The sequence below is a fragment of the Amblyomma americanum genome, chromosome 6 (genome assembly GCF_052857255.1).
Source record: "Amblyomma americanum isolate KBUSLIRL-KWMA chromosome 6, ASM5285725v1, whole genome shotgun sequence".
Taxonomy (NCBI): Eukaryota; Metazoa; Arthropoda; class Arachnida; order Ixodida; family Ixodidae; genus Amblyomma; species Amblyomma americanum.
The window spans coordinates 84,964,441-85,036,529 of record NC_135502.1 but is presented as its reverse complement, the minus strand read 5'-3'; the positions used below and the strand labels follow the sequence as shown (position 1 = coordinate 85,036,529).

The window sequence follows — 72,089 nt, the reverse complement described above, 5'->3', positions numbered from 1 at the left end:
TAATCGACAGTTACAGCGGTATCTGGGGTATATAGCGGAGAGGTCACTTGAAGGGAAGGGTACTTAAAAGAAAACGGGTCCATATGGGTCACTAGAACCCTGTTTTCTGGCATAAAAAATGTGTGCAGATGACACTCTTGCTTCGTCTAATTGGTTCATGCTTGAAGGTTTAATGAGAATGGAGGTAGGAACGAGGGCAAACATCGAACACAAATGACAGGGTCAGGCTCCGGTCGAGTCGTTTGTGCTCTGCTTTTCTCCTTGTTCGTCGCGTCGTTTTCGTTATATTTTCTGGTATAAGGTATGTTTAGCTGTTGCACCACTGCACGCAAAACATTGTGGTTGAAACCGATTGAGGTTGGTTTGTTTTAGCAAAGAACTTTCGATCAGCAAAAGAGTATCCTTAAAGACAGAATTTGGATAAAGTGCCCTTGATGCGAGAAAGGGCGCTCAATATTGTCTACAGCTTCGCGGCAGACAGTAAAGGCCTAACTTCGCGTAACGTCACAATTGTCAGGCCGCTTTCTTAAAATTTGTGGTCTCTGTAACATTAGGAAGATGCGTCACATTTCGGAGTAATTAGTGGCATTAAATATCTCTCGTGTCCTGAATTCTATGCGTTGTTGTAAACTCGGTCTCTCTGCCATTGTATTAGTGAAGTTCGCCTACGAGATTGTTGAAGTGATCCGCGAGCCGCTGATATCTGAGTAAGACATATCTTTAAAGGGTGCTAAATGCACACGCAATGCACTCTTTCTGGCAAGCAGTCAGGGAACGTGTCGTACTTTCCCGCGCACGCAATTGGCTTCAGTGCAGTGGTGCAGACTGTATGATAACCTAAGTCAAGAACGCGTCGCCGGTGTATTTCTACCGATGATGTATTCTGGCCATGGGAGATCAGAAAGGCAGTAGCCCTTACTACTGTTCAACGCATCGCTCCAGGCGCCCTGAAATGTCTGTGTATGACAAGTCGCGCAGCGCCTCTTAGCCTAAGTCCTTGCTGGACGAACCGGAGCCAATTACAAATGTGCAGGGTCGGATAAAAGCTCCCAGGCCACAGGGTCTTCTTTCAAGTGCTATAGTCGGGCTCTTTAGCTTTTGGAGGAGGTTTTCTATTACCTGACTGGCACATGGTCAAGGCCAGTGTCGATGTGAATGCACTGTCGGGTCAGCTGCCGCATGCACTAACTGACAGTGGAGGTGGCTTCGGTGGTTATATGCGAGGCTCATGTAGAGGTAGGAAATGGGCAATTAGCGCTTGTCGGCAAAAGACTGGAAAGAAGTATCCGTTGCATGGTGCCCAGTTCTTGTGGTAGCCCTACGTGAGCTCTCCTTCGATGCAGAAAGGACATCTATCGCGTCAATACTAGCCTAAACAATCATGTGAAAGTTTTACTGGCTGAGGCTTCGGTTTGCAGTTTGCCTTATTGAAGTAAGACTTTGTAGGTGCTTGGAGACATGGCTGAGCAGTTTGCCATTATGGCGGCCATGTCTGAGAAGCGTATTTACAAGGACCATTTTTTATTCATTAGCGGCAAGTGGAACAGCATGAGTTGTTTTCTCCATGTGTCACTCAAAAGAATGTGGTAATTTGCATACACCTCCAATGCATTCGAATCTAAGTGAACATTGACACGACCCTAGGCGCCGTTGTGTTGTTATCGTACGTCTCGCTTCCACGCTTTTTAAGCTATTTATACATCTGCGCTTTCTTTAAAAAGCTGGCGAAAAGTATGCGGCATTAAAGTTTATTGCTTAAGAACAATCACAAATCTCAGATCATGCCGAGACCTGGTGTTTCTTATAAAAACAACCAGAGTATTGCCGGAAACAAAAAAGCCATAAAAAAATTCGAAGGGACGAACAAGATGGTCACATTGAAATAACCACACAATTGATATAGAGGTAGAGTCAGCAAGAGCTCGCGATGCCGTAAACAGATCGTTTAAGAGGCCTCTATTTTACAAGCAAAGTGATCGTAAATTGTTTTTAAAAGAGTGTAACTTTCAGTTTTGCAGCTTATTTAAAAACTGTTCTCTAAATTATGTGTAAATGATTACAGTTAAAATCCTGACCTGTGTCCCGCGCTCTCCCTTGAATGTTCGAGCGAATAAAGGAACAAGAGAGTCTACTTTCAAGGGCATACAGAATTGTACAAGAATATACGAGGGGCATTCAGTATGTTGCGTCTTCTAGAGTTCAACTTTTTCATTATAGGATGAAATTTATTGACGCTATATTGAAACAGAAGGTTGGAATATTTCTTTTCTCGGAACACAACAGTTTCTGACTAAAACCCAGCAATAAGCGCCATCATTAAAATCTGTGTGCAGTCTTTGACTAGTGTGTGTTGATGTTTGCACCGAATCACACTGCATCAGTGACCTCTGTGTCGAACAAGTAGCACCAGCTCTTCAGAAGTTCCTTTAAGTAGCTCAACTGCCACAAGTTCGATAATCGAATGTTCGGGCTTTGAGATGCCGGGCGAGGCTAGCGTAGTCAGCATGCAGGGTCATTTCTTTTACGATGGCGTACAGAGAGGATACTGCATCCGTGCAGAAAAGCGTTATAGCTGGAGGAGGAGTACACACCAAATGCCAATGGGCTTCTCAAAAAAGGAACGCGCAGAACCTACATTTGAATCTCGCTTCTTTAAATTTATAAAAAGTGCGCGCTTTGAAACGGAGGTACCTAATTGGGTTATGATGGAACAGGAATGATATATACGTACACGTATGTGTGAGCATGTAAAGTGAGAAATTTAAATAATGGATGTCGTAAAACCAGAAAAGCTGGAAAGCTAGGACTAACAATATAACATGCCTCTCTCTTGCGTCACAGGACTTCCAGTGATATACAACGCTTTTCCCACTAGACACGCTCTCCTTTCTTTATTGCGCCATAAACCTTGCTAATGGCACTCACGCTGAACAATGTTTGTTTCTTTCAAGTTCTGCAGTAAATAAAGTAGAGTGCAGAGTTTCAGACAGTTGCGGCGGCGCCGCTCGAGGAAGGGGAGCTTTACTGGCGCAGAGTTGCAGCGGTCACCCATTCCAGCACAACTCGGCTAGACTCTGTTCGCGATGACCGGTGCTCAAAGCCGAGAGTGAAGGACGTTCTCGGAGCGGTCATGTTTCTTCCTACTAACCGGGTGAAGCAAAGCATACGTTAGGAAACATAAGAACAAGAGAAAGCATGGGGAGGAGAAGAAAAGGATGATCCAGTTTATAGGGGCAACACGGCACCCCACCTAATCTGCGGTCGCATTTGTCATCGGCCCACTGGCGGGGGCTAGGTATCCTCGCGTTATTGGTTTTTGCTGTTGCGATGGCCCGCGTTTCCTCACACAGTCTCTGCAAATGTATCTGCTCCGCGTGTCTCGGCCTGCTATAAATAGGCGGCCGGTCTGAAGAAACCGCTATTTATCTGCGGCGCGCCCGCAGCCTTTGCTGTCGAGCCCAACTTCCTCCCGAATCTCCTCTCTATCGTCTTCCCTTGCCTCTGGCCCAGACCGGCTTCATTGTTCCGGATGGGCTTTCCTCTTCTCCAAAAGCTCCAGGCATTCCTGTCGCCTCCTCACTTCCAGCCTTACTGAACTGGCGCGATGTATTATGTTCGGGAGACTGGTCGTACATGCCATTCAACAAGCAGGCAAATTCAGACGAGCATTGTCGTCGGCATCGAGGTTACCGACTCGGCCGATAGCTTGGGACGGGCCACTGTTTCGAGAAGAAGCTTTGCGCTATGGCGTTAGTGACGTTATTTGTGCGAATAAAAGTTGTTGAGCAACGACTTAAACTGTATTTACCTTTAATTCCTCAGTCAACGGGATTCGGGTCGTCTGAGAAGACTGCATTAGGGCACTATTGCTCTGAACGAAGCGTCTTGTAGGATATGCTTCACTGAGGCTAGCAACACAATCTTTGATACCCTTCGCTTTTACTGTGTTAAGAATAGAAGTGCCATTTGCCGAAACGCCGGCGTCATATATTTGAATCGGAAGGCTCAGCAATGTAAGGAAACGAAATGGCAAAGAAACGTGCGGAAACATAGCATATATATGTCCCCGTGGAGGATTTGAACAAATGGAGGAACAAACAGTTGAACTTCGCTTCCAGTTTTTACAGAACTCTCTGAGACCGCTGCAGCCTCTAGAGTCGCGTTTTTATTCTCTGAGCAAAAATGGCACATACTCCTCGCGTGGGATGTGCCAGGGTTTCATGCAGACCGAAACATAATATGGTGTTCCCACGCCATGTTAGTTCGAACTACAATAAATTAAAGGTCTTTAAATAATTAAGCTTTTTCTTTTTAAGTTAGGAGAGGATTTCGTGTGCCCTATCAAAGTTTTAGGACACGACGCGCGATTCTGCTTGCCAATCGCTTTTGCTGAGATGGCTCTGTGTTTCGCATGTAACTAATTTCATGACTTTTTTGGGTTCTGTATTTTGGGGAAGGCTTATTTTACTTATAAAGAAATACTGCATTAAATTGGTAGTTTTTTTAAAATCGGCGAAATTGAATACAGAAGGTGCGATTAATTAAAGTTTCAGTTTTATTTCATTTATTTTTGCGTGATGGCATTACTATATAGCTTTTTTTCAGCAAATGACGCGCGTCCAGAATACCTACAAAATAACGCCATCCTGAACAAAAATAAACTAAATAAAGAATTAATTTCATATAATCGCACCTTCTGAATTTATTTACAGCGATCGGAGATCAGTGCATTGGTTGATGGTTATCATATTTAACCACGAATAAAGTTGTTGAAGTCATTATAACACTTCCACTGATTTGTCAAATTTCTTAGTGTTCGAAGTTTTTGTGGCCTGATTATTAGCATTTATTGCAACTGTAAAAACCTACCCCACTAAAACGGAGTGCAAATCTTGATGCACCAACTCATATGGGCAGTATTGTCTCTTAAATGCCGGATTCGCGGTTCTTATGTGTCAGCCTCCGGCCAACCTGGGCTTCCACAGACAACGGCAGCACGTTTAAGTGTTCTGCCTGACATTCGCTTCGAGCTGCTTTTAACTGCTCTGAAACGACATGATAACTGTAGCAATTGTTTAAAGCAACATATACGTGCAAGTTGGCAAGGTGTTCCCAAAAGATGGCAAGAAGTAAAGACAAATTTGGCATGATATTTACTCCTGAAGGCGTAAATAGTTTAACGTTATCTAGGTTAGTGGGAAACGAACGCAATGACTGCAGGCCTCCGAAACTGGTGTTATACCCCTGTCACACGGACACTGTAAAGGTACTTTGAACTTATGCTCCATTACCTTAAGAACGAACGCGCGCTGCCACACGGACGCGCCAAAGGTCACCTAGTTCAAAGGAGCTTCGAAACAAGGCTGCTCGAGTTCGTCCTTTGAGGCTTCAAGAGAGTACTCTCTCTCCCAGCGAGTCAACAGCATAAATAAATTGAGAAAAGAAACGTTCAATCTTCATTTTATAAATTCACTTCATAAGATTAGTGGTGTTTTAAAATATAAGATGGTCATTTGTTTTGTGGCAGACTCACCACGCCATACTCTCGTTCCAGATATACGAGCGTCACGGTAGCCACGGTAAATAGGCCGCCATATCGGCCATGTTGTTTGTTGTTTGTTGCTTTAACATAATATGGTTATAAAACTAATCTACTAAAAAAATTGTGACATTTTTGTATTTACATGTGCAGTGAGGTTTGCAATTTTAATAACGCTTTTCGCCAACGAGGGCGCTAAAAACTTCTTGCGAAGGTCGTTCCGCGACCGTGTAGCACGGACGAACTCCCTTGAAGTAGTGCTCCTTTGGGAGCATAAAGGAGCATTAGTTCAAAGTGCCTTTAGTGTGCCCGTGTGACAGGGGTATTAGAGTGCGGGCAACATTTACTATATGCCTTCAGCTCGCTCCACTCGGCGCAGTCATTACGCTCATGGTTTGATAGCAGCTAGAGGAATAAGAGGTAGGGCAAAGAAGGCGGGTTTTAAAGACCAGTATTCACAGACCCAAATCCTGTGTTATATATACGACGTGCTGTTTGTGAAGGGCGATGATTTTTGTGTTTAGATTTACATTATAAATGGTATGAAATTTTAGGGCACCCCTATAGACTTCTCAAGCGTATGACGCCCTAGCCCAATGGGTTAATTCCAATATATGGATAATTTAGTCAATCTCTACATTACATTCACACAACCCTGGGTATCTTTGTGCGACTGCCGGCGCAATTGGGCAGCGGTTAATCGATGCACCACTCCCGTGAGTTGGCAGGCGCTGCCACCAGTTAAGCTTCAGCGACGCAGGTTGGTTTTGCCGAACACCCTCTAGCGAAATATCATAAATTTAACCTGCTACGGCGGGAAAGTCGCTCACAATCCCGTGGCCAGGTTTTGATAAAGCCTGAATTTTACGCGCTCGAAGCGGCCCATCTGCCTGCTACATTGGTTCTCTGTGGATTTTTTGTGGATATTTCGCTCACGCTCCAAGGCGCCGACGCCGACCTTCTGCGACACGGGGTTCTTAAAACGCTCTCTTTAATATCATCGCGCCACGCATAGAGGAGTCGGGATCTGTGTTGCCTCTGGCAAACTGGTTCAGCATAGGACGGAGGAGGTCATGAAATCCATGTTTCAGTGCTGTACCTGCCATTCGCGTCGAGTTGATCTCAACTACTCTGAAACGACATGGTTGCCTTTGTACGTCGTCCGACCAATGCCACCACTAAAATACGTCACTTTACCTTATGTCGCAGGTGTCAGCGAAACCATCGCCTGAATCCTAAAAAAGGGGGTCTCTAGCTTGCGCACAAGCCCACAAACACTGTTGCGCTTTGCCTACCTGTTCCCAAAGACCAGCCGCCGACAGAAAGAGCCCAAGGCATTGTCTACAAAATTACTTGCGCCGACTGCGACGCAAGCTACATCGGCGAAACCAAAAGCCCAAAGAAAGAATTCGGCAACATAAAAACGATGTCCGCAACTTCTTACGAGAGCGCAATCCTGTAGCCAAACATTCCGAGGACTCAGACCATAGAATCACCTTCGAAAAAACCCGCATCCTCGGAACCGAAATAAATTACAACAAAAGGCGCCTTCTGGAATCCTGGCACATCCAAACCACCCCGAACAACATCAACCGCACAAAAGAAAACTTGCCCCCAGTATATGCCCAGGGACGTCGCTCTTCAACTCAACGGGAAAAAAGTCGCCATTGACCCCCTCCCTACAGTGGGACAACCTGCCTAAAAGCCTTACCTCCCCCACGCCTTTCGCATTGCAGCTTTTGTTCCTTTGACCCCCTCCTCCCCTCCATACTTAAAGACGCTAGCTACTGCCCTCGGTCAGCCTTAATGAAGGAGCCGAGTCGGCTTCGAAACGTTGGGTTAAAATTAAAGTTTTTGGTTGAAGATGTGTAGTATCTTATAAGTCTTCAAACCCAACCAGACAGGCAAATCTGTCAAACTGTTTAGTTTTCGATTCTTTTCCTTGCACCAGGGCGGCGCCGTCAAAGACTGTTTCTTGACTTTGTGGAGGGTGCATGCCGGACGCAAGCCAAAGGTGTCTGGTGTCCACAAACTTATTCAGAGGACTCGTTCATCCAGGAGGGAGCGGAGCTGCCGGCAAGCCGGGAAGCCGAAGCGCCGAGATCCGATCGCGTAGCCATCGAGTTCGGATCTGCGCACGCCCTTGGAACGTGCTGGGCTATGTTGTCTTCTTCTTGATCCGGACACAACGCTGCACGCTAGAGCACCCCCCTCCCCCCCCCCCCCTCTATCGAGGAAGTCGTGAGGGAGGTGAAAGAGGTTGCTGACCTAAAGAAAAGAGTCGAGTCAATTGAGAGCGACCATACTAAACAGGAAGTCTAGAGCTTGCGGCAACAAGTGAACAGCTTGGAACGGTACAGCAGAAGTCAGAACCTGGAAATTCATGGTTTGCCCTCAAGTGATAATGAAAATTTGCTCCATAAAGTCAATGATCTGGCTAAGGAAATGGGTGTTGCCGAATTTACAAACGCTGATGTTGAAGACCTGCATAGACTTCCAGAAAAGAAAGGTAAAAAACCTGTAGTTCTTGTTCGCTTCGTCTCACGTGTCATGCGAGACTGCTGGATGTCAAATAGGGGTGTTCTGCAGGACAAAAATTCCGAAGTGTTCTTTCTGGACCATCTTACAGCAAAAAATAAGAGACTGTTGTGGGCTATGAAGGTTAGAGCCAAAGAAAAAGGTTATCAGTACGCTTGGCAAAGGGGCGGCAAGCTGTTTGTGCGCAAGGTGTCAGGCGCACGGGTCTTCCGCATTCAGCACGATGAGGACCTTGATCTGATAGTATGAGCTGCAGCGCCTTTTGAAACGTGCCATCTGTTTACCTTCTCTTTGCTCTCTGATGGCTAGCCATTGCGACGACGTGTGTCACGATAGCGTGTCCTTCAACTCTGTCCTGCGCAGTCCTTCTTTTAACCGTAATGATGGTGTGTCCATTTTTCATGTCAACACCAGAAGTTTGAAGAAAAAAACAATTTTACATTGCTATAGCTCTTGATTCACTGGATCATAGTTTTTATATGCTTGCTTTTACGGAGACGTGGTTCTCTAGTGCACATGACAGAGTTAACATCAAAGGGGACCAGTCTGAATTTGTTTTCCGAAATGACAGGAGAGGTGGCGGAATTGCACTCTATCTAAATAACAAGCTGCAGTATGCTGTTATACCAGAACTCTCACAAATAACCGATCATCATGAGCGTTGACTATGAAATTTTTGGGGTCAATAAATGCCACAGCTTATCGCCCACCTTCGGGCAATCTTGAAAAATTAATTCAGTTCATTAGTAGTCATCTTACATACGCGTCTGTATTATGCATGCAAATTGTCCTGGTTGGAGATTTCAACATCAATCTGGCAGTGCGAAGTCCACAAACAGAACGGTTCCTTGATGTGATCGAATCATTTCAGTGTACTAATGTTATCCATTTACCAACGAGAACACCACCACATAGTAAAACGCTGATTGACTTGTGTGTCACTAGCCATATCCCAGACAATATTTTTTCGGGAATTCTTACCTTTGAATTGAGCGATCATTTGCCAATATTCTGCTTTTTGCCATGTGTACAAAAGAGAAATAAGTGCAGCCGTGCGCCTCCTGTTGTTTGCCGGAAATTTAATCCAGACACCATTGCGGCTTCTCGGGCCTTGATTGAAGCAGTGCAATGAAATTGCGTGTATAATGAAAAACATCACAGGTTGTCTTACATGATCATTTTACGCAGAATTAAAGACTGCACGATGAAGAATTTCCACCAGTACAACTCAGAAAACACAAAAAATTCAGGAAGCCATGGGCCACTCACGAGTTATAGATAAGAATTAGATAAATTCTCTAACACGTTTATTCGCTCGAGAGACTTAAACAAACTATTGGAGTACAAGAAATGTCGAAACAAGTTGAACTCCGACATTAAGAAAGCCAAGACTGATTATTACAAAAGAAGATTAACTTTAACATCAATAATCCTAAAAAAATTTGGGAAGAAGTCAGAAGCATTATGGGAAGCCCCAATAATACGATCCCTAGCACACTAATGCTTAGTGGTACTGAATACTGCAATACTTCGCTCGCGCAAAAATTTATTAACCATTTTTTGGACGCTGGTGCATACTCACACTCTAGTGGCACTGAAGAGAGAATAGAAAACTATATGTGTGCTGAAAGCCCAAATTTTATTGGTCTCAACCCTTGCACGGAAACTGAAAATTTCTCCTTCCTTCCGTCCTTAAAAAGAAACACAGCAGTTGGGGTTGATTACCTCAGAGTCAAGCTGATCGTAGTCGTTGCTGATATTTTATGCGCTCCTTTATGTCATATTTGTAATGAAGCTTTAACTAGCGGTGTTTTCCCTGTTAACATGAAGATAACCAAAGTCGTAGTTATGCATAAAGGAGGTTGGCATGATGCTATAAATAATTACCGCCCTAATTAAGTGTTGCCTGTGTTGTCAAAAATTTTAGAGCGTCTCCCGAAAATTCGTTTAAAGAGCTTTATTGAAGAGAAGAAAGCCTTCGCCGATGAGCAATACGGTTTTCGTGAAAATAAGTCTACAGAAATGGCATTACTGAATGCTAAAGGGAAACTGTTGAGTAATTTCAAGAATAAACTATTTACTATTGGATTGTTCATAAATTTAAGGAAAGCTTTCGACTCAATTAAGCATAATATTCTGTACCGAAAACTCCCGTTCTACGGCATTCGAGGAGTAGCGCTCAGATTGATTCGAACGTATTTATGTGGACGATTGCAATACACACACCTTAATGGTTTACGTTCTCAGTTAAAAGAGATAACATATGGTGTTCCGCAGGGTTCTATACTGGGACCCTTGTTGTTTATTATCTACATTAACGACTTTACACGCATTCCACATACCCCTCACACAATTATCTACGCTGATGACACTACCTTGTTTTTCCATGGCAATAACTTGGGCCATGTTGCATGCCGAACTAACACATGGTTAAATGAATTTTACACTTGGCTGAGGGTAAATCAACTGCAATTAAATGTTAGTAAAACAAAATACGTCATATTCAAACCAAGAAATAAACCTGATGACGAAAACATCATTGTTAAATATAATGACTCTTTAATAGACAGGGTTTCTAGCTTTAAATTCTTGGGCGTTTATTTTGAAGACCACTTGAGCTGGACGCCTCAAGTAGACAAGATACATGCTAGTGCATGCAGATCTGTTGGCATGCTGTAAAAAATTAGGTACCTGCTTCCTGCCTGGCTTGAGCGCCGGTTATTCTACTCCCTTGTTCAATCACATTTCAATTACTGCTTACTAATCTGTGGCTCTACTACCAAGTCTAACCTTGACAAATTGATCCTTCTTCAAAAACGAGCTATGCGATGCATCGAAAACCTTGAGCGGCTGGAACACACGGCCCCGTTGTTCCTAAAACATAACGTTTAAAAAATAAACCAGTTATACGAGCTGAAACTTGCTACTCGTATTAGGAACGAAATCATGCGAAATCCTTCAGTGTTAACTAACTTGACCCAGCCCAGTACTACACGGTATAACTTTCGAAAGAACTTCGTTAGACTACCCGCCATAAGAACGAGCTACGGTACACAAACAATGCCGTATTTAATCCCCAACTTTATAAATACACACCCACCTCTTCCTGACATATCACAGCAATGTAGAGCACTCAAAACGTTCAAAAATGCCTTCAAAACGTCCATACTGTCCAACTCAAAGCTTTAAACATACATGTTTTTAAAACCAACTAAACTTTATGTTGGATGTTATTTTTTGTTATTGCATTAGCAGTTGTATAATGTTGTAATCCTATGTACATTTCTGTGCACTGTACGGGTGACAGGGCCCTCGTCAGGCAGAGAGCATTTGCCTTTTGCTCTGCCATCCTAGACCGTCTGTGTCTGAATTTCACAAATAAAACAAATACATAAATATGGCAGTGGGATTGCGAGGTGGTATGCAAGGTGGAACGGCGACGTCAGGGAAAGGCTGTGGCAAAGCGATAACCAGGCCAGGTGGAGCTACCGGTAAAGGCGCTATGTTTCGGGCGGTCGGCCAAGGCTGAATCGCGGTAACCGACTAAGAGGTGATGACGGAGAAGGCGAGCGCATTTGATGCCTGTTGTCCAAGTCTGAGTGGCCAGGGGCAGAAGATCTACAGCGGCGACAAAGGGCATCGAAAAGGGTGCAGTACACAGGTAACCTGCCGGCGCTACAATAGCGCGGCGAAAGCATCCTGTTGTGGACCGGCCGCGGAATGTGATGTGTGTCCGGAAGACACCCATCTCATGCGCGGGACAGGCACGCATGTCCCATCGTCCTCCTTTCTATGTCCTGTCTGTATTGCACTTGAATTCTGGAAGCCATGCACCAACTTACCCAGCAAATGTTTTATTGGTAAAAATGGTTTTGAATTTGCCGACCTGGTCATGTCCGCTATGCAGAGATGAGTATAAAAATGCTCCAATACAGAATGTCTTCAGCATGTTGGTGCTAAAAGTGCAACGACTATAGCCTTGTGGAGGCATTTCATTTTGCTATGGGCGGTTTTCTTCTTTACCCTGTTTAACCTGTTTAATTTTGTGCAGCATGGAAGACTCTACATGCGTCATACCTATTAAGGCCAAAGCCTTTAATGGCTCATACTCGCAGTGTCCGTCCATCCGTCCGTGACGCTATTCAAACCGATAAGGAGAAAATCTTTGTGCCCGATGGGATTCGAACCACCATTCTTCCGTTCCGCAGTTGAGTGTCCAAACGACTACGCTACTTCCTGCCAACGCATAATTAGTTCTCCTTGTCTAGGACGCTGGAGAGTGTTGGCAGAAAGGCGTCGAATCAGATGGATGCCTCCCAAATGCCCTACAGTGTCTCCAGAATTTAAGATTCACAAACAATTGTGTACTTAATTAACAACTTAACACATCAGTGACACAAGCAGCAACACCGCGCTAAAGGCTTTCGCCTCACCGCACTTTAGGTCAACAAAATGCCCCTGAACTTTTACTACCAGTTCCATCACGCCTCTGTATTAGATTACATTTTTGGCCAGTTTTATTTTATCTTGGTGATGATACACTTTCCTTTTCGGCGTATTTTTTTTCCAAATTTTCCGTCTGATGCAAGAGAGTGTCATCATCCAATTGAAACAGCCTCTCTACATTTTCTATTTCGTACCCTGTAATGACAATTGTGTGGCAGATTTTCCATCTAATGATAGAGACTGTCATCATCCAATTGAAACAGCCTCTCTACTTTCTCTATTTCGTACCCTGTAATGACAGTTGTGTGATTTAGTGCATAGGTTGACGATCATCATACTCAAACTAGAATAAAGCTCATGTAGACAATATAACACTTCCACTGATTCGTCAAATTTCTTAGTGTGAGACATTTCTGCTGCTAATTATTAGGATTTATTGAGCCTCTAAAAACCTACTCTACAAAAATAAAGTGCAAATCTTAATTAGCCAGCCTATATGTGCCATATTCTCTCTTCAATTGAAAGAAGTTCTCACCAGAACGCTGCCCTCAAACCTCTGAATTTTTTTTAAATTTTTGCTATAACCAGGGAGGCGCCGCTCCGCTTCACAAATGGTGATGCAAGTGCAGGCTCATGGGCCTTCCTTGGAACCCGTTGGGTACGCAGCGGCCGCCCATAGGAAACGCCTATGCCACCTTATCGACGCAAGCAGCCAGGCCATCGAGATGTACTCAGCGGCCAGAGATTATGGTTTCGTACGAGCCCTCAGCAAGAAGGCAAATCGAAGACTGCGCCGACGTGAACACTCGCCCCTCACAAGCACGTCTACGATCATCAAGACGCGAGGTCCCCCGATATATACCGTCTTGTTTGTGCCTGATATGCCAACCGAAAACCTCAACCATCTCAACAGCCAAGCCACGTCAATGTTCCTTGAAGGCCTCGGCACTGGGAGGATTAAAGATGTGAGAGTTCGCCCCTAGAAAAACATCATCGCCATTGTTGTCACTGAGGGGAGCGCACTGCAAAGTTTTACAGCGGTGAACAAACTCGGCGACATCAGCGTACACTCCCATGTCCTCCAAGACAGCGGCACTGCAGCAGGCGTCATTTACAACGTCTGAATTGCCATCGCTGACGCTGATTTGCCTATTGTAATCGAGCCAGCGTCCAACAGCATTTCAATAGTGAAGGTTAAGTGCCTTGGAAGATCTCAGTGCATCAAGCTAACATTCAAGGGTGACTGCATACCGTCGTATGTGAAAGTTGGCCATTTTCGCCATCCGGTTCGACCTTTCGTGCCCAAGCCACTTCAACGCAGGAATTGCCACGAGGATCGGACACGTGAGTGGCGTCTGCAAGAAGACTACCGTGTGCCCTAGATGCTCCGAATCACATAGTGGCGACGTTTTCCGCGCCTCTACCCTGAAGTGTGCCAACTGCCGTGGCCCTCATGATTCCTCCTCGAAAGACTGCCCCCGCCTAAAGAAAGAACGAGCAGCAAATGGCGCGAGATCAGCCGATGCCAGAGAGGCCGCTGCTAAGGTGCGACGGCGTCGTTCGCATCTTCGAAGGACTTCTAAGAAAGCCGTTAGTTTTGGCAGGGAGGCCTCTAGCACTGCTGCATCTTGTCCTTCTCCTCCACCTGCCGTTATAAAGCATGGAAGCCCGACAGTTGGTGAAGCCAAACTTGCTGCTTTGGACAACAACCTGGCTATACCTCCCGAAACCTTGCACGCCCACTGCGCCAGGAAAGTCAATGTCATTTCTAGGATCTGCGCCTGCTGTTGATCCGAAAAAAGGCCAAGATCTCGGTCGTGGCCAAAAACTGCAGGTTATGGCAATGCTCAAGTCCGTCCTGAGTGCCATCCACGCTGTGCTGGCAGGCCTGCGCACGCCAGCAGCACAGAATGCGCTGCAAGTACTTCAAGCACTAACTCCACTTCTAGCGGCTCTACAGCAGCAGGAACAATGGCTCCCCCAGCATTAACATTTGAAAAGCAGCGGCTTAAGTCTCCCTTTTTCAATAGAATGCCAGCAGACTCCTGTCCTGAATTTCAGATATTCGTCAATATGCTTACGTAATCAATGCATCCTTGTAATTTGTGAGCCGAATGTACCAAAGCTATTGCGACTGTCAGGCTACGAGGCGTTTGCATCTCCCACGCACCGAGGGCACAGTAAAGTCAGTCTGGATTAGGCGCCAACTTGCATATGTGCTTCATCGGTTCCCCCAATAACGACAACCAGTACAGTTGAGTTTCCCCCTTCAGGTGGTGAAGAGAGGAAACACCTTGTTGATGAGGAAATCAGGGTTTCTTGATGAGCCGGTGATTCTAACTCGCAAACATTCATGTTACTCGAAGAAAGCAGAAGGTTAACTATTTATTTACAACATAAATAAAGCACGAAAAAAGAAAGCAAGGAGAAAACTATTTACATGACTAAACCGTTGATCAGACGAATTCAGCCCTCGTTCAACCCAGAGCGCTTGTTTTGAAACCCTCTGTCCCTGCCCTTAGCGGGGACAGCCACCAATAAGATTACAAGCGACACATATCACCAATCAGTGGTTGGGGAAAGCAAAATAAGGTTTTCCCCAACTAATCACAGATTGGGGAAAGAGTACTGATTAAACATATGGGAAAGGAGAGGCTGCAAATAAATACACAAACAGCACAAACGCGACCACACTTTCCACCGACGGCACAGCCGTTACCACTTTCCCATCTCTTTCATACACGCGACAAACATATGCCTACGACACGATCACTAAGGTTGTTTACGGAACATCGAAAGTGAAGAATAGAGTCTTTGCGGGAATAATGGGTTTCATGGTCACTCGGCTCCTACTCAGCCGTGTCTCGTGCATTCCCGAAGCCTCGGCAACCCCTTGACAACGCACACATGTCGACAGCTGTACATGGCTAGGCTTCTTAGGACGGGCTATGCCCGTGACGGCGCGGGGTAAACAAGGACGTCCGCCGCACGAAGTGGGGGCAGGGGCGGGATGGGCCCCTTTGTTTGCGACTTCCGACCCCACTCCTGCGGCCTTCTTTGCGAACACGAGACCGACCTGTTCGCGGAAAGGTCAGCGAACTCCACAAGTACGTTTGCCTAAGACTGAAGAGGCGTAATCTCACGTTTACGCTTGGGGGTGCGTATATGTCGCCATCAAGTCGATTTGAGGCCGCACGATTGACGCCACACTTGATGGCGGCTACACCTCGCCCTTGGATCGTCATGGGCGACTTTAACCTCACCAAACCATGCGGGGAGGCGTTAGAATGAACACTAGGGGACGAAAGCTCGTGTCCTTCACCTCTGGGATGACCTTCAGTGCCTAAATGACGGCTTCCCAACCTATATACGGCGGACAATTTACAGCAGCTGCTTTGACTTGTCTTTCGTTTCTCGATGCATTATCAGCACCGTCCGGTGGTTTTTGGACATTGAAACCCGCGGAAGTGATCATATCCCTACATATGTGATCATTACTGGCGTTTCCACGTGCATTTCTGCCACACGTATGGGACGCATCGATTGGTCAGCGTTTCAAGCACTTCTGGAAGATGCTTGCAGAGAAGATTCATCCGCTGGTTTGGAAGGTAAAATTAAGGAGGCGATGAAAAACACGACATGATTATTCACCCCAATTACAAAGTACTCGGAATTCGATGCGGAATTGCAGCACCTGCGATCACTGCGACGGAGGGTAGAGCTTAGATACCGACGCACAAACTCGAGCATTGACCTCAGAGACACGAGGGTCATGCAAAAGAAAATTCAGCGCAGAAATGATGCCGTCCAGGCACGACATTGGAAGTAGTTCTGTTAAACGTTTGATCCATGGAAACCTGTGACACGCATCTGGAATGCCGTTTTTGTTCTTCGACCATCTCCACACCAGTTGCACTCTTTCATGTCTCTCGCACTCTACTAACGACGGGACGAGGTCGAGGTAGCTGTGGATTTCTGCGCTGGAGTAGCAGCATCATATACCCAATCCTTAACGCGTCATTGCAGCGATGTTCCCGCTTCTCGGGATTCTCAGATGAACATTCCCACATGGAACTTGACGCCGCGCTTGCTTGTTGCAGACGGTCAACATCGCCGGAACCCTACGGTGGGCCATACTCTGCACTTGCAAACCTTGAACGAGAAAGAATGGACAAGGCGACTGGTGTGTCCACACAGACGCCCGTTTAATGCACCTACGTGACACACACACTAGCACACAAATACTAATAAAAAACACAAATACTATCAATACACACCACCCGGGAACACTGCTACTAGCGTCTACTACTAGCGTTCTACTGTTAGCTGTAGGCGTTCGTGCTCACGGTTGGTTCGGTTCGGATGCGGTTTTGCATGGGTCCAGTAGGCGGCGTCGAGATGGTTCGACGTGCTCAGGCTGGCGTCGCTGGCGGCGTCGTTATCTGTGTCGTACAAGCTCCCGGTCCAAGCGCCCGTGGAGGTTATGCTGGTGATGGCGCTGCGGGAACCACCCGGATGGGTGGCAAAAGTGCTGGAGACACCACTGGCCATAGCAGGTGATAGCGTCCTCCGTTGACTCCCCGGAACGGGCTCAGGAACGGCAGGAAGTCCACGGTGTGAAGCCGTAGAATGTGACCTCACCGGTCTGTCTGTCTGTCTGTCTGTCTGTCTGTCTGTCTGTCTGTCTGTCTGTCTGTCTGTCTGTCTGTCTGTCTGTCTGTCTGTCTGTCTGTCTGTCTGTCTGTCTGTCTGTCTGTCTGTCTGTCTGTCTGTCTGTTGTTGCAAGGAAGAAAGAAAAGGATAGTGCACAGGCCTGCTCACTGGCTCAAGCCGAGACACAATCGTTACCACGTGCAGATAGTAGGAGAGTTGATGGATGGGATAGAAAGAAAGGATAGTAAAGAACGCGCTAAAGACCAGGCCGATCCTGTAGGTAGGGAAATACCGGGCCAACCGGTGGCGGGAGTGAAGCATCCTTCAAACTCTCCGCCAGATTTCCAAAAATAAGTCCAATTGGACCCGTAACAGATACTCTACGGGACCCTGCCTTCACCGGAGCATAACCGGTTTTGCTCTCTTCCAGCCGAAGCGTTCCTGACCCGCCGAAGCATCCGCTTCTCTGTTCTTGCCCCCCGTGCCTACTGCTACTAGGGTTCCTAGAAATTTCTAGGGACCCTATGTTCGCAGACGCCCGAACCGCGCCGTAAAGGAAGAGAAAAGGAGGGAGGGAAAAAGAAACGAAGAGGAAATTGAAAATTGGTTTTGAGGAAAGGAAACGGCGCATTATCTGTCTCACATCGCTGTGGACACCTTAACCGCGCCTTCAGAGATCCTTGGTTGGGCTGAAGATCGTTCAAGTTCATTGCGCTGCCTACCCGAAGACTGCTTTACCTAGCGTAGTGAAGATTTTCGCATCAATAACCATCAACCAAAGCTAAACAGTCTAACCGTTCACTACAGATCTCTCGCTTTGTATATCCTGGCTCAGCTGAGTTGAGCCACAGCCACTTTTTTCTTTCAGAGCTCTCCAACACCGGAACCTCTTTCTCTTTGTTCCTTCTTTAACTCCGGGCCTCTCATCTGTTCTCTCACGTCGCGGTTGTGGTGTTCGGCGTGAAGTGACAGTTTTTGCGTTCTCTCCTTTCCTGAATATCAAATTTTCTACAAGAAAGGTGACGGTTTTTTCAGTTTTTTTTAAAACACGACAGCGTTAAGGAGCTCGTGTAGCAGAAAAGCCGGTGTCGTCGGCGTCTTTCGTCGTGAGCGAAAAACAATTACGGGCAAATTGTTGACCATTACCAATTGGGACGTAGACTGGCAACCCCACCAGACCCAAATATTGCTGATGGCCTAGCTCTGTTAGGCCAGGATATCCGTAGCGAAAGCGCGGAGACTTCTGCATCCGAAAAGTGCATTTACTCGATGCGCCTTAGTGGCGGCAATAAAAAAAAAGCCTTTGTGGCGGAGCGGTAGCGGTTCGGCTCCGCGGCGATGGATGGATGGATGGATGGATGGATGGATGGATGGATGGATGGATGGATGGATGGATGGATGGATGGATGGATGGACGGACGGACGGACGGACGGACGGACGGACGGACGGACGGACGGACGGATGGATAAATGGATGGATGGATGGATGGATGGATGGATGGATGGATGGATGGATGGATGGATGGATGGATGGATGGATGGATGGATGGATGAATGATCCTCTATGCTTGGGTTGTTTACCGTTGCGCTGGTTATTTCTTTCCCTCCTTTGTCTGTTATAACGGCGATCGTTTTGCGTGGGTACCGGTACTTTGCTGCGTATAATAATAATAATAATAATAATAATAATAATAATAAAAAAATAATAATAATAATTGGTTTTGGGGGGAAAGGAAATGGCGCAGTATCTGTCTCATATATCGTTGGACACCTGAACCGCGCCGTAAGGGAAGGGATAAAAGAGGGAGTGAAAGAAAGGAAGAAAGTGGTGCCGTAGTGGAGGGCTCCGGAGTAATTTCGACCACCTGGGGATCTTTAACGTGCAATGACATCGCACAGCACATGGGCGCCTTAGCGTTTTTCCTCCATAAAAACGCAGCCGCCGCGGTCGGGTTCGAACCCGGGAACTCCGGATCAGTAGTCGAGCTCCCTAACCACTGAGCCACCGCGACGGGTAACTGCTGCGATTGTCGCTGAATTCCCTGCTGAGTTCTCGAACTCTGGCTTGCCATCTTTCATGGTGCATATTAGGGTCCATGTGTCTGGGTATGGGTCTTACCCGGATGTTGTTTCTGTCTTCATTATTAATCTCCTTCTTGTCTTTTTGTGTGCCCGGGAGTAGCCCTAATTTCTCCATTAGGTGGCTTCCCGTTCTGGTTTGAGTGAGTCTGTCTAGTTGCGCACTACGCTGCACTTCTCATAGTTCATCGAAAGTGTTCGATACTCCCAGTACCATTAGCTTTTCAGTTGGTGTCGACATTGGAAGTTTGAGCGCCGTTTTGTACGCTTTGCGTTGTATGGCGTAAATTTGAAGAGTCTCTTGCTTGTTTAGTTCATGGTACGGGAGACTGTACGTTACCCTGCTTGTGACGAGACTGTCTACGAGTCTTAACATGGGCATTTCAAAAGCCCTTGAACCGATAGTCTATCGACTTAAAGGCGATCGAGCGCTGCTACACGGGGAGTTTCAACGGCCATTAAGTCAATATTCTATTGAATCAACGGAGCAGCGCGGAACTCCATCGAGATTTCGAGGGCCTCCGAGCGCTGCCCAAGGTTGCTACCGTTGCTTCGAGCGGCGCCTAGCGCACTTTCGTACACGATACATTCACGGTACAAAAGGCCTAAACTATAATGCAAGCATTCTGTACAATAAAAAAGAAATGTGTCAAACTGGTTTTAAGCGCATTAATTTTGCGTTGCGGTCTTTGCGTTGCTTGCGTACTTAGCGTTGACAACATGGCGGGGCCCTGACCACCCGCTTCAAAGCAATAACAGCTTCTTCGCTAATCCCTCAAAGCAATACCCTGTTCTAAAGTGTTGTATTCGCCCTCAATTTGCCCATTCTTACCCACGCATCAAGTTTCAATAGACAAATAGCTTTAGTTTTTCAGTTATCAATGCGATTTTCCAAGTATTAAGCTTTACGAAGCAGCGCTCCGACGCAGCTGGACTGGCTTAGTTTTGGCTCGTCTTGTATTAGAGGGGCTACAGCAGTGTCGGCATCTGTCCGTCGCGTCCGTGCATTTAAAAGGGTTTTAAACAACATGCGCGTGTTTAAGCATTTAGTATACATTTATCAAATATTTTGTTCTTTTTGCGAAATACAAAGTAGCGATTGTGGCGCCACACAAGCTTGGCGTAAGACACGAGAACCATTTCAATGGCATTTTGAGATTTGTCGGGTAGCAGCGATACAACTCCTTCTAGTTCGATGGCAATTGAGAACTTCGAATGCCCTCGACTCGATTGCCATTGAAACTGGCCGTGTGTCAGGGGTATTGCAGTATCCTTCTCTCATCCCCTTCTTTTTACTGCTGACTCTTCGCACGATTCTGGCGACTTGCTCTGATGTATTCTTAAGAGAGACGATGGTTTTGCTACATCGTCCTGAGTTTTGCAGCCACATTCCAAGCCCTCTGACTTCCGTTTTCTCGGGTGATGTCTCGTTTCCTAGTTCCGGGGGGATTTGGGAGTCGTATTTCTGTGTACGTTTTTATTCTTAAGGGGGGCGGGGACCAGTCAAGCTGCGGTTGCAGCTTTTAGCCCCGTCTCCCTCCATCTTTTTTTTTGATGGAAAATAAAGTTTATCTTATCTTATCTTATCTTGATTTTTCCGCTGAGCACGATAGTTCTCTGGCCCTGGCGTATTGTTTAGTATGGTCGATCACTCTTTGTAGCTGCTCTTCTTTTGCTGCTAGGGACCCTGTGGTTGTCCATATTGTTATGTCATCTTCATACGTTCGTAGCTGATATTTTCTATTTCATCGAGTACTTTCGTGAGTCCTATCATCGCTACGTTGAATAGTAGCGGTGACATTACTGAGCCTTGCGGGGTGCCCTTGTTTGGCACCGTGAAGGTCTCAGATCTTGTGTTTCCGATGCCTATCGTAGCCGTTCGTTCTGTCAAGAAGCTTTTGACATATCGGAAGGCTCTGTTTCTGCAGTTTATGTTATTGAGCCCTTCCATGATGGCCGCATGTCCCATGTTATCGAAGGCTCCTTTTATGTCAAGCGCTAGTACTATGTGTTCTCCATTTCTTGGTATTTCAGTGAGGACTTGCTACTTTAATTGGAGGAGTACGTCTTGCGTGGACAGTCCCCTTCTGAAGCCAAACATGACATCACGGTACTATCCCTTGTCCTCCATGTAGTTTGTGATCCTTTCATTGACCAGTCTCTCGTATATCCTCCCTAAACACGAGCTTAGGGAGATTTGTGTGAGGGTTTCGATTTGGAGTCCTTTGCCCGGCTTGGGTGTCATAACTACCTCTGCATGTTTCCATTCCGCTAGCACGATTCCGTTTTCCCAGATTTTGTTTAAGTGCTTGGTAAGTTCGGTGATGTCCGTGTCTCCCATGTTTCTAATGGTAGCGTTATTTATTCGGTACTTTCAGGCTGCCGTATTCTTTTTGGCTTCCCCTATGGCTGCCCTTACTTCCTCCTCGGTGATCGGCCTATCCATCTCGGGTTTGCCTTCTCCTCTGTATTCTTGGTCTTGTTTTAGGTGCGTGGTTGTGCCGTACCATTTCCCCCTCAGTGCCTGTGTTTTTTGGGCTCTCGTTCCGTGGAAGGTGTGGATTATTCGTTTCAGGGACTTTCCGCTTTTCGTTCTGGTTTTTGTTGGGTCTATCAGGGCTCTTGGTATATTCCAAGTTCGGGCCATGCCTAGTGTTCCTCTAAGCGTTTCCATAAACTGTTGCCAGTTTTGAGTGGCGATGTTGTCTGCTTGCTCTGTTGCTTTCTTGGTTAGTTCAGCGATCTTCAGTTTCAGTTTCCTCTTGTATTTTTGCTGCCTCCATCTCCTGATAAGGCTTCTTCGTGCCTCCCATGGGTGAAGAAGGTGGATCTCTACGTCTTGGTTCTGTTCCGTGCGAGCGATTATCTTCATGACTTTTTGTCTCGGGACTTCGCAAGCTCCGTGCACCACTCTTCTATGTCGGTTATCGGTTTTGTTTATGTTTGGTTTGGTTTATAGGGGTTTAACGACTCAGGCTTTGAGGGACGCCGTAGTGAAGGGCTCCGGAAATTTCGAACACCTGGAGTTCTTTAACGTGCACTGACATCGCACAGCAGACGGGCCTCTAGAATTTCGCCTCCATCGAAATTCGACCGCCGCGGCCGAGATCGAACCCGCGTCTTTCGGGCCAGCAGCTGAGCGCCGTGATCACTCAGCCACCACGGCGGCGGTTATCGGTTTTGTGGTTTCGTCGCTGTGGTTTCTGAAGGCTCCACAGTCTGTAATTTTGGCAGTTCCTAGGCATCTCTTCATTTCTCCTCGGCTATTTCTAAGCTAAGGATGAAGTGGCCGCTCCCTGATGTTTCCATTGTATTTTTCCATTGAATATTCTCGTTCTTTTCTAAAAAGGCTAGGTCAGGCGTGGTGTCTTTGCAGACACTGTTTCCTATCCTCGTCGTAGCTATGGGGTAATTAGCTAGCTCCATGCAGTATTTCTCTGCGCTTTCTGCAATGCTTTTACCTTTAGAATCGAGTTTTTGGTACCCCGACTGGTGTTTGCTGCATTATAGTCTCCAAGGATCAACAGTTGGTTCTGCCCTGCCATATTGCTGGCTTTTTTGAATAAGCTCGTTTATTCTGAAGCTCTTTTGGTTTGAGGGGCTGTACACGTTTATGATAAAAGCGCTCTCATCCGCTGGTTTTTCGGGTACAATTTCTAGAACAGTGTGGGGTACGATCCGTTATGTTGGTTTTGCATATTGGCGTAACTGATTTTTGTACTAAGGTGACGGCCTTGGCGGTACCGTCGCCGTCATACATCTCGTATCCTGTTAGGCTTGTTTTAGCTCTGGCCCCGTATTCTTGGATGACAATGATGTTCGGTGGTTTCTCTTGGTTCTTTATGACCTGTATTAACTGAGTTTGTAATCCCTTTATTCCTCTACAGTTCAATTGCCAAATTTTCAAGCTTGCTTTCTTGTTTAGCCTTGTGTATTTGCCGTTAGATATTTTGTGTTCTTGCTTCCTGTTCATCGCAATGGATGGGCCTATTGCTCATGTGTTCTCTCATGCGTTTGCTGTGTGCTTCCTTCTCTGTAGTCGCAACTTTTCCTTTGATGTAGTTGTATTATCCGTCCATTTTCTCTAGGTCTTCACTGACCTTGACATGGTGTTTCATTATTGCGATTAAAGTTGCTTTCACCATCTCCTGATCCAGTTCTTTGATTTCTTGTAGTTTGTTTTGTGCCGCTTTTATGGCGGCCACTTCAGCGGAATCTGTCCTAAGTTGGTACGTTTCGACTTGTTCGCCCTCCGTGATATACATGGGTTTCGTGGCGTGTTCATGGTTCCTTTTTTTTAGTGCGTTCATGTATTGCGCTTTTTGTCTTTCGATTTCTGCCTTAAGATTTGTGTTTTGTTCCTCTAGTTCCTTAACTCTTCCATCGCTTTGAGCGTCTCTCTTCTAGTTTTACTATCTTGTCCCCAAGTTGCATTTTCTTAGAGTGTGACACAGTGGTTGCACAGTTATGTCCAATTGGCCAGCTCACCTTCTTCGGCCTCTGCTGTCGCTGGTTGAGATCTTGCTTCATGTTTGCACTCGCCAGGCTTGGGAAGTCCTCTCTGCGTTCCTGGAACCCATTGTTGTTGTTTTTTAGCGCGTTCTCGACATGGATCTCGATCGCATCGCCAATCTTGATCTCGATCTCGTGCGCTTGTCAGCGTTTTGGTAGAGTGTTACGCTGTTGTCAGGGCTGAGCAGTTGTCTTGTTGCGTCTGCCCCTTGTTTATCGCTGGATCTGCTGGTGCGTGTATTAGCGTCCCCGTTGTCATGCGTTCGTTGTCCTGGCGGGGCCTTGCCTTTCGGTTGCCCTGTTTGGTACCTGGCTTTTTTTCACCGCATCTCGTAGTCCTTGTCTCCAGTAGTGTGGTAACCACCGCAGAGCGAACATTTTCTTTCGTCGCACTGATCGTTTTCTCGGGGGTCCCGGGTTCCACATGAATTGCATACCTTCGCCTTTGGGGTGGGGTACACGTCAGTTCTTTGTCCAGGCTGCATACATGTGTAGCACACCTGCCTTCGAACTCGGTACGGGTAGCATTGGTACTCTGCCTCTTACTTGCAAATTACTTGCTTGGGAAGTAATTTGCCGTCAAAGCGGAATTTTCCGCGTCCGCGGCGAGGCGCGCGTTGCGACGTCATGTGCCTCCTCGGAGCACCGCCACGGCGAAATCGCAAGTTCGCGGCCAGTAAGGGCCCATTAACATTTATCCAAAAATCCGGCGAGCGAAGCGGATTCGCTCGCCGGAAAAACTAGGACCGGTTATCGTCTATTCACACGCGGGCGACGTGGATCCGCCGCGCCACGGCTGTTTCTCGCTCTTCCATGAAGTCAGCGAGACCTCGCGGTAGTTTTGAGATCTCGCGAGAGCCCCTGCAGTTCGCTCGCTTTTTTTTCCGTGTGAAGTCGGCTTGTCCTGCGCCGGTTATTCGCCGTTCCTGGGTTTGCAGCTGCGAACAACTAACACAGCTAGCAAGATGGCTCGCATTTCGGAAGAGGAGGAGATTGTTTCGATCCTCCTCTGCAGCTCCGTTATGGCTATGCTAGAAGAATTGCAAAGGGCTGAGCAGCCCGTACCTCGGCGAAGGCGCTGGTGGGTACGCCCGTCCTTGCAGGAGCGCGACAGGCTGGGCCAGGCCAACAATCTCTTGCCACTGCTTCCCGACCGTGATGTGGAGTACAACAGAGAGTAAGTTCACGCAAGCTTCGCAGTATTTTATATGAAGGGCTGTGCTGTCATCTCAATGTCGTGTTTTCGTTTCGGCAGCTACCTGCGCATGTCACCCGGCATTTTCGAAACGCTTGTGAAACTCATTGGGCCCCGTATCGCGAAGAAAGACACGCGGTTTCGCAAGGCGATACCTACGGATCACCGTCTGGCGCAAGTTATCAGGTACGGAGAAGAATATTTGCGCTGGCAATTAAGCGCGCTCCCATATTTTTTACTGTTGTTTCACTTTTTTTATTTTGCTCTCTAAACAAATAAGTTATCATTTGTCATGTCTGTTGCAGTAGTTTGTGAAGAGTACAGAATAAGTAGGAGTGCGAGGAATTTAAAATAATTTGCCTCATTTTTATAGCGTCTAATGAGTTCATACATAAATTTCACATGGATTACAATTTCTGTTCAGTAGAACCCCACTACAGTAAACTAGGATAAAGTAGTGAAACCGCGGTCCGATTCTACCTTCTCCAGACGGCTATACAGTTATTTTTTTACAGTAAAGACTTCATTAATCAGTTACAAAGCATCTGCTCATGACGGCGTACTTCGCGCGGAATGATGCCGTCGTGGCACGGATGCTGTCTGGGACATCTTGGAGCCACAGATCGTTAACTGTGCAATTGCAAGGCCTGCAGCAGGAAGCAAATGAATATAATTAAGCATTAAACAGTAAGCCGGCGCTTTTTTAGATGACTCCATGAGGCTTTGTGATGCAAGGAGAACCGAACATTTTGAAGGCTTTGTGTGGCCACCCGCTTTTTTCTCTCCATTATATTCAGCTGTACTTTTAAAGACTGAGACGAAATCGAAAATGTGGTAACATAAAATAAGTCATTAGAGCATCAGGGGATAAGGTAAGCCTAGGAGGTACATATTTAAATGTTTCTTATTAAACCTACACTCTGTGCTTAGTTTGTAGCCAATTAATTACCAGAGAGCATCCCCACATCCATTCCATCAGCAAAAACTGATATTGTAAAGACACTGATATTGCAACAATATTTACTGCTTTGAGCAACTTTACCATAGATCAGTTTTACTGCATTTCATTTACTAAAATAGCCTTTTGAACTGGAGGATACTGCGGAATAGTACAGGTTTAACATTTTCTTTGGAACCACAACTGTGCAAAATTTTTACTGTTTAACACAGTACACAGCTAGAAACTTTTTTCCTCGGGTTCTCTTTCTCTTTCCCTCTTTACAGATCTCTCGCAGTTGGAGATACCTTCCGGTCTTCGGCATTTAATTCCTTGGCTGGCAGGTCAACAACGTGCACCCTGATCTCAGAGGTTTGCCAGGCCATTTGGGAGGTTCTTGGTCCTGAATATGTTCGAGCTCCTTCAACGCCAGGTGATTGATTAAGGGTAAGTAATTCCTTGATCTCTTTGCTTTGTGCACGCTTGATACAGCCTTAGCCACTGGCAGCGTTGACTGAACGTAATATAGGCACTGAAGCCTTCCTGTCAGTGAGCTGAAAAATGAAGCGAACATTTATTTTTTGTTTATTTAGACAAAATAGTGGACATGATGCGATGGATATCTTTATATGATTTCATGATCACTTTGTTGTTAAAAGTCAAGGTAATCAACGGGTGATATGGTTTTAGGCTTCCTTACTGATGATAAGATACCGATCACACCTATGGATATTTAAGTTCATCTCTGGTTACAGGCGCGAAAAAAGACAACACAAGGAAGAAAGGCGGGACGGAGCGCCAACCGTCCCGTCTTTCTGCCTTGTGTTGTGTCTTTTTTCGCACCTCTAACCAACGTGAACAGTTAAAAACTTGCCCTGCAAGACGTTCTTTTAAGGATATTTCAGATGTTGAGGTATTTTAATTATTGATAGTGGTGGGGCTAAAGAGAACTCATCATGGGTAAAAACGTTATTCAGAAATTTTGCGCTCTCAGCCACAGGAACACTGCCTCTTTCATATTTAGTAAGAGACGCATCAGTATAATTCGAGGAGTTTATTGCAGGCCAGAATTCTCGAGGGTTGTTTCTTAACATTAATCACATATCATGAGTGAAGAAGTGGCGCCAAGCAGATACCAGAGCTGACTGATATTGCTTATCTTATGCTTTGTACCTCTTACAGGAATCTGAGTGCCTGTTTCCTTCAGACTGTCTGTAAAAGCACTTTTTCTTATTGTTAAGGAGATCAAAGTTGCAATTAAACTAAGGCATGGTGTTAGTGCATGGTATACTAATGACTGGTATGAAAATAATTTCCGGAGAATGCATAACTGCCAAGAAAATATTTAATGTAATATTCTCAAGGAATATGCTAGGTCTAGGACTGCTGTCCTACATGTGGTTTGTTGCATGTAGCCTGCGGTTATCTGGCAGGCACGTGTTTGAGCATATGAACTGCACTGTAAGGAACAACTGTTTTGCAATTCCTTTTTCTTTTTCTCAAACTTACGTTGCCAATGACTTTGAACGCATCTGGCAGATGCCACATTGCATAGGAGCTTTGGATGGGAAGCCCGTCACCATTGAATGCCCAGACAAATCTCACAGCGTCGACAAAAATTACAAGAATGCATTTAGCAAGTGTATGCCTACAATCAGCGATGCACACTACAGGTATGGATGTATAGTTGCTTTAATCAGTGGTGCTTATGTTCCTTGGATGAGCTGGGCCTAGGGTAATTTCATTTCTTGCTTAATGTGAGCTTGTTTTTGGTAATGGTTGGTGTCATTCGCAATCATCAATACTTTAATCATGTTGAATGATCCGCTTGTGTCTTAGCTTAAAATCTCAGGCTGAAATGTGCCTATACGTGGAGACTACAACGCTCACAGTGTTGCTTACTTTACTGATAGTTGCGATTCCCATGGAAGAATTGTTGAGCGTGCTGCTGAGAAATGTTACTGATGTGGGCTTGACGACAGCTCACCAACGTTTCATGCTGGGATTCTAATATTCCAATTGTATAGAATTGGCTGTACTTCGAACCGTGTATCTGGTGTGAGGTAGGCAATGAACATTGGAACTCTGGGGAGTGACCACTATCCCATACTCATAAGACATCCTCGCTGAAGCTGTGAGGAAAGAAGGTGCCAAGCCAAATTTACCACCTGGAGGACTTGTTTCGTTGCAACATATCTCAACAAGTTAGCTCGGACATTGATATGGATGGTTTCGTCTCACTGTTACAAGACAATGTGATATCTTACTCTAAGGAAATCCATATACCTGCACAATTCACAAGCATTGACGGAGAATGGGAACGCCCGAGGGCTGTTAGATGACAACCAGAAAGGGCTTAACGTAGAAATGGTTCTTTATAATCATATTGTGAAGCTCAAAAGGTATAATCTGTCATGCATAGATGTCTGCAGAATTTAGACAAGAAGCACTTGTATGACTTCTGTGACACATTGACATCTGAGACATTAGTGCAAAAGATATGGATGACAATTCAAGTTGTAAGTGGACCCGTGACACAGAATAACGCTTTCCGAGCGCGTGCACCAGCTCGGACGGCACCACAAACATTGCTTGCTGATGAGTTCTGTCAGCTTATTTCTTATCCAAGCACTTTGGTAGACTCCAAGAAATTTGTGAAATCAGCTGCACATGCACAACAAAAAGAAAGCGCTTGCTTTCATGCGTAACATACTTATCAAAAATATTGAGCTCACAGTCGGGGAAGTCAAGAGCGCACTTCCATCTTGTCATTCAAAGACTGCTGCTGGTACTAACGCCATTACGTACAGCATGCTTCGAATCCTTGGACAGGAGGGAACAGCTGTACTGTTAAAGATATTTAATAGCCTGTTGAAGCTTGGGAGGTTGCTTGTGTGATCCCTGCCTGAAAGCTGTGTAAATCGCGTCTACTTCTCTAACTTTTCTCTCTGAGCGTGACGATCTGCTTATGCAATGTTATGGAGATGACTGCAGCCAGGCTGCACTAGTTGTGTGACGCGGCAGGAGTCTTCTTGGAGTGCATGACTGGCTTTCGTAGGCGTTGAGGCACAATGCATGCCATTATGAACAATGGGACATGTGTTGAGCACAAGTGAAGTCGCAGTACGTCTCCACTGCGGTAGTTTGTATATAAAAATGGTCGTTTGACACTATCAGCCATGTTTATGTACTCCGTTTATCGGACATTGGTGTCAGTGGCAGGCCGCAGCAATGAATTTTTAACTTCCTGAGTGATAGGAACCTTTCCATGCAGATAACTGAACAGAAAAGTGCAGCATTGCCTTGTGCACGCAGTTCAGAAGCGCAGTGTACTGAGCCCTTTTCTTTTCAACTGCATCATGGTGCATTTACAATAAAGGCTTTCACCTGGTTCGCTGTGTTCACTGTACACAGATGATGTCTGCATTTGGGCTTCTGGTCCAGCTGAATTTTGTTCAACCACTCTTACAAAATGGCTTAGATGCACACAGTTTGTTCAAAGAAAGAGGGATGATGCTTTTGCATGTGAAAACAGCAATGCTGCCCTTCGCCCGAAAGCAGCTAAAAGATTTACAGCTCTCTAGAAGGACAACCACCGATTACTCTTAAGCAGCACTGTTTTCTGGCAGAAGTACTCGACCAAGAACTGTCTTGGGCTCCACATGTAAAAACACTAGAAGAGCAGGTGAAGAAATGCAGTTCCAGAAAAATCATACAGCTTCTATCCTTTATCAAATTGACCCTCTCTCACTGTTTACAATCCTATTGTCACTCAACAGAAGTCTAGAAACTCTCATTCACCGTTTGCGATTGGGGACATGCAGCCTACACGAATCACTTTCTACGTAGAATTGGGCGCGCAGACAGCGCACAATGTGCAAGTGGTCACGAGGATGAGGATGAACCTCATCTGTTACTGCATTGCTCAGAACATGACAGTTTTATGGCCCAACTGAAGAGAGACTTGACCGCCCTTGCTGAAAGACCCTTCTGTTTTTCGTTGTATTACGTCAATGGCTGACGCATGCGCTGCCGAAACGGGTGATCATAGCACAGCAATCTTTCCTCGAGGACAGCGGCATCTTCAGTAGTACTACAAATTGCTTTTGTAAATTCTGTATTTTCCTCGGTTCATGCTCCCCAGTGTCCTGACAATTATATTTATGTGTTTCTATTACATATATGATATCGGTACTGTTGGTGCGCATTGTTCCCACTTCATTTCTCGGAGTTGTGGTTTTTGTACCTTTTACTGCGATCAGCAGATATCGTTGCTTATAGCACGTTGCCAGTTTATGTCAGGTAATATTATTACTTACAGCTTATTTTCGTATTTTGTTAGCATATCTGGCATGTCCACTGTATTATTTGTATTGTAAATCCTCTTTGTTGTGAATTTGCTTTGTTGCGCGTAATGTTGCCAGCTCTAGTGTTTTTCTTCTATTATGCCAAAAAGAGCAGCCAGTGCCACAATCGGGCACCATCTACCGTTATGTTCATGTCAATCATGTCATTTGCTGTGTGTGTAACTATCTTGTGAGACACCTGAGGAGTTACTGTGTTAATTTTAGAAAACAAGGCAATTAATAATGCAGTATTGAATAATCTGCAATAACAGAATAAAAATATACTATATTTCACGCGCAATTTCATACCGTGGAACCCAAGGCTAGAAATTTGCAGAATCTGTAATCAGTTTGACCATTTGTACCTCTGTTAGCTGCATGTGCTGAATTATTAATCCATGTGAATTAGCCATATTAAGCTTCATGTGCCCTTAGCTAGAAGTTATGAATAATGTTAATTTTTTCACCTTTCCACAATTAAGTTCTTGTTTGTAGAAGCGGGCCACAATGGCAGCGAGGCCGATGGAGGCAACTTCAGCCGGAGCCCCATCTTTAAGAAAGCGGCTGCAGGCCAGCAAGGCATCCTTGGCGGCTCACCTTTGGGTGAAACTGCCAGTGCACCATACTATTTTGTTTGACATGAGGCATTTCCTCTCAAAACATACCTAATGAGGCCATATGCAAGGAAGAGTAAGTACAGAAACTTATGCCTTGCCCATTACAGTCTGTCTGTTTGCTATAGCTCAGGCAGTGATTTTACAGAGCCTTTACGGCTTCTTAATATGTTCACCTGTTCATGATTAACCAACCCGCATAATGTGTGAAAAATGAGGGATTATACTGAAGGCTGCAAAGACACTTTACCTGAACAGGCCGAAATTGCTTTGCATGATGCCATCGCAGTGAAACATGCAACCACTGTTTGCCTAAGAACAAAACAAAAATATTGATACACATTGCCACGGTTACACATTAAGTGTGCTCGAAATTTTGACCTTTTTTATATCAGTGAACACATTATATTTATTTTCAATAAACTAAAGCTGCATTTGTTATTCTGCAGGTCTGCCTCCCCTGTTTGGAAGTACAAGTGAAGGGCAGGCACAGCAGAAAGAGCAAACACCAAGCCATTTTTCAAGACAGCAAGTGAGAAGAATTTTTAATTACAGATTGAGTAGGGCCCAACGAATTATTGAAAATGCGTTTGGCATTCTTGCCCAAAGGTGGCGGATCCTACGTCGACCTTTCAAGGCGAAGGAGGAAAACGTCAGCCGCATGATAACGGCCTGTGTGGCACTACACAATTTTCTGATGACACAGACAGTTTCCATGACAATTAGCAAGAAAAAGACACCATTAAAATTTGAATATCGCCTCAACAGCGTCCTACTACGTAAAGGGCAGAAGTATCGGTACTTGGGCGTATCGATAACATCAGATCTTAACTTGTCAACGCACGTTCGAAACGTCACAAAAAAGCTACGAACAAACTATTTTTTCTCAAACGTATGCTGCGTCATTCTGCTCCTTGCACTAAGCAACTCGCATATGTCACCCTCATTCGTCCAGTTCTTGAATACGCCAACATAGCTTGGTTTCCGTACGTGAAAAACGATGTGACCATGTTAGAAAGCGTGCAGCGCAAGGCTGTTCGTTTCATATTCAACAGATACCGCCGCACCGATTCCCCAACTGAACTACTGCATCTCGCAGGCCTTCCGACGCTGACTAACCGAGCCAAGGTACACCTCTTGAAATAAATATTTGAACTGCTTAACAATTCCTTTAAGATTGAACCCTTAGCCTTTGTTAGTATCAACCGTTCTAGAAACACACGCCACAAACACGCTCTCACAATTAAGGAATTTTCGTGTAAAAACGACGCCTTTCTCTACTCCTTTTTTCCTCTCGCAGTGCGCGAGTGGAACAAACTTGATACAGTAATTGCACAACCAAGCTCGCCTGAAAAGTTTACCCAGCTTGTAGAAGAAACACTATTGTGGCCAAACGCAGAGTAAAACTATTGTATGGTATCTGTGTTATTATCACATTGATCATTTTTGCTTTCATTGTTTTGTGCTGCATTACTTGCATGTATGTTATGATCCTAATTTTACAAATTGTGTACTTATCATTGTTATTTATGTATTTTGAAACACAGTAAGTTTTCTGTGTTGCCTCTTGACTTCCTTGTACATATCCCTTGACACGTCCTGTATTAATGTAACCAGTCGATTGTGCCGCTCTCTCTGGTATAATTCTTTGTTAATAATACTGTAAAATTGTTTTTCTATACCCACCCCTGTTACAATCCCTCTTGAGATTGACAGTATATTTAAATAATAATAAAAAAAACACTTGCGACCCGTGCCGCATATTGCCCACCAGGCACAATTGTTCACGAGTACTGGCAAGGGCATGTGGCTGAAGGAATGTGGAGGCAGGAGGTGGATCTAAACGCAGTGCTGGCACCTCTTCCTGCCATGGGTTCTCACCCAGCTAGGTATTTATGTTGCTCAATGATATGCACTCAGGAACTAAAACACTGCTTCGTTATCATTACTCATTCCAATATACTTGTGATTGTTAGTCAAAGCTGTCTGATTTGAAGGGCTGGAGAGAATGCTTTTGCTTTAATGCTCCATGTGTTCCCATTCAGACTCGCTTATGCTACAAGGGACATGCTGAGTGAATATTTTATCAGAATCGGCAAGGTCTCGTGGAAGGAGGAAATGATCAGGACCAGAAGAGTCTAGAAAACGGTAACATTTATATTGTACTCAATCTTACAGTGTGTTTTGTACTTTGTCACGGATCCCCGGAGAACACTCGCACTGAAGAAATGGACTAGGCGACAGGTGTACCCATACAGACGCACATTCATTACACCCTACGTGACACAAACACTAGCACACAAAACTAACAAACCTAACACAAAACACAAAGACTGCCAATACACACTACCCGGGAACATCCATTCTACTAGCGTTCGGCATTCGTGCTCACGGTTCGGTGCTGATGGGTCCAGTAGCCGACGTCTAGGTGGCGTTCAAAATGCTCGCTTGCGGCGTCATTGGCTGCATCGTACGAGCTCCCGGTCCAAGTGCCCATGGAGGTGATGCTGGTGATGCTGGCGTTGTGGGCACCCCTGGCCGTTGCAGGTGGTTGCGTGATCCGTTGACTCCCCGGAATGGGCTCAGGAAGGCAGGAAGTCCACGGTGCGACGCCGTAGAACTCGAGATCACCAGGGCAGTAGCCGGCGTTGCTCTGTTCCAGCCGAGGTGTTCCTGGTCTGCCGGAGCCTCTGCTTTTCTGTTCTTTTCACTCCGTGCCAAGCTCTCCCTCGTGCTTTTATAACCTTGGCGTTGGTTGTTGTTGCCTTCGTGACATGGCACATACCCACGACGAGGGATAGGCCAGGGTTCAGTGGGGCGACCCCATAGAATAGGGTAAACTGGTGAGTTGCCATTTGTACACGTCATCCTTATCATCTTCCTCTTCTCTTCTCCATCAATCATCTCTTTCCACCTCACCGAATACTTTTCCTTCATCTTCTTTATTCTCGGGTTAATACACGTCATTCTTATCGCCATCCTCCTCTTCTTCAAACCTTTCGTTCACACTTCTATTTCAAACTCCCTATTATATTTGACACTTTCATTCATTCATTTCCTTACAACAGAATCAGGTGAGGTCTACATGCATAATACATTAATTTATTTCATCTTGTTTGGATAGCCGAGGCAAAAGGCATATTCAAACGCCTGATGAGGCCTTGGGTCCTATATCACAGTTCATATTTAACTCAACATAACACATCACCCTCATATGCTTTGTTGTTCCCAAAAAATAAATAAATAAATGATGCTATGTGTTCAGCAATATTTGGCACGGATACATTTGCCGCTAATGTGCGGGTGTACAAAGCTAATAGCCCTGTACTGCCCTGCATGCAGGTTATACCTAAATACATATCTCATATTTCTGATCACAAAAAGAAGTTTCTTTGAATATTAGACAAACTGCATTTCGCAGCAGTGCACTTCAGTGGCCAGGAAGTTATGGCACTTGGCCGTTGATTAGAAAGAACTGCACATTAGAATAAATCCAGGTTGTAGAAATTTGTTTACAACCCATCAATGTGGTGCCACTGCCTCTTGTATTAAATATAAATTTATTGAATTACTTTGGTATGCTGCTACTGAAAAGATATTTTTAATTCTATAGGTGGAAGAATGCACCCATCTTTCCCCCGTCAAAGGACCCCCTTTGAGCCAATGGCATCTGTCGATTCTCATGACCCCGCTAGCATGACAATCCAGGAAGCGGTGGCACAATGTAGAGAGGGGTTTATTCGCGAACACAGAGGAAAAAGATTGTCCCCTGTCATCTACCATGGCCTGCTTTTTCACGCTAGCAGGGTCATGGAATCGGCCAATGCCACTGGCTGGAAGGGGGTCCTTTGACGGGGATAGCCGCTGCGCTGTTAAGTTGTATCTGACTATAGTTTTAACTACAGCGTTAATTAGGAGACAGGATCATATTGTTCAGCTGGTCATCGGTCAGGACGTTTTGCAGCCTATTGTACATCAAGTTTTGAATGTCAAATATCGCCTCGCGTTGCTCTCCGGGAGGGAGCATACGCAGCTGCGCAGCCAGTGCCATACACGTATGGTATACGAAGTCCGTTGGCTCCTGGTGCTGTGGTTGCTCTCTTTCATTCCGCACAGCATGCAAGTGCTCCAGGCAAGCAGCAGCAACTGCAGCATGTGGAGTAGCCTCTGACGCACTGGAAGTGGAAACATGTTTTTAGTACCCATGAATATTTATTTAATTAACTCCTGTTTTACCTTTGCAGTCCCCTCACTGAACGCCTCGTTCTCTTTGGCCTTGGTGTCTTTTTAAAGAACAGAAATACTTTTTAGCAACAAAATACATTTATTAAAAGAGCTCTGTAGCAACTGTTTAACTCCAAGCAAGCGTGTTCAACAAGAAATTCGAAGAGATGATGTAAAAGTGTTTCATTTACCTTTAAACATCCGACTCGCAGTCTTCGTAGTCCCTCCTTTCCTGTTGGCTGTAAAAATGAGGGCACAGATGTCATACTTGCCATAACTGTTTTGCATTTCAGCGACTGAAATTTTACATCTTCCATTCTCGGGTGTTTACCTTTCAGATGCTACTGCTTGTGGGGTGGATGGGCCACAGGAATTGAGGGTGGAGCTCAATGCTGCTGATGCTGACGTAGCAGCTTCAAGCGATCGATCAGCATGGTCCTCAGAAATTCTGTTTCCAGCAACATCGTCACTCTCATTATTAAAGCAATGAATTTTCTTAGTGACTTAGTTCATTCATGATTTGAGCACTACATAGATTTTAGGCATGGCCCATGACTAGCGGGAGTCATAGTAGCCTATTTACTAAATGAAGTGGCGTACTGCTTGACAACTTACTCTTGCGTCATGGTGAAATCCATGCTTGAGGAGAGCATGCAAAATACAATCATATATAAAGAGCACACAATACTTTCACTGTCTTTGTCCTGCACATTTGTACACATGTAGTCAGTGTTGCAGTAAAAGACTTTGTTTTTGTTTTTGTTTTTTCCGAAAACCCAGCAGGCACAGCTGCATGCAGAAAAAACAAAATGAATGCTAAAATTTTTCACTCACATCGGTTCTCTTGAAACTGGTTCCATAACCGCAAAGTGTCGCCCCGCTCCACTTTTCATGCCTATTCGTAGTTGGTTCCGGATTTTCATAAAAGTGTCCTTTAAATATTTAAATTTTTTGACAGATAACTCGTGAAGAAAAGAAAATAAGTCTGATTACTTCAAACGACTGCTTACTACCAGTCTTATTCATTCTCCACTCCACATGAATCGATAAATGTGCCTTACGCTCACGTTGTTCGACGCAAAAGCTCGCATCGCAAAAACCTAGCGCCACTGTCGCTTACCATGAACGTCGTGCATGATCACACGAGCAGCGCATGCATGGGATAAGAGCTAGCAGCTGCACGAGCGAAATTATCGGTGAGCGCCGTGTTAACATTCGAGTTCGATGGCGATTGAGATTTTCGAAGGCCCTCGACTCGATGGCAATTGTCTGTCTGTTGTTGCCAGGAAGAAAGAAAAGGAAAGTGCACAGGCCTGCCCACTGGCTCAAGCCGAGCCACAATGGCTAGCACGTGCAGATAGTAGGAGAGTTCAAAGATGGCATAGAAAGACAAGATAGAAAAACTGGCCGTGTGACAGGAGTATTATATGTTATATGGCGGCGCGGGGCTGCGCATGCATGGGCTAGAAGCGGCACCAGCGAAACGATCGGTGCGCTGCTTTCGCGGTAAAATAAGCATCGTGCGTTCTCGTGCATCGTGCATCGTGCATCGTGATAGGAACAAGGAATAACATGCTCAAATAATGCTGCACTGGCATTGGGAAAATTGCATTTTTTTCTCTGGTATCGGCGCAATGCAACCTCTACAATCAAGCCTACGTACCGGTCACTCCCAATTCTCTGCCGATCTTCTCCCACAGTTGGTCTCAGTATGCTGTGTCCTTGAAGTTCATATGCCTTTTATCGTACAGGATAGGATGAGCTTTAATAGCATCGGGGAGCATCCCGACAGAGAAAACAGTGGAGCTCGGCTCCGCTGCCATGCTTGCCGACATGTTCGTATTTTTCCCGATGTGACGTCGAAAACCTATCCCTTCTTCCGCGGCGAACACGAAAAATTTGAGCCCAGCCCGATAGCCCTCGCCACGCCGCTTTCCGCCTAGCTCGGCGTCCAAAGCGGCCGAATCCGCTTCGCTCGCCGGATTTTTGAAGAAGCGTGAACGTGCCCTAAATGTCTCGCTTTAAAAATGGCGCATCTCGGCGGACACCTGAACCGCCCCGTAAGGGAAAGTATTTTCCTTCCCTTGCGGTGCGGTACGGGTGTCCACCGAGAATTGTGAGACAGGCGTCAATTCCTTCCCTTAAAACAATTTCCGTTTTAATTTCCTTCTCTTACGGCCCGGTTCGGGTGTCCACCGTGGTATGTGAGACAGGCTTTCTTTCCTTTCCGGGCGCTCGGTTACTGATCCGGAGTTCACGAGTTTGAATCACACCGCGGCGGCTGCGTTTTTATGGAGGTAAAACGCTAAGGCTCCCGTGTACTGTGCGATGTCAGTGCACGTTAAATATCCCCAGGTGGTCGAAATGATTCCGGAGGCCTCCACTACGCACCTACCTTCCTTTCTTCTTTCACTCCCTCTTTTATCCTTTTCCTTACGGCGCGGTTTAGGTGTCTAACGATATATGAGAGAGATACTGCGCTATTTCCTTTCCCCCAGAACCAAATATTTTTATTATTATTCCTTTCCTTAAAAAATTATTTTCATTTTCCTTGCCTTATGGCTTGGTTCGGGTGTCTACCAAGATATGCTTCCTTTCCTTAAATTGTCCGGGCAAGGGGTCGCACCGAAGGACGATGGCATTCCGTGGACTCCTTGGCAATCCTGCAACACGCTGGCATGTACTGCTCTTAAAGGCGAAGCTTAAGCATCCTTCAAAATTTTTTGTCGTGGCCTGTTTATTTTTATCTCACCATCACCCTTATGAAACAATTTGCCGTAGGTGTTTCAAATTTTTTTAGCAGAACATTAAAAAAGATTATTTCTTTCTAGCCTTCGCCTTTCTTAAAATACGGATAACTACATATCGAAAATATTGATTTGACGTGCTACTAATGAAAGCCTTTTGGGTCAGACTGGCATATAGCTAAGTATAATTAAGGAGCGTTTCTACTGATCCACTACAATCACGTGCGCTATTTGAGATAAAGAATAAGCGAGCAACGGTGCTCAGCGGCTTCATTAACGCTCCCGTGGTGCACTCGTTTCTAGAACGTAGTAATTCTGGCGTCACCCGTTCTCATGCTTGTGTCGGAAAAAAAACCCAGAATTCCTGAAATCGGAGTAAACAAAAAAAAAATTTGGCTGTGGTTCAGCTCAGGTTGACCCTAGTTAAATTGCAAAATCTTCGTTTCCTTGGTACATAGCCTACGCAGCGTCTCATTACGACGCTCTCGAGAACTCAAACCGGTCTCTTCCGCAGTTGAATAGTCACTCCGGGACGTGGCACGACTTCTAGCCTGATTTTCGTTCGTGCGGCGCGTTCTCTCTTCCTCGCTTCGTGCTGTAGTTGTTGCGTCTCTTTCGCGCTCTCCATAACGACCACAATACACTGATGCGGCTGAAAGAAAGTAAGAAAAGGAAAGAGCACGGGCCTGACTACTTGTTCAAGCCGAGCCACGCTCGCTGCCACGCGCTGAAAGTAAGACTTAAATGATAGGAGGGAAAGATCGACAGTAAAGTAGCAGCGCGCTAATAGGCCCATACACCTAGGGCCGACTCGCGCCAGAGTGCGTCTAGCACACCGCCATATTTAAAAAATAAGTTTAATATATTTGTTTAGAGGGAGAGGAGGCGTCGCCTCCGGGGGTTTATATATATATATACCCACCGCGTGGCGGCATTTCCTCTCCCTCTAACCCAGCGGAGCACGTCTGGTGGAGCGAGCGGCGACGACAGCGGCGTCGACGGCGACGCCATCTGTTGGAGCGCGGCTGCGGCGTTGATAGGCAACGGCGGCTCAACGTCGTTCGTCGGCACGGCATACGGCTGAACTGCGCGACGAGCCGAAATGGCTCACTGGCTGGCGTAGTAAAGCTTTCACTTTTTGAAAAAAAATTCATGGTGTAGCTGCGATTAAACCTAGTGTGTACGCTATAGGTGACCCGAAGAAGACGTGGCCTAGCTCGCGGCTTGCCGCTGTCGTTTCTCCGCTTCCTTACGGCGTCTTTTGGCGAGCCGTTCCTCTGTTCTGGAACTCGGCGGCGCGCTTGGCATTCCTGGCTTCTTCGGCTCGTTGTCGACTCGCCTTATACCGCGCCACAACTTCGGGATCCGTCGACGTGGTTTCCCGCAGTCGCCGTTGATGTCGGTCGCAATGTATACTCCGACTTTCCGCTTCTTAACCCATCGTTCATCTGAAGAACGAGCGCTGTTGTTGTGTCTGAAGGAAGAATGAAAAGTAAAGTGTACGGGCCTGTCCACTGGCTCAAGCTGAGCCACAATCGCTGCCACGTTCTGACAGTAGGAGAGTTGAAAGAGATGCGAGAGGAAAGATTGAAAGGACGCGCGTCGCAACAACCGCGTCATCAGAACTGATGACAACGAGCGCTTCGCACCCTCTATTTATAAAGTGGCCGAGCAATGACGCAAATCTGTTGCCCAACTGCGCATGTGCACCGCACCTGTAGCTACTGCGCTCGCGCGACGCGCGCAGCGACGCTGTGGAGTCGGCGGCGGCAGTGGCGCAACTCTGACGTCACGCGCAGCGCACCTGTTGCTCGGCGCATGCTCATCAACGGCTCTGGCTCGGCACGGTGAACTTGGCTTTACATGACGTAGTGAATCTATCGCTTCAAAAATTTGAGGAGAGACTTCACCTCCACCTTAAGGGTTTGACGCGACAACGTAATGGGGTAATTCCCACATATACAGAAGAGCGCCGTGAACTGCACCTTTTTTGAGCTCAAGCTTGTTTCTATTTATATTATGTTTCTGTTGCCTTTGCGGCGACCTCGTCCTCTGAGGCGAAGCGTATGGCTCGCCGTCTCTGCTGCCTACCGTTGGTAGCAATGTTGGCTTCGCAAGTCTACGTGGTTCCAGCGTGGACGTCCCCTTGTAGGTACCTGGGTCGTGTAGTTTCTCCGACGCAGATGACATGGAGAGAGAGAGAGAAAATTTATTATTTGAGAGGAATTCAGGGCACGCCCCTGGGTCCCCGCACGACCCCACTCTACTCGATTTTTTAATGACGCGGAATATGATGCTGGCTGCACCGCGATGGTGAGTAGGCGCCAGAAAAGAAAGCTCTGCAAGACCTCGAAAGAGCGTGGGCAGAGTGTGAATACGAAGCGGCCTAACCCGCCCTGTTCGAACACCAAGATAGTTAATGAGGCAAGTGTGAGGGCGCAACCACTCACTTGAACGATTTCAAACATGCCTGTCGAATATGAGGATACTTTCAATTCCATCAACAGGCAGACGCTCACTCTTGCCCTTGAACGACTGGTTTCGATTCAAGTCAAGGAAGTGCGCATTAATGCGAGGAGGAGGAGGAGGAAGAGGAGAAAAAACTTTATTAAAGAGATGGGGATTTGGGCGAGCTTATGGGTGGAGCCCTCGTTCCAGGGCATATCCTATCTGTTGATGTCTCTAGCCGGGCCACCCTGGACAAGATGACGGGTGTGTCAGAGCTAGGCGACACGCGTGTTCGCTTGTTCTTTGCACACAGCCTTAGCACTACTGCAGGAGTGATTTCTGATGTAGACATCGAAAGGAAAGACGTGGACTTCGTGAACCTATTATCTTGCTCAGTTAGAATCACTGATATTCACCTGTGTGGACAATCCAAGTGTGTGAAACTACTATTTGAAAGCACCAGTTTGTCATTCCACGTGAAGGTGGGATTTGTAAGGCACCAAGTGCGCCCTTATATACCCCGCCCACTGCAGTGCCGAATATATCAGAAGCGGTACACGTGATCGCTGCATGCGCGAGCAAGAAAAACATGCCTGCGTTGTGGTAGATACCACAACGGACCTGCATGCACAGTTGAAGTGCCAAAATGTACCAACTGCAAAGGACTTCATGACTTGCAAAGCATGCTGAAAAACTACTTAAAACTCAGGCTTCTAACATTCGCGAGGAACGCCAAAAAGAAAAAACAAGACAAATCAGCGGTTAGCAAGGACGAACTTTGCTAAACACTCGCTCTCGATTCGTTAGCGGCGCCTTCAAACTTGAGCTTCTTTCCTCAAATCCTCGTATTTATAAGGTAACACTTACAAAGCCGTCTTATAAACCATGCCATTTTAAAATGCACTGCGCGGCACTTTATAGAACCGAAAAATAAAATCCTTTTAGCAAACACGAGTTAAGAAGTGCTAATATCGAGCTTCGCTGTTTGTTCACTGGCAAACAAGTCTCTCAAATATGGAGCGTTCTGCTCGCCAGCATCAAATCTGAAGTGTAACAAATGGCTCCTATGTCACGCTCACGCCCAAGTTGTTAACACCGCAAGTTCTTTATTACAGCAGGTGCTATTAACACACCATTGCGCAATAACAGCCTTTAAGAGCACAAATATTCTGTTTCTGCTGCCGGACATTGTTGGTTAAAACAATAGATAACAGAATTCGATGGGAATATGAAGCATAGGTGCGGCAAACGTTAGCGCCGCTCTAGACAGCCTTAACAGTTACGCGAACGTTGTCGCGACGGCTGCTTTTTAATAATAATAATAATTGTTTTTGTTTTTTTTTTGGGGGGGGGGAGGAAATGGCGCAGCATCTGTCTCGTATATCGTTGGACACCTGAACCGCGCCGTAAGGGAAGGAATAAAGGAGGGAGTGAAAGAGGAAATGAATAGGTGCCGTAGTGGAGGGCTCCGGAATAATTTCGACCACCTGGGGATCTTTAACGTGCACTGACATCGCACAGCACACGGGCGCCTTAGCGTTTGCTGTGCGATGTCAGTGCACGTTAAAGAACCCCAGGTGGTCGAAATTATTACGAAGCCCTCCACTACGGCACCTATTCTTCCTTTCTTCTTTCACTCCCTCCTATATCCCTTCCCTTACGGCGCGGTTCAGGTGTCCAAAGATATATGAGACAGATACTGCGCCATTTCCTTTGCCCAAAAAACCAATTATTATTAGAAAGAAAGCCTCTACGGTTCCTGCGCGCCCTCGCCTGCTGCCTCAGAGGTATAGCGAGAGATCATCGGATTCGCGGGAAAGCGAAGCACACCATCTTTTGCTGTGTAGCAGCTGGCCAGAGCCGTCATACACACGAGGAGCTCCAGGAAGATCTCTTCGTGTACACCGATGGCTCAGTGGCCCGGACAGCTGCTCCCTTGCAGCGGCGGCTACGATCCCCTCTCCTGCACAGCCAGAAACAAGCAACCTTCCTGGGATCCATCACGAATGATGTGCATTGGGAACACTAGAGCACCTGCTCCTTCACTGTGCCGCGTTCGCCAATGCTCGTCGCGATACGCTTGCGACCTATAGGGCGCAGGGCATACTACCAGGCTCACTCAAGACGCTATTGTGGCCGCAGGGCACTGCGCGCACCCGTGAGCGAACCTTAGTGAGCCTCTGTGCATTCCTCGAACAGACTGGCTTGACGTGCCGTCTGTTCTCCGCCAGGCAGTTACACGCAGTGACCGAACGCTACGCGAGTTCTACCTAATAATAATAATAATAATAATAATAATAATTGGTTTTTTGGGGAAAGGAAATGGCGCAGTATCTGTCTCATATATCGTTGGACACCTGAACCGCGCCGTAAGGGAAGGGTAAAGGAGGGAGTGAAAGAAGATAGGAAGAGAGAGGTGCCGTAGTGGAGGGCTCCGGAATAATTTCGACCACCTGGGGATCTTTAACGTGCACTGACATCGCACAGCACACAGGCGCCTTAGCGTTTTTCCTCCATAAAAACGCAGCCACCTAGACGATCAACAATTGGACGCCACACTCCAGTTGCAGTCAACATAGTGCTGTGCGCGTGTGTTTTTATTTCTCCATCATGAACTAATCCCGTGCACAACCTGGACAATTTTCCTATTGTGTTAATAGTTTGTGTATATTACCTCTCCCCCTACCCTCTCTTCCTGTCCCCTCACCCCTTGCATTTCATTTCTCCATTCGGCCTGCTATCCTTTATTTCCGCTGCCCCAGCTCAGGTGCTTCATTATCGATGGCAGACGTCGTGGCTACCAAAAATCTTTTCCTTCCTGTTTTTTATCATTTTAATAAAACCACTTACAAGCGTCAGGCGAGGAATACGACACGATGGTGGGGGGAGGGGGGGGGGGGGGGCTCCATTTTACAAGTTTATGCCAGCTTAGACGGTTTTATTCTTTTTCGTGTGCTTTTGTTTTCCTTCCTTAGTTTTTCCTTCGTTCCATCGTCTTGGTGTTCTGAACGCACTCAATTTGTGCAGCGGTGCCAGTGGTTGCAGCAGCAGGGATTTGTTAACCACGTCTGCGACTCTTTCGCTCCTTCTTCAATGACAGGGAATGATGAACCGTCCCTTCCAACTACGCCACGTTCATTCATCCTCCTGTCTTACCCTCTCACCATCTAAAGTACAATAGGAGGCGTCACCAGCAAAATGACAGCGTCTGTTAGCAATCCTCGTTAGAGGGCGCGGGCTCTTAACTCCCGGCTTTTTATTCTAAACACGTCACTTTAAGTAATCTTTGTCCTGTTCAAAAACACACACGCACCCAGTCTACGGCCTGTTTCTTTCCTTTCCTCTTTATCCTCTCCCACTCAGTCTATCACAGTCTTCTCCCTTTCCTTTTGTTGGGAATCATATCAGCGCTCCTAAGGCGCTTATTACAGCTATTTGTTTGCTGTACAGTCCTGCCATGAGGCTTGAGGCCGATGTACGCCTGCGCTGGGCACCACCACATTTAACAAGCGCGTTTAAATTAACGCACGTTGTCGCGAGTGCCTGGAAGAAATAGTTTCAGAGATTGCCTGCGCAATTAGAAGGAGCCAGGTGCATCCTTTATGCGAAATATCTCTTGCGCGCTAAGAACAGGAACGGGGGATCGCGCATCCCCTCGCGAGTGGAAGGTCAAGCCGGACTATACGCCTTCCCCTTTCTAATCGTTCAAGTTCTTATCTCCCTCTTCCTCTTAGCGCCACCCCTTTCTCCGTCTTTCTTTCTCTCGCCCAGCTTGTGTACCCTCTTTTGAGCCGCTGGAGGATGGAACATAAAAAGCGAGCTGTTTCTTCTCACCCACGCGCCATCTTCGCGAGTAAACGAGAACACAAGGCTAAAGAACAGGGCCTCAGTGCCGAAGTAGGCGGAGAGGAGGGGGTAAGAGAAGGAGTGTGTTAATGATAGAGAGCGCCTCAGGGAAAAGGGTCGGGTGATGAAAGATGTCACTTCCTGTTTCCTGAGTTTTTTGCCTGTACCATGGCTCACCAGTCTGCCTTGTTCTGTTATTGTCTTCTGATTGATGCGAAAGCATCGGAAGGCCTAGTGCAGGCGGATGTTGGGGCTGCCGTCACGCGTGACTTGTTACGCGGTATGAGCCTTGTAACCTCATCACAACCTGCCCACCGGACTGTGAGGAACAGCCCACCCTGATTGGTGGGAGTTAAATTATGGATTGTCCTCGAGAGAATACTCAGGCAGAGCAACCTAGGTCTAACAAGCCCTACCGGTTGCTGTGTTTCAAACAGCCACCTGCCGTGGAAGTGACGCATTGTTTAACCGCTGCTCCATTGCGCTAGGAGTGGTACGTGAACTCGCAGACATCTATGCGTGTCAAGTACGGAACGACTGATTCCGCATATAAGGGTATTAACCCCCTAACGCTGTCACGTTACGCTCGAAGGGGAGGGCTACAAAGGAATAAGGAACAACTGAAAAGGCTAACGTATTCAAACGATCCACCAAAGATCGCTCAAGAATTTTTTTTCTCGACTTCTCTTGTACTTCTTCCAACCGTGTAGATACTCTGCATGGGCGCAACATGCACAGTCAGCTTTTGGGAACGTAGGTAACTTTCAAACGGAGCAAAAGTTTAAGTTATTTGGTTAGTTGTCCTAACTTGAGAGCGGAGACCCCGCGTTGATCGTCATCCTCGGATAAACACGCACGCTCACACTGCCATGGAGGCTTTTCGCAAATGCAGCGGCATGCATTCGACGTTGCACTTGTCGGCATATTAGTATAATTTGGAGTATCGAAAGAGGCAGCAAATTACTAATTATGATATCTCTAGTCGCTTGCATTCAACGAAGCAAGATAAGAGTGGTGCACAGGAAACCGCGTGGAGTGTACGCTGCACACGACGTCTCCAGATGACTCTGTTTTGTCCGCTAATCAGCGGACATGACGAGTGGTGATAGTACTCCAAGGAAGTACATAGACTAAGTAAGGTAGGCTTGCCGGTTTGGGGATTATCAGCGTTTCCAGCCTTTTTTCATCGCAATGACTATAGTTTACGGTCAAAATAGGATGGTTTGCAGGGGTGACCATGCCATTTTGCCAGAAGACGCTCGATCATACATGTTAGCAGAATTACACGGAACACATCATAGAATGACGGCAATGAATAGCCTGGCCCCCTCAGCTTTCTGGCAACTGGCCCTAGAAAAGGACATATGTTGCCGACAGTACATACAACGTTTGCCGCTAGCACCAGCGTAGAATCCTCTGAGTTGGCCAGCTGTCAACCACCACACGGGCTGCACACGGGCCACACGGGGTCAATTGGAAGCCACATGATCTTTGTGAGTGTGGACGCAGGCACAAATGGATTTAGGTGCTCCATCTGAACTCTGCTGCCGCTGAAGAATCAATCGAAGCCCCGCGTCTGATTTTTGTGCGCTTTGAGTTCCCACAATTTGGCAAAGGCTGGTGAATGTGACGCCATCCCGACCTCGCAGCCACTGAAGTAACGGTCGCGAGGTGGCATGTTCGCAACCTGTGCTCTCGTGGGCCCGTGATCCAAGGCGACAATGCAGCATTCAAGACCGCACATGGCTAACCACGTCGTTCTTTCTTAGCTCCTTTCAATGTACGTGGTTCGCTTTCCGTGTACATAAGACGTGCTGTGCTTCATTAATGGTATGCGGCTGACCGGGGCGGCGATATTACACAGGCTTCGTCCGCCACCTCGTGTTCGTTCTTTTTATTGTGATGTGCATTTTTGGAATGAAGAGATGTTGGGGCTGTGGTGATCTCGGCGTCCCGTTTGTTTAAGGTCAACGGTTGTCACCTGTTCGTGTCGAGAGACAAGGTCCGGATTAGGTTGTGCAGAATCAATTTAATCTTGCGAATGAAAATGAAGTTTTTATTTATAAAATTATTTTTTTTGCTCCCTCTTGAACATTGCCAGATTAAAGTAAACAGGAATTTTTTTCCGGCTGTGAGCTTTTTGTCATTACTAGAGGTTTCGAGAATCGAGAGCCTTTGCCAAAGTTTTCTCATATACTGTACGCCAAAAAGTTGCTGTGCACTGCCGAGGCGCAGGTTTACGACTAAACAAAGCAACTGGCTTTCGCAACTGAAGGAGACGGTAGCTAATAAGGAAGGAGGGATGGGGACGGGGAGCTCTGGCTGGATTCAGTATGTCTAAATAAAACGGTGACGATAACTTTTTTCAGTTCCTTCCTCCCAGGAATCGTTTTGGAGGCTCCGCACTTGTTTTCTGTTACTTTTATATTTGGTTTTTCCGTTCTTTACCGCATTTAGATTTCGCGTCCTCGAGCCATATTTTATTATGAGCGTGAACGCCTTTATCTCGCTACAATATTCACATTTTTATTTCTCCTTTAGCGTCAGTGTGTTCTCCATACCTGTCAGAAGGAGATATGTGTCGAATAATAATATTCAGGATCGTTTTCTTCGATTTGGAGAGCAAGGAGACTGGGGCTCTGCATAGCACGTGATAGGTGAAAAATTTTAAGACAAATTTCACTTGTCCGTGCATACTGCACTAGGTGACGTGTTTGTATCCAGATCTTGCGCTCAAGCTTCCTATCCACCTCACTGTGCCGCCGTATTGAATGGTCGGTCGCACCTGGGATAGCGAGGATAACGACTTACCGACCCACAATGGGCGGCGCCACTGTATAACCGTCGGGTCAGCCTGCTGTGATGTAGCGCAGAATAATACGATCATAGACAAAGCCGATAGGTGTTATGTTAAAAACCGAGAAAATAAGTGTAATTTATTCTCGTCTCTTTATATTTTGGTGCCAACTTAGAAGCGAACAGAATGTATATGCAGGGTTTTGCAAAAAATGTCAATTCGGTTCACCACACAGTTTAACTACAAAGCGAACACTGCTCCTCTTTTTAGACACATTAATATTCTACAGCTGAAATAGTTTGTTGAATACAGGACTCTAATGACTGTACATGCATGCCTTGCGGAAAATTACTCATTACACTCATCCATTTTCACTCTGCCATCTACTCGCACCCGTAACGCTAAACATGGAAATTTCCTTCTTCCGAAGATGAAAACGTCTACGGAGAAAGGACCATAGCTCAGGTGGGGACGAAGCTGCGGAATGCCCTTACAGATGATGTGAAGCGAAGCAGAAATTTTCCCCTGCAGTTAAGAAAGTATTTTAAATCACAGTGAAGAAACCGTATTTTCTCTGCAGTTTGTTTTTTTCCTTATATGCTGGATTGTGTAGAGGCTTTGTATTTGTATGCATATACATGTATGTCCAGCTAATGCCTTCCTTGGTCAAGATGATTTCAACTTTCTACATGAATGCAAGACCCTTCACCACGTGTAATCTAAATATTTTATTATCATGCCTGAACATAGTATCACTTGATATGTTTTACATGGATCCCAGCCAGCTTTTCGCTAGGGATCCAGATGTTGTTTTAAATATGCGTTGTATAAATGTTCTGATATAAAATTTAATTCAATTCAATTCAATTCAAAATATTGCCACACTACTAACTCGTATAGTGGCGTCGTATCGCGGATAAACTGTGTTACCTGGCAGTTGCAAGCATTAAAGCAATCTCAGGGCTAGATGTTTCCTCGTCTTCATCTCTTGAGCTGCCTGCTGCCTTGCACGTTCCCACAGCGTCTTGTGCGTATAAGTAAACCAGCCCTGCGTACGTCAACCGTTCCTCGGCGACAATATGTGCGCAAGACCGCGGAAGTACACGAGCGCAACCTCGTCTTTAGCACATAGTTGTTGCCCTGCTGTATTTATTCAATGCCCTCTAGACGGTCTTTTGCGGAGATTTTGGTGCGCTGAGAAAGGACGACTGAGAGGAAGGCCGGAGAAGGCACATACTCCTTGACAGTGTTCTAGGATACATTTCCGCATTGAAAGCGAGAACCATTGAGGTGGGCAGCCGATCTCGTCACTCGTTCAAGGACAGTCCCTCGCATCAATTGAATGATGAACCGGAAATGGAGAGAAGCTCGTGCCAGAGATGCAGCGCGTCAGCAAGCTGCCCGAGCAAAGAAGCGAGAATAGCGCGCAGCAGCGTCGCCGTCGCGCAAGTGTTCATGGGAGGGGCGGCAAACCAAATCCGCTCGTCATGGTAACTAGGGCCATAGAGTGTGTAAGCAAGAAACATGAGCCGGCTGACAGATAATTCGAGATCCTCAAGATCGAGCCCAGCGTACAGAACTCGCTCGCCAAAGACGTTAGGACCCATGGTGGATGAGCGAGAGGCGAATACTACTTGGTCGTGACGTGTACCATAGTATTGAGGGTGTCTCGGACCTTCAAGAAAGACTGCGCTCTTGCTATTCGGCGGCAATTAGTGATTGGTTGTGGGTTTGAAGAAGGCGTTGAGCCGTCAAAGGGAAACAAATTTAATGTGCTTATACCCGTGTTGCCAGCAGCGGATTTGACATCATTTCGCACCGTTGCCATACTTGGCGCTCGTCATCCGCTTTACCAAGCGTGTAATCCCCTTATGTTTTATTTTCATTCACTATTTCTTTTTTTTTTCAGGGATTCGAGTGATGGTGAAAACACGATGGGAAGAAAGTAAAGAGGGAATAAGTGATGGCCAGGTCGAGCGCTTGTCGTAATGAGCGATGCGATGCGGCGGGGCTAAGCATAGGCAGGCTGCCGTGCCGCGTGACAGTCGCCGGCAGAGAAAAGTGCGTAAACTTTGCTCGGAGTTCGTGTGAGACAGCACGCTGACGCGCGACGGTGGAGATTTCTCGCACGCCGACCATATACGTACATCCCGCGACTTGGCTTTTGTCGGGACGCTTATGCGATTGAGAACAGTGGAAAACTAGTGTTTGAATTTTCTTCTTAACCTTCTTTGCTTTTTCCCACTCGTTGTTTCGCTACGCTCTGTGCTTTCATCTTCCGCTGTGCTGCTCATTTGCTCTGGCGATTACGCCGAAGTCGATGGCGACGGGGAGGGGCGCAGCTCAACCCATGATCGGACGCTTAATAGCGGTGCTCTAGTAACTGCGTTGACAATTCGCCCAAGCTACCAAGGAACCCAGTGGGCGTCACACACAGGGGTCGCAAACCACACTTCTGCAAACGCAAGAATATGCATACACACGCATTTAAATTCGGGCATTCGTTTTCATCGGTTTATGACTCTGATACTTTCACTGCATTGTGTTAGGCGCCTCTATTCTCGGTTACTATGTCGTTCACTCGGGAGGGGGGGGGGGGGGGAGGGGGGGTGCTCAACAAGCTAGCCACGCACTGATGTGTTTTATGTTCCCTTACAGAAAACGCGGGTACGTAGAGGCATCGAATCGATTTCGTTGCGCAGTTGTTGCCGGAAGAAGGGACCCACAGGGCGGTGGCAGTAACGAAGGCGGGCAAAACAGTTCTACTGCTAGGCGATAACGGCCTCCTCGCGTGTTCCACTCTTTGAATGTTCTCCTTTTTTGACTTGCTGCAAATAGAATGGCGGAGCCTGTGTAGGGCGCCGTTGTGGTTTAGTCCGAAGATTTTGTAGGAAAATTGTTTCGCGAAGCGACAACGAGCTGAACAGCTGTTGTGAGCGCTCTGGCTGTTCGATCGATGTAGCTCCCCGTTCTGATGTGTGCGCTGCAAAAATGCGAAGTTTATTGATGCGGATTATTCGTGTCAGAGTAGAAATGGCCGGCCAACACACAGCGCGTGCAAAAACGCCTTTGCTTCGATGGACAGAAGGTCTGTTGCTGACAGACAGAGCATAAATATCTATCCTGCGGATGAAAACACTGCACAACAAAATCAAGAAATTTATGCGACTGGATGCGAGAGGGAGTAAATTGGCGTGTCATGGCAAATATTGCTGCTTGCTTTGTGACCATCAGAGCTGTGTTGGAGCAGTGTTCCCCGAACAAATTTGCAAGATATCACCAACACACATTTTAGACGTTACATTTGCAAAAAGAAACAATTTCGGCCGTTCTAGAAATCATGCGCCGTTACTTGTACTATTTCAGTCCCTAGACCGGGCCGACAATGTACATGTCTCTAAGCGCTATGTGTTTGACAAACAAAAAAGGGTTTCGTTAATTTGAGTTCATATACATTTGTTCCATCTTCTATCAGAGATAACCTTTAACATTTATAAATAATAACCTGAACCACGCCGTAAGGGAAGGGATGAAGGATGGACTGAGAGAAGAAAGGAAGAGGTGCCGTAGTGGTGGGCTGTGGTTTAATTTCGACCAACTAGGAATCTTTAACGTGTATTGAAATCTGAGCCCTTTGCATTTCGCCTTCATCAAAACTCAGCCGCCACGGTCGGGTTCGAACCCGGGTACTCCGGGAGCGCCCTAACCCCTGAGCCACCGCGGCGGGGAGGAAATATGAACCCGCTTTTTTGACACGCAAAATACGCTATCAGCGTGACGCATGCCCTAATTAATGCTTCTAACATGTTTCGCTGCACAAAAAATAAATAAAAGCTAAAACAATGAGGAAAGGCGACGGTTCTTCAAAGAAGAACTAGAAACAGGAACGAGAAGTGTGCCATAAGGAACCTGCTTTGACAAAGCGGGCAGACGATTTCATTTTCTGCTGCCACGCTGTTGGTTACGGCCTACGGAACTCCCTCGAACTCGGCTCCTGTGCACGCGTCTTCTTATTTCGTTATGTTCGCGTCGCGTGATGGCGGGAGAGATACAGTCCCGATTAATGTGTGTTTGAACGGAAGCTGCAGGAACTGAAGAGACAAAGAAACGAAAAAAAAAATATCGCGCTCGATTCTCATTACATTTTGCTGTCGTCTCCCAAGGGTGCCTATTCAAGGTTAAACACATGTTAGGTTTAGCCAAACTGCAAGTTTTCTGTTTTGTTTTTCGAAAGAAGAAAAGTGTGATGAAGGGGCTAGCTGCCTTCGCTCTTATGAAAAATTGCTCTGCTGCTAAGGGGAGCGGAAGAATAAACTCCGAGGGCCGCTTTCAACATGGCGGAGTCTGTAGAAGGGCACGTACATAGTTTTCGTTGGAACAGCATGAAGGCTTCGAAGCTGATTTGTATTTAGTCCGTCGCAACAGAGAAAGTTTGGTAGCGTTTTAATAATCAAGAACAACATTGTATTCTCTTTTGTTGGCTGCATTAGTTCAGCGCACACACTTGCCCGTTATTGAATACGACCCTGCAGTGAGATTAAATAATGCTGGGTTGTAGTTCGGTGCTATGTTATAAATGCGGATAGAACTATGCACCAGACTTAATGAGTTATCTATATTCACAATCATCACAACGAATTTTCACCTCTTAGCTTCCCAAGTAGAATATCGAGTTGACCTTTCTCTATTCCCGCATTTCTCCCGGCGTCTTGTCCGAAAGGTCGACCGTGTACGAACACCGCTCTACTCCTTGACTTATCATGTGTCCTTTCATCTTCCCGCAGTACGATCGTCAACCTGATTTCTCGACTTTCGTATAACCTGGAAGTTCCAGCCTGTCAGTGAGTACTGTCGTCTCTCGTATATTTTTTCAGTGAGCTATATAGATTCAAACCGTTAAGGTGCTGGCAATTGCACTCCATTCCATTCCTACGCCCACGTTATGCCAGTATTGTTTTTTTTTTGGAAATCGGGTCAACAGCCTTCGAGATTTGCAATGCTTAACTGAAAAGAACTCTGCCATTGTTACTACAGAGAGTGAATTGTAGTGAAGGTGCTCCAAATTCTTTCATGAAGCTCTTGTAGCGCCAGCATCGCAATCGATGATTTAAGTTACGAGAGCAACAAGCACCCACGTTCGAATAACAATACCTAAAACATATTTATTTAGAGTAATCATCGCTGCTTTTAAAATAAGCGCCTTTTTTTAGACATGCTTTAGTACAAGACTTGTGCAGTTTCAGTAAGACACTGCGGGGGTTTTCCAATAGCACAGGTGACCAGAAAAATTTTCATACCAAAGCGATCCGTCACAGTTAAATAGCAGCTTCTTTACGATCATTGTGTTTCACGCGCATTCCGCGTAGGCTAAGTATCAGTGCTAGTTCTGTTGCTTTACATCCCATATTTCATGCTAGAAAATCCAGCCGATCCTAGTTTTACAGCGAAAGCTGTAATATCTTAGTTAAAGCACCAAACATATGTACTAGAATGACGGAATCTATTTCGCAGTTGTGGGTGACGCGCATTATATGTGGAAAGGAGGAAGTCGGCATAGGAAGAATATATAGCTGCCACACTTTGTAGGTGGACACCAACGGAAACTCACAACGCTATTAAGCCGTCTGTTGACACCGAGACTAGAGTACAGTCCCCGCTATAGAGCAATGGGAGGCCCTCCTGACTGACTCGGACCCGTACGGCACACAGCTCATGCTGGTGACGAGGGCCAAGGCTGCGGCGGAGGCCAACGTGGTCCTGTACTAAAATATGCTGACCACCGACGTTCTATGTCTATCTCTTCCCCACCCCTATGCCCTAATTCTTCCTGGCTGCAGTAAATGTTTTTATTTTTATAATACTGACCAAGCGAGCCAGTCATGCGCCTTTACTTTTCTTAATATCAATTAACTGTTTAGACTGCAAATAAGAGAAAACTAGACTAACAAAAGAGACTAATTTGCTTCGTGCAAGCGGGCCCTGGAGACCGTAAAGTGTGGTAACGCGATTGAACCGATGATGGCAAACTGAAGAAGACCGAATATGCACATGAGCATAAGGACGCCGAAATGATCCTGTGAGACACCCAACTGTGTAGTCACCTGCGCAACGTCAAAATGTACCTGCCACTCGAGACCTCTCGGCCGCTAGTGCCAATCTCCTTTCGCACATAAATCCGCTAAGCCGGAAACCTTACGTTACTATTTTTCAGCTTTCGCTTAAAATCGTTTTTTTTTCAGAGCCAGTGAAATTCCCGAAGAAAATTACTTCGAAATTACACGCCGCCTGTTAGCCGAATACTCTGTCAGTAACGTAACAGCAACGGCACAAAAGAGCTGATAGCGAAGTTTACATTCAGTCCTGTGACTGCAAAGAGAGCAAGGCGTAAACGTAGTCGGAGTGGAGGGACTTAAGACGATAGCTGTGCACAGTGTGACGGCCAGGATTCCAGCTTCTTCATCCGATGCTCGCCGGACTGTGTGCCTGCTAAGCACCATTATCTTCCTGCTTATTCTCTGAAAAATGTTGTGCTCATGTTGAAGTCTCTGACTCTGAGGTCAGATTTTTTACCATTAATTCCCAACGCAGCAAAATGGAGACGCTAATGGCACTTATATTTATAGTAGCCACCTTGTTCAAGACGTTACGTCACGTGGCCGCCCGCGCCCTCCTCAGGAGTTGCCGTAGGCCCTTGCTTGTCCTGGCATGCTACGAGGGATGGGTGGCACATTTCACATTTCTAACCCACACCGACCCCGCCCCCAGTGAATGACTAATGAAAGCCGCTCATATGACACGCCCCTCCAACAGAGTCGCTCGTATTTGGTGCTTATAGGTAAAGGCGGTCGCGGTAAAACTGCCTCCGCCACTATTTTTTCTCCCCAGAGAGGCCAAAGACGGGAGCCCTAGGTATGTGCACTGCATATTGCTCATCTCCGAACAAAGAGTCCTGGTTGATCCTCGCGAAGCTTCCGCCTTGCACAACGTAGTCATTATTGTAGCCATAAAATATATTCCCTCCGATGTCTGCAGGGCGTTCTGATCCAAATGACTGCAGTTCTTTCTTCTATAACTCGCCATAAAATTCCTCGTACCCACATTCTGCATTACTTAGATCCACTCAAAGTAGTCTATTTATCCATGTGGTGTGTTATCAACTAAAAAAAAACGAAACGTTTCCCAGTCTCTCAAGTTCGCGTGCCTGTTGGCCTTCAACGCCCAACAGCTACCACCCTACTCCCAAAAGTAGGTCCCACGAATCAGTGGTCTAGCGGAACATGACTGAGTGGTCAAATATTTATGGAAAGGCATCGCTATGTGATTTTTCACATGAACCGAACCGCCTAAAAAAATCGTTTTTTTTTATTCTATGCGGTGCCAGCAGATTATCTTGTGAACTGAAATCGCTCGCTCATTGTACCTGCCGAAAATCGGTCTATATTTCTTTTTACTAAATGTTTTCATTGGGGTATATCAGCAGTTCTTGTAAAATCATTCTTAGCGTGCGAAAGCTTTGCCGATTGATGCACGTAATCTAGGACATCAGGTATTCGTGCTCTTTCTTCGAGATAACATCAGCAGTACATCAGCAGTGTTAGCTTTGTAGGATATTAGATGTATTACCTCAGTTCTCAGCTTGTTTAGCATTAGAATACAAAAAGAAGACCCGGTCCTTGCTTGCTTGCTTCCTTTTGAATTCATAAATTTGCTCTCTTTTCTGACGTTGCTACTGGAACGGCGATATGGGCTGTCACAGCAATTGTTTCTCTTTAAAGACACGTTCAAGTGGCATTGATCGGCAGTGCTTCCTTCTCTCGGTTTTTTGTCAGTCATAAACAGGCCGAAATCCAAGCGAAGCACAGGAAATAGGAACCAAGAAAAGGATAAAAGAGAAAGGCAGGCTGGCCGGGCTGGAACAATACCGTTCTGGCACCAATTCCTCATTCTGTCCCCAGGGACAAATCTCCTACCACTGCTATATCAGGCCCGATGCATTACATTATTCACAAGCGCGGAGCTCAGCGCTATGGGGAGGCGGCCACATCGTTTAAGCCGAATGTTGCTGAGGCGAACAGCGAGGAGAGGGCGATCCTTCTTCGTCAGCACCCCGCACTCCCTCCCCAAACCCTTCTGCCCTCCCTCTTCGGGTCAACGTCTCTGTCGGTCTGGAAGCAGGCTCCCCTTCCCTTTCCCATCGCATACCTTTGAATTACGCCTGGACAACTCAACTGACACTTGTAGCTCATGGGCTTGCCGTTCTCCATGCATAACCCGAGATTGCGCGCGTGTCAAGGCACGCAAATGCGCCCTTACAAAGCATCGTGACTGCAGGGCTGAGAATGGCATCTCTTTCTCTGCTCTTGCGAACGCCTTCCCACTCCACCTCTTCATCCCCATATGTGCGGACTTCGTCTGTGATGTTTTCCATTAGAACAGCTAAGCTCAGTTAGCCAGAAAATGACGCACTTTTGCGGATACTTCTGCTCCTCTAAAGCTAAGCACGTCGTATGACGCGCAGTTTCCCTAAAGTCCAGTCAAAAAAGCAAGGCTTGAATTTCGGTAAACTACGGCCATAACGGAAGCTAAGCAGTACGTAACTGTCACAGATCACGTTGTGCCGCGCTTTTCTGCATTTTCAGGCGACTTTAAAGTAAGCGGTTAAATTGTTCTCTCTAACAGAAGTATATTGCTTGGTTTACACCTCATGTACACAAGACGTTTTGTGAAATCTGACTCCTTCAACGCGAAAGGGTGGTCGTCACTCATGGAAAGCACTCACGACAAATGAGTCTATTGCCCATCAAAAACGCAGCACCGGGCTGAAAGAGAGTGCGGCGCATGCAAATGCGAGAACTGGAAAAACAAGCACGCATCCCAAATTCCCTTCCGTCCTCCCCATCTAAACTGCTCTTGCCGAAGTTCCCAACAGCTTTGCCCATACAGGCGTCTTGCGTGACTGGATTAAGTAAACAGAAGTTTGTGCTCATAAACATGTCATCTTTTGGCTAGACAAGCTTGAATTCTTTTAATTTTTGTTGTTTTTTCTTTGTTTTTCTTCGCACAGAAGACCAACAAACTGGTATGCAGCGTTTATATGCCACAAAAATAAAGGGGTCTTTCAATCTGCCTGTTTTTTCCTCTCCTCCACTCAAAAAATAATCGCGACGGCAGCTTCCTTGCGGGCTGCAGGCAGCTATTGGAAAGTCTAAACAGGAGGACAGGACAGGAGGACACGCCAGCTATCCAGCCTTGCAAAACAATAAGGTTAACTTCGCAGGGAACGAATTCCTGGCCGGCCGGAAGGAACAGACCCAGATCGGCAACATAGGATTGTTTGGTCCTTCAAAGCGGGGGTAGAGGGCCAAACAAAGGTAGACGCCGTCGTCCGAGGTCCGAGGTGAGGGAAGCCCTCGAAAGGCTGCCAAGCACTGCGAACAAGTATAAATTTATTGCTGCTCGAAAGTCTCGCGCGAAGTGCCGTCGGATAGCGAATGTTCGAAAGTTCGCGGACCGATAGACGCGCGCAGAGATTCTAATATGACCATTACGGGGAAGGTTAAGGCGAGTTCGAGGAGATAGGCTTCAGAGCAACATCTGTCCGCGCCCCCTCTTTGCTATGCCTGTAGAAATAGATGCGTCGGCTTCGACATCGGCTGTGCGGGAAGGAGAACTATGAAGATTTATGCGGCCGCAGCACAATTGGTAGCCCTACAGAGGCGAGAAAAGCCTTATAGCCGGAGTGAGCACCAAAGTGAGCGGGCAAACCATCAGTTCAGTTCTTGAGAGCACACAGTAACGCGGCTCTCTTCGAGACCGTTACTCTTCATTCAAAGTCAATTTTGAGGCTTAAGACGAGCAGCTCCAACAATTACAGAGCACGAGTGTCACACGAAGGTCAAGTTGTTTTACATTAGTCTCATTTTCTCTACAACCCCGGAGTGTTCAGGCCTGCATTGCGTTATTCGATCGTAGGGCGAGGATGAGGATAAGAAAGATCGGTGAGCTATGCGACTCGGGGTAGCGTAAGGGCTCCGATTTTATTCAGCTGGCGAAGAACAGCCTAATTTCTAAATAGTCTTAATAGGTCCGTTCTCCATATTATCCAGTGTCGGCGTTGTGAGCGAAAAATCACGAGCATGGCTCCGGCAGGTGCACCCCAGAGAGCAGCCTAGGGTGCAGGTGGGCCACCTATGTCCAGTGACCTTGCGGCGTCATCACAAGCTTCAAACCGAATTGTGAGTAGACTGCCCAACCTGGCAGGCAACGGTTAAGTTAAAGACTGGTCGCGCAAGGTTGCTCGGGACAACCTGGATCGCACCAGTCCCGCCGGTGGCAGCACCTGCCATTCCAGGGCAGTGTACTACCGCTTAACCGCTGAACCACTGAGCCATGAGTGGTATGAGGACTCCCAGGAATCTATTATTGTTAAGTCGATAAAGATCATATCGGCATATATGGGCAGCAACCTATCAGCTATTATCGCGTCATACCCTTAAAGCAAATTGCGGGCCGCGGTACATCGGCGACTGCTTTCGCGAAGTTAACGCGCAGATCAGAAGATGTGCGACGGCCTTGTCGCGGTGGCTGCGTGCAGATATGCAGAGGCAGAATGGCCAGCTGCGTGGCATCGGGTTACATCACGCCTCAGCGCGCTTCAACTGCGTTCACAAAGTGAGCTGGCGGGCTGACGCCTTTTCTCACGTAAGCATACTTTGCCTCTGCCGGCTTTTAGAAATTATCTGTTTGCGTTTCTCAGAAATAACGCTCTTAAACTGAGCTAACATCAAAACGGATTTAGACGCTTCTTTTTAAGTCATATTCATAGTTATCACCACTTGTGATGTGTGGCTGGATGAGGTAAACAATGCAAGAATTCGTGTTAAGACGCACGCCTATAGCACAGCCTGTCATACCAATAAGCGCCTGTAATGTGTGTGCCCAGAGAAGCTCCCTAATTCCTGAAAATGGTTTGAAAATTTGAAGTACAAAAGCCATGTGTATAGACCTTTTTACTGTTTATAGCTTGAGTGAGCGCGCGTGTGCCCAGTCAAGCTGAAATAAGTCAAGAAAATGTAAAAGCATCTATAGCCTCTACGAACAAGTTGTACTGGAGGGTTTCTTCCTTATTCTCGACTTTCTGGGTTGTTTAGGTCATATGTCATGTGGAAGTTTTATTCCTCTAGAATTCTGTTATTTTAATTCCAGAGAAAAGGCAGGCCATAACATAAAACCACCACAGCGAATTTATTATTACACTGCCAGCTTCCATCCTTCCCTCCTCCCTTCCTCGGGTCTCCATCGAGATGTGAGACAATTACTGCGTCATTTTCTTTCCACAACAACCAATTTCCATTTTTCATTTACAATTTTAGCCTGCGTATCAAAAGTGTACACACAGAGAGGAGTTTGCACGTACACCCGTGTGAACCCTAACAGTTGAATGAAAACACGCAGAAAAGCTTGAATATGGCACGGTTGTCATGTGAGCAAATTGCTAAGCACACGTTGCAAATAAAAAAATCATTTTTTATTTAGCTTAATTTCTTTTGCGTTTTTGTGAACGGGAACTGTGCGATAGCTGAGAATATTTTATTAGTGCTTTTTTTTTCTTTGCATAGAGCACGTGTATCAACACAAGGAAAGTCAGAATAAGGAGTTATAAACCATGGCATTGGATGGTGTGTGAAGCCTGGTTGCTTGCTTTATCCTTAAAAATTTTCAAAAATAAAATTGAAGCAATTTTTTTTTTTGCGAGAAATAATACGGGCAGAAAAAAGTTGCAGGAAGAAGAGGAGAACACTAAAGAAAAAGGAAAAAAAAATAAATTGGCGCACTGATTATTGCAAGAGAGTACGCGAAACACGTGAAGACAAGACGTAAAATAGCAGTAGCGAGACACACATAGCCCGCGAGACAAAATATTTTCCAAATGAAGCTAGTAATTAAACGCCCGCAGTCGCGGCCGGAAAGCCAGGAAATACGGCAGAAGAAGAGAACTTTCGGCAGGCTATTCTGTCTTGCCTAATGAGTTTGCTTCAGCTGAGAAGTAAGGGCCTATTCTTAGTTGACATAATTTCCGCAATAAACTTTGATGAAATTGTAAACCGTCCCCTACGATCTAGTAGAGAGGAAAGTTGGGAGACTGGGAACTACGGCTGCTTAGATTATCTTCGTGTCCCGCACTTTGCGCTTCTTTTCTCCTCCCTTCTTAAGCGCACAGACGCTCCTTCTTGTTTTATGTCATCGAGCCAGGTCCTTCCTTTATCTATATCCGCAATCCAATTTTCTCATTAGCCCAATCGAGAAGATGCAGGAAATTAGTGCCGAAGGCTCAGCGCACAGTGGACTCTTGTGACGCCCTCTACTCTTTCCGCGTACTTTTCTCTCGCCCGTTTTCTTACTGCGCCATGTAAGCTATTGTGAATAAAACAGCGGACAGAGACAGACAAACAGACGGGACACGCTCTGTGTCCCGTGTGTCCCCTCTGTTTCTCTGTCTCTGTCCGCTGTCTTATTCGTGCTACCTAACATGTCGCCGCTTGTGTCCCAGCACCAACTAGCCCAACTTTCTTGTTCAACTGCTTTCTGACATTCCCTCTCTATGTGGGCAGGAGAAGTAGTTTCCTCAAGGGTAGCGTTCGCTTAGGTATGACATTTGAGACTCGAAAGAGGGCTTAGCGCGTAACTTACCTGCTACTCCATCCGACAAGTTGTGAGTGGAGGTAGGTTAAGCTCACAGAAGTCGACGGTCTTGCTATCTTAGCCAAGACTGATTGCTCAGCTTCTTTCTTGCAGTTAGTTTTACAGAATAAACGCAACCACGATTAAGGTGCGGCGGGCTTTGTGCCGTATGCAGCCAATGGCAACATGTGCAGTCTTTGGCACCAAAGCGTCTTTTCTTTGGTTTTCTCTTTCCTATACAAAAAAGCGCACTATCCTTCTAGCCTTCCTATGACGAAGCTTTCCTATATTCTTTGTTTGAACGACTTGGCTGGCATTTAAAGGACTCTCATGTGGATTACTAGGCCAAGCTACATTGATTGGTTATGTCTCGTGACAGCAAATATGCGATTGTTACCGAAAGCAGTGCTCTGGTAAGCCAGAAAATGGTGTGAAGGTGACATACACCTCGCAACACCATTTAGTGATTCCCGCAGTTGCGAATTGTGGCGGAGTTTTGCACCTGGCCACTTTTAATGGCTTTCTCGTGGACCGCTATTCCGGCGGCAATGGGCAAGTACTATCGGAGAACCGACAGCGTAATATAAACAGCGCTCTCGTATAATTTCTTTTTGTCAAACGCATGGTGCGAGAGATTTGGATGCAGATGAGGAAGCCTCTCCCAAGATGATTTCTTTCAGAGAATTTAGACACGCATATAGCGTCCAAATCGAATAGTTCTCTGCCTCAGTGATGTACGGAACGGTCAAAAGGTGTTGTCGTTTTTTTCAAAAGAAACCGATAGCTTGCAGTGGACGGAGGGCGACAACTCACGATCAGATATCATCGCTGCGACTCCGACTCAGGAACAGCAGCATTTCACCGCCAATTTGTGTTTATTAGCTGCATCAGTTCATAATAAGGAAGGACACTTTCGTCATTTGTTTATACAGAGACATGTATAGTGAAAAAATGACATCAGACTAAGCAAATAAAAAAAAATCAATGATAAGCATCCGTCATTATGACCAAAATACAAAGGAATAAACACAGACGAATATGCGTCAACTGCAATGCAAGCAGCGGCGAAATGTATCCACATCTTACACTTCAGGAGAATGAAATTTTCTTAAATATTCCACAAACAGAAGACGAGCTTCCCGCCCGCGGTGAACGCACAAATACTGCGTACGCTTCTTGTAGCTCTTTAGATGGTTACAATAATGTTAGGTTCTTTTCTAAACGACTAACACAGATCGAATTGCACTCGGACGTCATAACTACGTATGAGCATTCACAGTTTTGTGTATTTGCCGAAATGGCTTTCACACATTAGTCATGAAGAATGCGGGCTGAAGCAGACATTTGACGCCCACGGGTTGAAGGTTTCCTTGCTGACAACTTTAATTTCTCGAATTTTGCTTGCCTGGCCCTCAAAGTTCTTGCATCTGGACTGGAGATGCAGGTACCTGACCATAGCTTGTTTTACACTCCTGTTTTTGGCTTTATCAACCACCTACGCCCACGAACGCTCAAATGCTTTGGACTGATGCAAAGACAAGTTTCTCAACAAACAACCGCTCGCTCTTTCCGAGTCGTCCTTTGCTGAAACTAAACCGACAGCGCATTCAAACACGCACGCTGCACTAATCAGTCGATCGCAAGTACCGCATGGTCGATAAGTCATCCTTCGCCAAGAAGAAAATAACCAGCGTGGTTTAACTCGACGCAAATCATGAATTATCGCACGCTGGCATAGTTAGCCCCGGTTTTGCATGGTTTATGTGAGCTTTCAATGATTTCGCTTCATTTGAACTGGCTTGACTTGGCTTATATATAGTGTGATGAAAGTTCGTGTGATAATGCATAAATTTGGTCTTGTACTGCAATCGAGTACCGCACTCTCTGTAACTATAAGTCTCTGGAAGTTCTCATATATTCCTGAAAAAGTGGTGTATCGTTTCAGAGAGGCGCATCTTCACTGCGTTGGCAGGTACGCCATTGGCGGGGCTTGTGAGACCTAGGCCGCTCTTCCTGAGGAACCTCTCGCGACTAATCATTAAATGTACTGTCACTTTCAGTGGTGGGCAGTTTCTTCACAATTCGGTGCGCAGGTTGTGATGACATCACAAGGTCATGTGGCCTAGGTGGCTTACTTTCCAGTCAGGTTTTCAGCTCTTCCAGCTCGTGGAGGGACCATACAGATAAACAGACAAGGGCTTTTGGTACAGTGGAAGCCGTCGTGCTAGAGCACTAAAAATAGCAGAACAGTGCGTCTGCGTTCACGCGCGAGCATACTGCACTGCTTTACCTTGACGCGGAAAAAGTCTGCGCCAAAGCGCTTCACACATAAAACAATAAAACCAAACAATAAAAAGTTTATCATTTTACTTCAGTTAAATACTCACATTTTTGTTCCACTCTGTTACGTAATTAACCTCCGCCATGCCGTGTATAAAAATCGCACACACCATCGCACAGACGTTTCTTTCAAGGTCTTTAAGGAACAAATCTGCACTGAATAAATTCAAACACCCTGTATAATTTGCGTAATATTAAGTGACACAAAACGAAAGGAAAATAACGGCAGCTATCACAGCTCTTACACACACTAGCGAAGAGTAACACACTAGGTAATAACCATTACCTTTTTCAATGCTTAAAGTACTGATTACTGTACTGCCGAGCGAAGCCTTTCAGGAGGACAGTCCAACGAGCACGTGATGGTAAATTTATAGTATCTCGCTTAATTGTAAGACCGAGGTGTTCTTGCTCGTAAAATCTTTTCGCTCTAGTTGAGTTTTCAATAAGCCATTCCTTCTGTTTTCATTTTTTGTTTTCTTTGAATTTCGGTAAATTATATTAAAGCACCATCGTCCCCATACTCTTCTTGTAAAGTGGAACTAAAATCAACCTGTAATGTAGTAAAACTCTCCTCCACGTCATGCACAGCTGCAATTTGCCAAAATAGTTGAGTATTCAGCCCATAATTCGCTTGTGACTGATGTTGTATTTTCCACTAACTCTGACTGAAAATCATGTGATGAAGCGCATATAAAAGTTGTCTCTGTTGGAAGCCTAAATGAAATCTCGTTTCCACTCGTTGTGCCAGAAGGAGAACACGAATAAACACTGTACAGTGCAGGTCGTTGTCGCGGCACGACACCTTCGTCGGGCGCTCCAAAAAAAAGGCAGGCACAGAAGGTTCGCTCCGCCGCACAGCAGCATGGGCCCGCGTGCGCGCGCGTGCGTGCGTGTGTATGTGTGTGTGTGTCATCAGACCATCAGCCGTCAGACCAACCTCTCTTTCTTTCTCTCAAATAAAACTCTCTCCCTCTCTTTTCCGTGAAGTAACCATGTATGAAATGAGGAGATTATTTAACTAATATGGTTGATTTTTTTCTGTTGAGTAAATGAATTCAGTGAAGTGTCAGAAAAGATCTGATAGAGTCTTCCACCTTTTGATGGGACGGTGAAGGGTCATCATGTAATAAAAGTGATAATGCGCGGGCCCGTTGCACCATCTGGAGTGGAACTATTGACTTTTGCTACCAAGACAAGCCTGGCGCCCACCAGTGCTAGGATGCGCGTTAGAGAATCAATGAAACTGGCGAAGCGCTCCACACACGTGAAAAGAGAAATTGAGAACGTTGTTGTACCGACAGCACTTTCTCTCTAAGAGCACAACAAAGGCGGAGACTTGAGAACAAGTCTGGTTCGTTCATTCGTTGGTTGTTTTGTTTGGTTGTTTTTATTCGGTCCTTTTTTCGTAATACCCACTATGTGTAGGCGCTTTTGCAGCTTGCATTGCGATTCCCAATTTTCTACAATCTCCTCTGTTGATGCCACGTAGATGTCACGATTTCATGCCTGGTACCTACAGTAACCACCAAATAGCAGTTAACGAACATAAAATGCTCATTATTTCTCTCTCCTATCTACGGAGCTTCAAAGAGACGCTGCAGGGGAGCATAATAACTAATTAAAAACGAGTGGCTGAAAATTACCGCTAACTTTCCTAGCAAATTTTTTAAATTGAATATTTTCGTCGAATTTGCCTGGGAGCACGAAATGTGTAAGCTCTGCACGAAAGAGAGTGCGCTGCAACAATGTTTTTGCTTTTGTTCGTGCAACCAGGTTTCATAAAAAGGAACAGTAGGAAACTTAGCTTGCATTCATCGGCTTGAACCAGATTTTTGCGTGTTTCTCCCTCACCTGCGCTTCCAAATAACTTTAATTGGATTGTTTATGGTTTATAGGCCTTTACTTGTACAGATGTACATGGACTGCAGTGAAAAGATAATGGAGTGCTTGCTTCTTACAGTCTGCTGCTTTCATGCAGCAGACGCCCACCTTTGATTTTTCCCGTGCACGAAAAGGACAGTCCCTGGCGTAAGACTGTGTATTCAGACGCATTCATCGTCATGGCGGCGCCGACAGAGCCGAGTTCACTCTGCGCGCGTGCCCATATAAATATATAAATCTTGCCGCCGCTCCCATGTAAAAAGGCCGAATTTCGACCGGTTCCCGCAATGAAACGTCAGAGCTCTTCCAGAATGCGAGCGCTTTTATGCAGACAGACAGCAAGGATTCTAGCTACACTGTTTACGGAAGGTCTGCAAAAATAGACAAAAACAACTACACTTCCTCTCTTTGTCGCGCAGGAAGGAAGCAGATGTGGGGTGGTCCTTCTGGGATGCACCAGAATTGAGAGGTTGTTTGCGCAAGGGAGCGGAAGACAGCGTCCTTCCTGTTTGCCTTGAACACACCGACTTCTCAGACAAGTTCCATTAGAAGTTCCCTATGGTGTGCAGGAAATCTGCCTCTGCCGAGTGAGATGAGGGCTTCATGTGACGGACCATTCCGCTAGGCCGACTGCCGGTCCTTGCAGAGCCCAAGCAATCGCGGGTGCACAGAGACTGCTAAGTTTGTTCGCCGTTTGCCCCAAGACGATGACTAAAAGTGCCCCAGACAAACCTGTTAGCATCTTAACTCCCGCTTGAGTGGCGTATTGAGCTGCATGGCCTGGCCTGGGAGCAGCCACGTACGATCACGTGAACAGTGGTGCGAGAGCTTCAAGTTTCTTTTAAGTATAGAAATTTTAGATTTATCATTTGGCCTGAGGTCCTGTGTTTGCATAGCGACATATGTAGTATCTTGATTTGCCGTCATATTGCGAGGTCAATTAAAGAATAAACCTATTATGCGAACATTTTTGTATGCTGGAAGCGTTTCCGATTAGACTAGTCTAAAAGCTCTCTGAAGAAGGCACTGACGTAGCCAGTTGACGTTTAGGAGCAAGAAAACTAAGATAGTTTCTGGAGAGGCTGTATGAGTGGAAGTACAGGGGCTAAAGTGGGAGCATCGATGTTAGCAGAGACTCTATAGTATTAATGGCGGGTTAGAGGGGACGCCGATATTTGGACAGTGAATACAAATGCATTTGATTAAAATGCACATCTTAGGTACCTTATTCATGGATTACGCACAATAAATATCTTACTAATTTCAGGAAAGCTTGCTTAGCTACCTTAGTAACTATCAGCAGAGTACCAGAACAATAATATTAATTATATTAATAATAATAATAATAATTGGTTTTTGGGGAAAGAAAATGGCGCAGTATCTGTCTCTTATATCGTTGGACACCTGAATCGTGCCGTAAGGAAAGTGATAAAGGAGGGAGTGAAAGAATAGAGGGAGAAAGAGGTGCCGTAGTGGAGAGCTCCGGAATAATTTCGACCACCTGGGGAACTTTAACGTGCACTGACATCGCACAGCACACGGGCACCTTAGCGTTTTGCCTCCATAAAAACGCAGCCACCGCGGTCGGGTTCGAACCCGGAAACTCCGGATCAGTAGCCGAGCGCCCTATTGCCAGAACACAGAGACAATTTTGTGTGCTTCCTATCACGGGATTTCTGTGGCAGAAAACCAACTGCCCAAGATCCCCAAATGCGGCGATGGCATAGACAATATTCTCGTTAACCGGCTACTATGGCGCAATCTTATGAAGAATAGAATATGCAATGCCGTAACGTAGTTAACGTTGTTTGGATTATAGTGATGATGTTGATGTCTGACCACGGAAAACACAAGACATTAGTAACGAGGCGCAATCACCGTCCACCAGGGCTGGACATGTTTCCGGAACGACGGCAGAGTCACACTTATGGCCTTCGCGCACTTCAGAGAAGTAACTGACATCTCCAGATAAACATCACTCTCACCACGTACCTTACTTTTCCAGTATAGTGCGCAGGTCACCCTTTCCGAATCAAGCTTGCGTCAGTCTTTCAGGCGAGTTTATGAAAATGGGGCCACGCAGTTAGCCACCACGAGATGATGTCGAGGCGGGTGCTACTAAGCGTAGCTTTAAAACATGGTCAAGCTGCAAAGTACGGAACTTTGTTTCCACGAACTGAGAGTGTTGCGTTTATTCATATCTGGGATTTCTCCCGTTGAACACCACAACATTTCTATGCTTCATCACTTGCAAAAGCACAGGGCGTTGGCTTGCACGTAGTTTACGCTTTTTGGCTGGAATTTCAACGCCATCAGACTTGTTTAAGCATAAAATTGTGGTTAAGCCGACGAGCACGGTGCCAAAAAAAGTGCTGCTGGTTGCTATTTTCAATTCTACGTTTCTCGTTACGATGTCGTATAATTTATCTAAGTCTATAAAACTGAATGTATAGGTGCGAGCTACATGAGCTCAATGGGCCTTGTCTACGAAAATTTACGAATCGCGGCACCCTTTGCATTAAGGAAGAAATCATCCCTAGGCCAGAAATTGTGGGAAAATTTTTAAGGCTGATGTTCACACAGCCCCGGCTTGACAAAACTCGGCGGTTTAAACATGCATTGATATGAAAGCAGGCCATCGCCCCGCCCTCGTCGTCGTCTCAGTTTGGAAGCCGAATGGGCCTCTCAGTTGGGGTGGTATGATGCCGGAAGGGTGAGGGGAAGGATTAGAGCTCTGACGGGGAAGGCAGTGCAATGCCGGTTACTCACTCAGACTGGGCCGCTGTCGGGCGGGTGAGCGGAAGAGCGTCATCTCATCCCTTGTCACAATGACCCTGTCTTCATCGGACTAGTAACGGCGACTAGGCAGGGCAGTCACGGCCTGTTGTGAGATCGCGAGAGAGCACGCGGGGGCGGGAATTCGCAATTTGGTAGAACAAAATTATTTTAGCATAGATTCAACCCTCAGCACTTCGCGTTGCGTGTGGATTATATTAAAGAAACTATGGTAGGACGATTTCTTCGGAATGAACGTGAATACGCCTGCCAAAAGCCAAAACAACAGAATTACTCAAAGCAACAATTGGATGTATTTGCTATAAGAGCCTCTTGAATGCACACCACACAGCCTTTCAATTATTGCTTCGCTGGAGCAAGACTGTATCAAAGCAAAGAGCAATTCTTTTGGACCTTTCTACGGGCAAAAACATGTGATTTTTTTCTTTCGTTTTCTCTTGAATGTAAGAAGACCTGATTGTCTCCCTACTTATGCTCTCTGCCTTACGCTGCCGTCCTCCTAGTACCTTGCCAGGGGTGCTTCTAGGTATTTGAGGTCCCTGGAAGTGTATCCTGTATAGAATAAAATCCAAGGGTACATTGAGAGCTCTGTCACAGAAAAAAATTTGTTAGCAGGATTAATACAAAGAAACCAGTTTAGAAAGCACAACCGGCTTGAAAGGCGTTGTCTGTCGTTCTGTCGCCGACAAGAGCAACAAAAATTGCCACCCTTCCTGAGTGTTCAGTTTGGCTGCTCTTGTTAGTTCTTACCATGAAAGAATTTATGACCTGCGTTTGAGACAGGCAAATATTTTTTTTGTTGAAAGCTATAAAGGCTAAAATTTCAAGTCAATACATTTTTCCTCGAATCCAAGCCATGCATGTCGCCTAGCGACGTGCTTCGATTTGTTTAGCTCGAGACCCGTGGAGCGATTATTCGGCGCGAACACAGCTCATTAATTAGACAGCAGAGTTCAGCGTCGTAACTGCAGATTTTTTTTCGTTCGCTAGTGAGAGGAGGGGAATTATTTGCATTTTTATTGGCTCCCCACACTTGTAACGAGGACACCAGCACTGAACGCATGAGCCAGAACTTTTTACGGCGAAATAATTTCAAGTCAGCCACCGTCTATTTTCTTCCCGAAGTGGTTGGGCCTTGCGAAAAGAAAATTAAGCGAAAAGAAAGATTTCGTTATTTTTGGATAGATTTGAGCGTTCTTGTGCTCAAAAAAACGCGGAATATTTTGTTGTGCTTTTTGTTTTCGCGGGCTTGATTACAAGCAGACTTCAAAGCCTAAATACGGATATTGCAGCAGCAGGAACATGCACAGCACTGGATGCTTTGGTCAAGAACAAGCTGGCAACAAAGTCATTAACCTTAGAAAACTAGAAACGAAGTCATCTGAGAGCATCTGGCATAACTAATGAGCGTCGGCACATATGTGTTTCATCTGTCATTTCATAACATATTTGATTATTCTGTCGAAATTAAAGGCCTGTGTATTCTCTTTGCAACTTATTTTCTTCATGCGTTCCCAGCATAATATGAGTTTCTTTGCTAACACCACACATCTTGTCGGATTTCGGTCAGCTCCTTAAAAAACTGTGTAGATGACTGACACAGGCAGCAGAAAATTCAGTAACTTCAAAGACGGATGAAATATCGTACATGAAGTATTCTAATTCGATTCGCAACCTCAGCCTCCCGCACATTTTTATGATACGAAGGAGACGAATGTTCGAGAGAAATGGAATGCATCCACAAGCATTTTTCACAAACAAAATAGGGTAGTGGTGGTCTTATTACATCTCTTAGCCTGTGACCTCAATCATTAAAGCCATAACTTTAGCGTTAAGGCTCATTGTTTCATTCCTGAAAAGAGTTTAATGTCCAAGCATGCTAAGTTACGAAGTTATTCAATGGGCGTGGAACTGCATCTTTTGGTATTGGTCTTGATAATCGAGCTTAAGTGGTCGTTTTCGGTTTGTAGCCAAAAAGATTGATATGCACAAACAAAATGACAGCCATGCTGCCGCGTTCTGTAACATTCAGTGCGCTCTAAGTCTCAGAAAAACTGGCATATTTATTCATAAATCCATTCACCAATTAAGTTAAAAAGGCTTATCTGCATCCAGCGGTGACGCTGTTCTATGGATATTGCCTCTCGCTGTTAAGCGATTTAAAGCGTGCACACCGTGATTAAAACCAAATGCCAGCAACTTTAAGCAAAATCTCGCGCCACGGAACTAGATCGGGTATGGTGACGCGTGCTACAGGAACAAAAGGTGGGGACACAATAATGTTGATTACCACATCAATTCTTTTGTTCAGGGAGCAATACACAAATGGCTGATGAAATACTCGGAGCATTTCTGAAATACCTTAGGCAATGCCGCGTTTTACGAATTGGTCGAGGAAGCAAAGTAGAAGGTGCATAAGCTAAGCGCTTCGAGGGCACAACAGCTAATTATCACTGCATTACAGTGCGAACCACTTGCTAAAAGCAAGCACACTATTCAAGGTATCCCACATGTTAGCAGTCGCTTTGCACATATAGCCTCCATGATGGAGCTGTGAACGTCTCATTAAAGGCAGGCTACGTAGCCCTTTCCTCTAACCATGCAGCAAAGCAGCGTCAGATCCCCACAAAAAGGTGGCCAGTGCTAGTAGAAGTGGCCATGACTGAAGCGCGTGGCCGCCACTCGTACATTCGAGGGATGTTTAACGCAAATTAAAAACGGAGGAATGCAAGAGGGATGAAGGGAAAAGAGGTGAAGCCCCTCGATGCACTCTCGCAAACTTTTCCGAGCAAGCTAGCCCCAGGCCGGGTTACAGAGGTGCCGAGAGGAGCGGGTGTTTTATTGTATCCACGGGGTGATACTCATCTGTACAGAGTACATCGCGCCCCCGTGGGCCGCCGCTTGGCTTGCAGCGCAGTGATAGCGCGTCGCTGGCACGCGCCAGCGGGTAGAGATGGGAGCTCCTCTTCCAGCGGTGGCCCCCGCATCGGACGGGCGAGAGTGGCGAGAGGGCACCCCACTGCGGAGCCTGGCGCGCTCGCTCGGCGGGGTGCCGTCAAGACAACGTGGCGCCCGACGCACGTCGCAGCAGAAAGACACGTCCATTCATCTCCTTCGCTGGCGGCGCTGTCTTCGCATCCTGCATAATAACAGATCCGGTAAACGGTGTGAGAGGTGAGGCCTGTCCTGGCACCTCCACGTATACACAGGGAGCTGCTGCGGGCCCTCAGTAAATCGGTGCGCAAGACGCATGGGGTGAAGCGCATGGCATACCCGGGTCTGTGTTCACACTGTGGCTACAACAGTGCGTTATCGAGTCCGCCTCCCCGTCTTCCGAGCGCAACCAGCTACACGTTCGCCCTTTGTTTGCGAACGCACTGCCATTGAGGCCGAGCGCGGTTTAATACTCCGCCCCGGGTTTGAACTTAGGGCGTTTTCCAATTTGCTGTGGAAAAACTGGGGAAGAGTGAATTTTCGCTGTCTTGTGTGTTTGCTCCTTGTTGGTCGCAGACCCTAACTGTCCCGCCCGTTGGGTGCTTCAGATGCCCGAAGAGTCTTCTATAGACTATGGGGTCCTTTTGTAACTACGTGGACACATCACTCTAGAAAAGAACGTCGGTAATTAGAGGTACGCTTAGAATTGTAAACGCGTTCCCGCACTTTGCGATCACTTATTCTCTTTATGAATGCATTGCTTGGCTTTCAAGGCAAAAATGTGGAAGAAGTAGTGACTTTCTGAGGAAACTCCAAGCGCTTTGTGAGAATCTGTAAGTGGCGATTGACAAATTTGCACCCCATCGAAAAATCAGGGATTTCGCTCGCGACATTGCGCGGACTTCTACTTTTTCACCTGTATGTACTCATCATCGGCCATCGCTCACATTTTTTGGAGCTATGTAGCTATGTAGCTATGTAGCTATGTAGCTATCATTTCAATGAGAAAACAAATTGAGAGTGACGAGAGGTGTCACTGACTGCTGTGAGTACTAGTATCAACTGTGTATAATAAAAAAAGAATCAATTGTGAAAATTTCGTAATTCTCTTTTCTCTACTCCACTGCAGAAAAATTAAAGAAGTGGTACAATAAAAATTATGTAACCCTTGTTTGATAAACGAGGTTAAGTTCTTTAGGTGGGACTAATTCTTAATTTTAATCCCGGGTTTTGATTCTTTTTTTGAGGACGCTAGACGAAGCCGATCGAGCTAACTGTCCAATTGCATTACGGTTACGTTTTACACGCAGCGTATCAATTTAATGCACCAGCAAATGTATTGCATAAAGGACCGCATTCTTATAACATTCTGAAGCTTTAATGCTGCATTCCTGCTTACCTTATCTAATGCAATATACGTTACGATAGTTTTATAAGACTTTCTTTTTTGGCGTAGAATACAGAAGCTTCTTCCGTGTCTGGTACTCAACATTTTTCTGCGTTCAAAACCAGAAGGAGTGAGAAGGCCTTTTGGATGACCGAACCGTCCAGAGGCAGAGAGTCCTAAGAGATATCAGTGATATTGTCAGCCAGTACTAGACATGGAGAAGAAAGGCAATTATCGAAAAGTGAGACAGTCAGAAATCGTTATGAGCGGAAGCTTGGAGAGGTCGACCTGAGTAACACTAATTCGCCTGGCACTTCGCAGTGGACCGGAAAAAGTAAAGCTGATAAGTGATACATTCAGATACACTCATGCTGCCAACCTCCTGTAGAAACGGCAGCCTCAAACCACGCCTTTACTTCTGATCCGGAGTTCCCGGGTTCGAACCCGACCGCGGCGGCTGCGTTTTTATGGAGGAAAAACGCTAAGGCCACCGTGTGCTGTGCGATGTCAGTGCACGTTAAAGATCCCCAGGTGGTCGAAATTATTCCGGAGCCCTCCACTATGGCACCTTCTTCTCCCTTCTTTCACTCCCTCCCTTGTCCCTGCCCTTACGGCGCGGTTCAGGTGTCCAACGATATATGAGACAGATACTGCGCCATTTCCTTTCCCCAAAAACCAATTATTATTATTATTACTTCTTGGTTGAAGAGTTGCAAGCATAGGTTCAACCGCATTTAACGTAGCACACCTGTCTCGGGAAACGAAGTATGTAGTACTGTATACAGCAACCACGCGCAGGACACCAATCAGTTATTTAATCATCGTTTTGATTCGGTGGTTCGCTGTTGACTAATCTGGGTGACGCACAGACGAAAGAGGCTCATTACTAGGAGTATGCGACGGTGGAGAAGGCCACTACGCTCGGTGCAGCCTGATGCATGGCAAGCGTTCTCGTATTGAACGTGACTAGACAGTTTCGGTACAGTGAAGTATCGTACCTGGTTTTCAGCAAGAGTAGCTTTTCCATCCATGGAATTGGAATTATTATGCCACCGTGCTGTAGAGGCGATTTGCAAGCTTTGATGGGAGCACAGCCAATGGCGTTTGCAGAGGAAAGTGTCCCTGGGATGTATGTATCAGCCTATT

General features: G+C 46.1%; 1 protein-coding gene across 1 annotated transcript; it reads left to right on the top strand.

Annotated features, from left to right (window-relative positions):
- The first annotated feature begins 24,732 nt into the window (after positions 1-24,732).
- Positions 24,733-27,089, top strand: LOC144095363 (uncharacterized). The gene is made up of 4 exons (XM_077629123.1): positions 24,733-24,944; positions 25,023-25,148; positions 26,187-26,332; positions 27,082-27,089. The coding sequence occupies exons 1-4, from the start codon at positions 24,733-24,735 to the stop codon at positions 27,087-27,089; spliced, it is 492 nt and encodes a 163-aa protein (XP_077485249.1).
- The last annotated feature ends 45,000 nt before the right edge of the window (positions 27,090-72,089 follow it).

Bases quoted from the DNA above. Each gene is read 5' to 3' on its own strand.
- LOC144095363 (XM_077629123.1), top strand. From the start codon at position 24,733: ATGGCTCGCATTTCGGAAGAGGAGGAGATTGTTTCGATCCTCCTCTGC. The intron at 24,945-25,022 runs GTAAGTTCACGC...TCGTTTCGGCAG, and splicing joins GATGTGGAGTACAACAGAGA to CTACCTGCGCATGTCACCCG. The intron at 25,149-26,186 runs GTACGGAGAAGA...CCCTCTTTACAG, and splicing joins CGTCTGGCGCAAGTTATCAG to ATCTCTCGCAGTTGGAGATA.